Genomic DNA, 72089 nt, shown 5'->3' with positions numbered 1-72089 from the left:
ATGTATTACATTTTGTCGACAAAGGGTGTCATGTTCATAAATACATAAAATGTGAAAAATATACAAGATGTTATTTTTTTAAAAGACTATATAGTATTTACAAAAATACAGTGAGGATTAAAAATAATAGACCAAAAAAAAAACAAGCAAGAAAACATCAAAGATAAGAAAAAACTTACAAATATGTTATCAATAAAACAACACAATTTCAAAATTACTCGATATAAATCGTATTATACATCGTGGTATACCAAAAGACTAGAATTTGTATGCATAATACTCTTCCAAACTGTAGAAGCACTTTTCAAAAACAAGGTTCTTTACTGATTTTCTGAATTTTTTAAGTTGATGTAATTAATTGATGTAATATGTTTTGGTAGATGATTATATATTTGTCTACTTCTATAGATTTGAGACTGCCTGGTTCTTTATTGCTACGCGTAGATCTTTCTGTAAAGTTTTCAAACTTTTTTTTTGTTTGTGAATAAATATTTCTAATATTGTCAATATTTTGTTTCTGCAGAAAAGTGGTCTACACGAGTTACGCATCTTCAATTTGAATATTATTCACAAAGCTGTTTTCTGGATAACGAATATACCCGGCATCAGGATCTGGCTGTCTGAACTCCAGAAAGGAATTCCATACCGGAGATAACTCTCCATGAGTAAATAGTATGCAGTTATTGCTGCTGAATATCCAAGTTCACGAGACATGACATTTATGGTATAGTCTATCCATTTCCAATTGGAACGGCAATAAAAATAAGAGTACAGTCATAAACATTTTTTGCCTGCGACCCCTAGTCGCCCAGATAGTCAGTAAACGTGCTATTAAATGCAGTTGAGGAATAAAGGCTCGGCTAGCTGGACTGGCTGAATACTAAATTTTTGTCCGTTTCACAATATTTCTTTATCAGTGTCGTGTGTTCGTGGGGTTAGGTGAGGTAGTGAGTGGTTTCGCAAACTGATTTTTGAAAACTTTTTCTAGAGATCAATTACCCTAACACCAAACTGATATTTTTGCACTCGACGCGCGTTTCGCTAACAAGGTTAGCATCTTCAGGAGAAGCAAATTGATACTGAATCTAAAGACAAGGGTTAGCAGTTCATATACTTGAAGTTTTTTGGTCCGATGTGGACTTTGTTTGTTAAATGATGATTATCCTAATTGATTTTTCGGTAATTAACTAGTGGAACCACTATCTGCAAATTAATTTGTCAACAATAGATTAAAAGACCGAAACACCGTCGATAACTCTTTGTAAATTACTTATAAAAGTAACCGAACTGCTATAAGCTTGATAATTCCACTGCTACCTAAATCCAAATTCTAAAAAAAAAATAGTGTTTCTAGAAGAAGCGACTTTATTGAAAAAACTTGACGATTTAGGTATAGGGACATGTATATTATCTTGAAGTATTTTTCACCATCTTTCAATTTATCGAGTAATATACAGGGGGTTTCATTTGAAAAAATTAACTTTCGACTACTTTTATGTACAATGGAAATAATAATAATTTCAGCACGCCCTGTATGATATGGAGTCGATTTCTTGGTGTTATTTGAATATTTCGAGTTTGTCCAAACTATCATCAAAATATCAACTTTTCATGAATTGAGAGTACTGATGTAGGTACTTAATTTCAATTAAGGCTATGTTTTGGACCATATTTAACACAATTTATTTTTTATCTCGAAAACAGATAGAGATAGGTATAGGACATTATTCACAAAAAAGTATTAAAATACTAGATCGATTCCAAAAATGTATTAATATATGGGGTGTTCCATTCAAAAAAATATAATTGCTAGGACTTTTTGACAGAAGTGGCAACGCCGCAATGCTGAAAATATTTTGGATCGATAGAACAGGTAAGAAAATATGAGAGGTGAAATTTTCAGAAGAATCATGCTTTGCGTTTTCCAGAAACGTCTAACCTACCATCATCGACCGTGAGTCACGGTCGGTGTATAAATCTGCATTACATTATACAAAATAAATGAAAAAAATAAATGGATGTTTTTCCGGACAAGAGGGAGTTTCTAGAACAGTTTCAACTGCTATAAATAGTTTTACAACTAAATAACTTCAGGAAAATGATTCCTTTGAAAAATTCCAAGAGGAATAAGTTGACGTTCTGAATATTTTTTGTGAAATAACTTTTGATAACAAATAGGTCTTTAGTTTAGCAGTACCTTCAATTTCATAACCCTTTTAATGAAATGTTTTTATCAAATAAATAATACTTCTAAATGAATAATCGATCACTATGTATACACATTTCCATTAGGGAAAGTAGAAAAAATAATATTAAGTTCTGAAGATATTGACAGGAAATGCATTTTTAATGATGTACTTTGATATTAAAATTCCATATGAGTCCCAATACCTGACAACAGATGTAACATACATAATTAAACGTTCGTTTATTATTCACAACATAGTCATACAAATCAGAATCATATAATATCGTACAAGAATGAAAACCATCATATATTTGGTCGACTTAGCATGGGTGAGGAATAATAAAGATACTTATTTTTATAACAGGCGGTGAGTTTGTGCATATTGATAATGGTCGTACATTTACTTGCCATTTTTTGAATCTTCCCAAGATTGAAATCGAAATCATTTGATGAATATCAATTATTGGTATAATTATATATTTCAGGCAACAAATCCAGTGATGACTAAGTTATCAAAAAATTAATTGTAAAGATGACAGAATAATAACTAACGGTTAAATGTTTTCTCAGCCCACTTCATCTCATCAGTTTTTGAAATATTACCAATAGCTGACTTCGAAGTAGATTGATATTTCATTTCAGAACTTCCATATAAACATCACATTAGGTGTTAATTGTATTTTGAATATAATGGTACTCATGGATAGTTTGTGCCGGCAGCCCAGGCAAAATTCCTTGAAGAGGTTACATTTATCAAAAACAACCAAATTTATGAACGAAAATGGGATGATTGAAATAAACGGTGAATCTCTAAGAGCCAGGCGACTGATAACTCCTGCTGAGCGGCTTGTTTTGTCCAATGTGTGTCCAACTATTCCTCATGACCTACTTAAACATGAATTACAAAAAATTGGTCTTTCCCCAGTTTCTCCAATAACCTTCCTGCGAATTAGCGCATCCGTCTCCGAATATAGCCATATTCTGAGTTTCAGACGACAGGTCTATATCAGCACTCCAGAAGTGAGATCAATATTGATAACTTTTGATGAAATATCCTATCGTATTTTCCTCTCCCAAGATGCCCTCACCTGTTTCAGCTGGACATATTTCGTCTCAGTGCAAAACCTCGCCAAGTGAACAACCACCCGACTCGCATGTCCTGTTACCTCTAAATACAGTGTCGGGTAAGCGTACTGTAGATGATATATTAACACCAACCGAGGAAAGTACTGAAACGGACAAACAAGCTACCACAGCTGATCCTTTTATCAAACACTCGGAAACCTCTCGAGCCAAAAAACAAAATTACCAAGCAAATAGAAGATGTATTCAAACCTACGGAAAACTTCATAAAAACACACTCTCCTGCATTTGTATTGAATTATAGTCAAATTAAGGACCTTTTCGACAATGTTTGGGGATCCGCTGATCAAGTCAGTGTGGTTAAAAATTACACCAATGATCTATTAGCATTGATAAATAGGCTCACAGAAATATATTCACACTTCACTGAAAGGAATATCAAATTGAGGTGCACTAAACTGAAGAAAAAATTATTGAAACATCTTGGAGGAGAAACCATTGACGATTCAGTTACAGATATTGAAAGTGACTCCTCTCAAGAAACCACTTACTGATTTAAATTTTTATATTCATCTCTTAGAATTCAACTCTATTCTGCAGTGGAATATAAATGGTTTTTACCGTAACTTACCAATGTTACAAGTATTGATTTCGGAACGAAAATCTAATGTAATGTGTTTACAAGAAACCCATCTCAGAAATTATAAAACTCCGAGTTTGAGAAATTTCCAACCTTTTCTTAAAAACAGAGACGTACAGGGAAAGGCAAGTGGTGGCGTAGCTATATTTGTCCAAGAAAAAATTCAGGCAAATCTTATTGACATAGATACTAAATTAGAAGCTATTGCTGTCACATTAGAAGGGAGCAAAATTCCTATCTGCAATATATATCTTCCTCCAAATGAAATAATTGATATATTGGATCTTCTGAGCTTGATAGAACAAATTCCCACGTATTATGGTCGGTGATTTCAACGGCCATACTATCATATGGGGTTCTCTTGTCACCAATAGTAGAGGTCGGACGATCGAAAAATTAATCAACCACTTCAATCTTTCTCTGTTAAACGATGGAAGCAAAACCAGATTCAATGCGCACACGAGAGAATCCTCCGTCTTGGACCTCACGATGTGTGACCTCACTCTTACTCCTCTACTAACATGGGAAGCTCTACCTTTCAACTATAACAGTGATCACAATCCAATAGTAATATCCAACAACCTGAGAAGTCAACAGCCGGATAACCCGATTCCAAAATGGAATATCAAATCAGCTGACTGGAAACTTTTTTCTGCCACAATAGAGAAAGATATAGCAACTTGTGAAATCACTGACAATATAGACGAAACTCTAGCCAACTTCAACAGAGTCATTCTGCAAGGAACTGTGATTGCTATTGGAAATACTTCTTTTAACCCTAAACATATTCCGGTTCCCTGGTGGAGCAATGAATGCAAACAGGCAATACGTGATAGTAAAAGAGCATTCAACAAATGTAAACGATACAACACTACAGAAAATATAATTGAGTTCAAAAAACTCATAGCATTATCAAGAGTAACAATCAAGAATGCTAAGAGGACTTCATGGAGACAGTATATTTCGAGTATCAATAGCTCAACACCTATGACCGAAGTATGGAAAAAGGTGAGGAGTATATCGGGAGCTAATACTTACCAAGGAATCAATATCTTGAAAGTGGATAACCGAACTGTATCAGATAAACAAGAGATTGCGGAGACTCTGGCAGAAATGTATAGAGAAAACTCATCTTCCTCCCATTATGACCAATCATTCTTGGAAAAAAACGTAATGAAGAGGAAGTTGAAATACCCATCGTCATAGACTATGAGGACCCCTTGAACATGCCTATAAGTAAAGAAGAATACGAAGATGCCCTCTCAACGTTCAATAATACAAGTCACGGCCTCGATGAGATCCCAGTAATTTTCATGAATAATCTCCCACATAATGCACATGAACTTCTTTTACGCATATACAACATAATATGGATAGAACACAAATTTCCATCAGCATGGTCAGAGGCGATAATTGTTCCCATCCTCAAAGCACGTAAATCAAAAACCGACCGTAACTCATATAGACCGATCTCTCTCACATGTGTGATGTGCAAAATCCTAGAGAAGATCATCAACAGAAGACTGCTATGGACCCTTGAACACCGTAATCTATTGAGCCCCGAGCAAAGCGGTTTTAGACAACATCGATCCGCCAATGACAATATTCTAGATTTAGAAAGGGATATTCATGAAGCACTAGCAGTAAAACAGAAATGTTTGGGCATCTTTTTTGATATAAGAGGAGCATTTGATACTGCATGGCGATACCGTATAATGAAAATACTAGACTCATGGAAAATTAACGGGCACTGCTTTGCTTTCATCCAGAACTTTCTGAAAGTAAGAACTTTTCTCGTCAGAACAAATGAAACTTACTCGAGCAGTCACACACTGGAAAATGGTACCCCACAAGGATCTGTCATTAGCCCAACACTGTTCCTTATCGCCATGAATGACATTCTGAAAAAAAATAAATCACCAATGAAAGCACGTCTTTATGCTGATGACCTGGTATTCTTCTGCAGAAACAAAAATTCAGACAGTTTATTATCATTGTCTCAGGAAGCACTCTCGGACCTAGAGCATTGGTCCAATGAAACTGGATTAATTTTCTCAACAGAAAAAACACAATGTATTCTCTTCTCCAAAAAAGAAACGGCCAATATACCACAACTCTACCTATATGGGCAAAATCTTAAATATGTCAAAACCATAAAGTTCTTGGGTATGATATTTGATGAGAAACTGAATTGGAATGCACACATCAAAAGCCTAGCCGAGTCGTGTAACAGAAGACTGAATATGTTGAGAACGTTGGCACATAAAGAGTGGGGATCTGATGGTCAAACAATACTGCACGTTTACAGAACACTCATCAGATCTAAAATGGACTTTGGATGTATTGCATACAACTTGGCGAACAAGACAACACTCAAGTTACTCGACACTATCCACAACAAAGCCTTACGAATATCTTTAGGTGCTTTCTGTACAACACCAGTTGAAAACATCTACTGTGCAACAGGAGAGTCATCTCTCCACAACAGACGTACCTATCTCAGTTTGGCATATGCAGCAACAATAAGTGCAAATCCAACAAATCCCACTCATAGTAACACATCCTGCGATAAATATAGAAATCTCTTCACAAATCGTACAAGAATCTATAAACCTTTCTACCAGAGGATCCGCGACCATTTGTTTACCCTCGATCTATCCCTACCGGAAACGTTTCCTATCAAATTCAATCCACCTTTTCCTTGGACTGTTAAACGGCCAAACTGTGACACGAGCCTAACTGAATACGACAAACACAGTACCAATAGCCAGATCATCAAAAACGAACTCAATCAAATTATTTGTAACCACCCTAATCACATGGAAATCTACACGGATGCCTCAAAAACCAACGAAGGAGTAGGAGCTGCCATAGTTACAAAATCTGAATCGTTCTCATATAAATTTCCCTCAACTACCAGCATATTCAGTGCAGAACTATATGCCATTTACCGTGCGCTGGTCTATGTCAATGCGACAGGTGGAGATAATTATATCATTTTAACGGATTCACTTAGCTCCATATACGAACTTAAGCGCTTATATCCTAAAAATCCAATTGCACAAAAAATAAAAAGAGAACTACATCTGATCCAGCAACTTGGAAAAAATATTAGTTTCATTTGGATCCCATCACATATTGGAATTCAGGGCAATGAAAAAGCCGACGAATGTGCTCGTGGCGCAATTACCTCTACCGAATCGGAAGTAGTGTTCAAAGTAGTATCTACAGACATTAAAACAATGGTGAAAACAGCGATAATCCAGAAATGGCAAAATCAGTGGCAAGTGTCCGGGGCAAAACTACGTACAATCAAATATGATGTGAAACCGTGGCCTGATGAAACAAACGAACGAAAACATCAAGTGTTCATCAATCGGCTACGCTTGGGTCATACCAAACTCACGCACAGTTATCTGTTAAATCACACCGAAGAGCAAATGTGTGACATATGTGAAACAAAACTGAGTGTTGAGCACATTTTCACCGATTGTCCAAAATACTGGGTGCAGCGAAACAACTTTAACTTTCCCCTAGATATCTACAACACTATTGACAGAAACTGTAATATTCCAAATATTATCAAATTCCTTGAATGTATTGATATTATTACAAAATTATAAACATATACTACTCGCTAATAACCACTAGGTTGATGCGAATTTGCTTAAATAAAAAAAAATAAATAAAAAAAAAATAATAAAAAAAAAACAACCAATCATAAACCTCATTAAAGAGGGCACAATTTTGCTGAATATATTCTCATATACCTTTTCTTATTTTTTCGTGAATATTGCGTACATGAGAAATGTAACCTACAACACCTGAGTTATTAAATAATAATAATGAAATTTAATGTATTTCTATCCCTTTCCTGGTAGTTGAGTATTTATATTCACGATAAAATTATGAAATGTTCTAAAATGTAAATATAACGTAAGTCAGTACGTTTGGACATATATTTGTCGAAAAGACTAAATAAGACGTGGCTTCATGAAACTTGCTGAATTGGTTTTGGAAAATATTTTGAGGATCTGAAAAATTCTGTGAAGAACCAAGTATATAGCACTTGTATATTTTTTACTTTCAACTCGATTTTTTTTTTTCGAGAAATAGACCGCTGGAAAAGTTGACTTGAATTCAACTCAATCATAAAATCAGTAATTAGCATGAGGTTGGATGAAACTAAGCTTAGTGGTAGTCTAATTTGCGTTGATGTAATATATTGTGGGCGGAATGGATATTTCACAACTAAATTCAATAATATTTTTTGTGTACAGTTTTACTGGTAATGAAGCATGCTGTATCAGAGTTATTCACGCTGTTTCACAATTGAACAGACAACTTTATATTATCTAATGAGGAGTAGTAGCATTGAGAGCTTTATAAATCTACTCTAACATACAACAAGGAAATGGCAAAACGGGAGTCTTGAAGGAAGTTCGGTTATAGAGTATCTCTGGTTCACCTCTCAGCACAAGAATTCACAAGATTCTCTCTAGAGAGCCGACTGCCTAAATTGACTCGTTTAAGCGATCGGATGGGATATTCGCGACCTCTAGTAAAGAAACGTTATAGCTTTTGATAGAAAACAACTTTTTTAGAAATCTGACTCTTGATAACAACAGGGGTCTTCAAGAAGGTTATCATAGTACCGGCAGCTAAATGGGCTATCAAGTCTTTTCAACCCTTCAAATCTCCTGGAGAGGATGGTATATTTCCAGCTGTCCTTCAAAACGGACTGAAAATGATTTTACCTATTCTAATAAAATTGTATAGAGCTAGTCTGGCGTGGAACTATATACTACCCAGTCGTGGGTCGGAAAGACTCACACACTAAATCGGTGGACCAATCAGCCTTACATACTTCCTGTTGAAATAACATAAGATGATGCGAGATGGACACATCAGGAGGGTGGCATTATAGGCTTTCCCACTGAATAACCACCAGTATGCTTATCAAGCTGGCAAATCGATAGATTTAGTATTAAACAACCTAGTAGAGAAAGTTTTCCAATTCCTTGATAACAAGGAGATTGCGGTTGTTGTATTTCTCGATATTGGAAGAGCATTTTATAATGCACTACCTGAATCTATAGAATCATCTCTGGCTAGTAAAGGTATAGAATCGGCCATGCCATGCTGGTAAACAGAACTGTAACTACGACTCTTCAAGGCGAGGCCATTATGTCCGGGGTCACTAGAGGCTACCCTCAAGACAGAGTACTATCTCTCCTTCTGTGGTCACTCCTGATGAATGGTCTGCTTGATGCCTTCGGAAGAAAAAAAAGTAGATCTGCAAGCTTATGTAGATGACTTTGTCATTTTGGCAAGGTTTATGTCGAAAAGGGTAGCTTGTAATATCCTGCAAAGCATGATGGATGTGGTGCCTGAGGAAGCAGATATTTGTTATCTGGGATAATTCCCTTCACCAAGCGAAGAAAATTTGACGATTTAACGCCACTTTCCCACGATGATGAGGTCACTACCATTTGGAACGGAGGTAAAATATCTTGGTATTGTCCTTGATGAAAAACTCATCTGCTGGAACGCTCACTTGAAAAAAAATTTACACTGAGCCACTCTCTCTATGGACATGTGGAAGGATTTGTGGTTCAGGTTCCCAACAAATCAATTGAATTTATGTGATGATTATCTGACCAATGATCACTTATGGTGAGATAACCTGGTGGCCGAAGCCTTTACAGAAAACGGCTCAGACGAAGCTCTCTGGCTTACAGAGACACGCCTATCTGGCCATCAGTGGTGCCATCAGTACCACACCGCCAGCGGCCATGGAAATTCTTCTAGATCTACTTCCTCCCGGCATTTTTTTGAAGAGGCTAGATGGACTTCATATAGACTTTTGAGCACATTGCCAATTGAACACATCAATTTATTTAAGGGTGCAACAGACCGTTGGTTGACACTGAGAGCCATAGTATTCTGGAAATGACCTCTGACTTCATGCATCATTCAACTGTCAACTAAAAATTGCCTTATAAAGTAATGTTCTCGAGTAGAAAGGACTGGATCCTCGGGGAGAAGGAAATATTGAGAGCAGATAGTTGTTAGTTCACAGATGGATTGAAAACACCTTCAGGTTCTGGTGCAATTGTTTTCAGTCACAGAACCAGGACAGATATATCAACATGCCTAGGAACCTACGCGACTGCATTTCGAGCGAAAATGTTTGCTATGGAATTGTGTGCGGAGAGATTAGAAGAATCCTACCTCACACATGAGTCAATAAAAATATTCTCGGACGTTCAAGCGGCGTTGGAAGCTCTTGGCTCCTACCGAGCAACGTCTAAATTGGTAGCAAATTGCCAAAAACGACTCTCTCCGATAGATAGACTCAACAGATTGTCTCTGGTTTGGATTCCTGACCATACTGGCCTGGAAGGCAATGGGGCTGCTGACTCCCTTGCGGAGGAGAGTGCTGCGAGCAGCTTCATCAGACCAGAACCTGTCATTGGCATCGCTTTAGGCTTTGTCCAACGAACTTTGAACACCTGAAGATTAATGGACTTCCAGGATTGGCTCACTCCAAGGCGTTTATTTACCCTTCACACAGGTCATTGTGATTTGAATTATTATATGCAGAGACTCGGACTGTCGAAAGACAGTGTCGCCTGTGTTCGAAAAATGATGGAACAGCAGAGTACATACTTTGTGCTTTCGCCGCTGGGGACCAACTTAGGTTTTTAGAGTTTAGCAGAGCCGTACACCTGACCTGAAAGACTACTTACCATACAAAATAATCGGCTGGGTTTATTTGGTCGAGTGTGAATAGGTGTGAGCCACAATAAACCAATGCGGGTTGCGGTGGAAAGTCGAATATACCCACGCTTAGATTACTTTCAGGTACAAAGTGAAAAAATTTCCTTACATGGACATTGATTTACACGAAAGAGAAAGTACTTTTGAAATCACTTTCATTAAACTTTGGATTATACAAAAATAACTTTATCCGCTTTGGTGAGGACCAACATCTACTACGAATCCATAGTATATGTGTCAGCAAGCAAAGCATCCCTAAATATCATGAATTCTCTTCATAATACAATGGAGCATACAGAATTACACCCTCTAAAAGCTTATACTGTGGATCAGGTGAATCATCATTGCAGATGAGAAGAAAATATCTGAGTCTGGCGTACGCATCTCCTGTTTCATCTAACAATTTTCACACCCAACATACATTTTCCAATCGTTTGAACCGGCTTTTTGGGAAGAGGAAAAGAATAACATTGCCTTTTTATCGAAGGATCTATCAATAAATTTCAGAATTGAATGAAGCATTCCATAAAACTCTTCCCATCAATTACTTCGACCCTCTACCTTGGCTCCTGGTTTCGCCCCATTGCAATACATATCTCTCTAGGTTCAATAAAGCCGAAACGCTTCCCAGTTTGCTGTCCAGTTTCTTTTACTCATCTTTGAGTGAATATGATGGCTTCACTCACATGTACACAGACGCTTCAAAGTCAAAGCAAGGAACTATGGCAGCTTTTCGACCACAAACACATCCAAGGCATATAAATTATCTCCGATAAGCAGTGTTTACAGTGAAGAACTCTTCGCAATAAATCAAGGGACAAAATTTCTTAAAGACGAAGGGGTCAGCAAAACACTTATTTTAACTGGTTCACTGAGTTTACTGCAGGGTATCCAACAAAAATACTCAAACACTTCGTTAATACACAGTAAAAATAAAAATCTCAAAGTTAAGAACATTATCTCGATTTGAAGAAATCTTGCTCTCCTATATTTATGAAGAAATTTTTTTTTAACTGAGAAACATATTCTCTCAAGTTGAATTCGAATCATTATTTCAAATGGACTGAATAAACGCTTCTTTTAAATAAAAAAAAATCCACCAAGATTGTGCATACATTTCAATAGAAATAATCACATTACCTCAAGAGAAGTAAGTATGCATTCTTTAGTCTGAGCATGATTTAATCTCGAAGCAAAACTGTTTTGGGTTTTGAAAGAATAATATGTTTACTTGGAACATAATTCAAATGTCTCCGTATAAGAAATTAATTGTTATCCTTTGAAGAGAAGCATTTTTCATTGACACGCTTCTATTTGTATAAATCAAATGAACTCATTTACTTCATCAAAGACGAACTCATGATTCTGTTTATAAACTGTTCCTCTCATTTGGATGTATTTACTTACTTGAATTCAAAGTATCTCATCTGTAATATGAAGAGCTACAAGTGGTAAGGAAAGAAAGTAAATAATACATTACATATTATAATTGGTTTATTTGAAGTAATTGCAAATCATAAATATTATCCCGAAAAAGCATGTGATAAAAAACAAAACGTAATAGAGAACTAAATTTTCTTTGCTAATCTTTGCTTGAATATCATATTCCAACCACACCCTTTTGAGTGATCATACAGTTATACAAATAACAGAAATAAATATTCAATAAGAAAACATATATAAAAAAGGGACATATTCTTGACAAATTAACAAATAAAATAAAATCGAAGCCAATAAACAACATTACAACTCAGACAAGAAAATGAATTGATTTATTAGTAATTTAACACAAATGAAGTTTTTAAAACGAGATGTCATTCTGGTAAATAACATTAAAAATATCACTATCGTCGATCAAGTTCTGTATTCTGCTTTTGTTTGTCCACAATTGCCGAAACATCACTTGAATTCTGAAACGAAAGAAGAAATCAGCACATCATTCTTAGCCACTATTTCAAATATATAGAAAAGTAAAAATATGAAAACAGCAGCCACTTAATCGAAAAAATATATTTTTTTTCAATAAAACACTGTTTAAGTGGGTTTATTTCGTTAACCAGCCCAATTGTTGTTCGCATGCACTGACAACCCTCAAAATTTTAAACATACGATTCCTAGAAGTTAAAAGGTACTTAAACATCATTTCATCAGAAATAAATAATCAAATCAAAAGACGTACCTCAAATCCCTTTGAAGTGGACAGAAAGAAGTCTATTCAGAAAAATTGTCTTTAAAAATAATTATTAGAGGATCAATGAAAAATATAAAATGTTTCAATAAAAAAATATAACTCATGATCATACAAACATACCTAAAGGAATATGATTCGCTATTTACATAACAGCATTCACTGTTTTCACGTTTTTGGAAATTCATATCTAGTGAGTTTGGTAATATTTCTACCTATGTCTTACATTCCTGAAGGAAATCTATCAAATAATTTCAAGCTGAGTAGGGTATATTCAATTTGTCCCCAAAGAATAACATAAAAACATTTCTGAAGTGATTACAGAAAGCAAAGACGTTTCGGAATTCAACAAATATTTACATGTTGAAATCAGAAAGTGGCTGTCACATATAGAAGCTTTTTATACCTACTGGTGCCTATTTTGGTATTTTTTTGTATAATAATTTATTGTCGAAACTATAAGTACCTCTCTCTTTCAATAAAAAATGAATTCGGTCTGAGAGAAAATCAAATTTTATTCAGAGAAAATGCTCTTATTTGAAACAAGATAAAATGTATGTTCAAAACAAGAGATTGGCAAATTTGAATCAACGCGGAGGATTTTTCAGTTTAAATTAATATACACTTACAGAGCTCGGCAAATGTAATAATGCATGTGTGAAAAATTACAGAGCATTGGTATAATTTTCGCAAAATGAGGGCAAAATCAAGAGTTGCCGTCAAAGTTTACCACTTTCTCTTCGGAACTACGTATACAAAGCGGTACTTACTGATATAGCGGAGGTTTATCCAATTATAATACTCATCCATAAAATTATCTTTCAACTGTGCAAGTCACCAGTCTAGTAAAATCTGTTCCATTATGGTAGATACAAAATGATCGGAAAGAAATTGCACTGCCTACAGACATAAAAAACACTTCCTCCTCAAAATTGCAACACACCAACATCACTTTCCAACACATCCTGGCGCGTACACGATGCTTACATCGGAATTCCCCGCTCTTCTCTCACTTTAGAGGGTCATAGAAAGACCAGAGCACCACAGTTTTTTTCAAATTGAAATTCCTGTTATTTTCTGTCGATCATAATATAGTTTTGTATTCACAAAACTCTTGTTATAAACGAATTGAGTTATTTGAAGGAATACAGTATTAAATTCAAACAAACACTATGTGTTCAGATCAAGTTGATATTGCTCTCTATTTGAAACAGTTTATTTTTTCTTTCAAATAGGTGGTGTATTTTGAGATGATATTATATTTTTGGGAAAGAAGGTTTTTGGCTTTCTACTACTCCATTATTCACTCTTAAAAAAATATAACCCCTTCAATTCATATTATACTTTCTTGATTCAAAATAGTTTATTTTCGCAATGATATAATCAAACGAATGATGTCGTTGAAAGGCCAAGAAATTTGATTTCTTTGTTGAAAAAAGTGTGATTTTTCAACATCGCTATGTGGAAGAGCAAGAGAGTTTATCCCACACTGATCCCAAATATCAAATGAAACTCATCATTCCCAACTTTTGGTATTTCAAATGGAACAGCTCAATAATGAAGTTGAGAGAAATCAAAGGCCATACTACAACATGGAACAGAACCCCTGTACAAAGGAGGCACCAGATAGTTATAATAACACGATTACGTATGGGACATACTCGATATATACATGACCATTTGCTGAAGGGGAGGAAGAGAAGATATGCCATATGTGTTCGGTACCAATGTCAGTCAAACACATTATGGTGGAATGTCTCAGTTTTGCGACACAACGACAGAAGTTCAGCATCATTTCAGAATTGACACTTCTTGAAGAGCAATGCGACTCTGGAAATGTCATAGGATACTTAGCAGAAATAGACATTCTACATATGATATAATATTTTTTTAAGTCACACAGTTTTTAGTCTTAATGTTGTAAATAGTATTAACTTAATGAGATGTTAATGTTTTATTGCTAATAACCCAAGGGGTTGATGCAACTTCATTTTTTTTCAAATAAAAAAAGTCCTGTTCAGTTGTACTCCAAACTTTCGTCATGGCATTGAATCAGTTATCAAGATAAAGTACCTATTTCGTTCATTACGAATTTTTTTTTAAGAGAAATCAGTTTTGTGAAAAATTTTTAGAAAAATGTGGGAAACTTCCAAACGCATTATTAACACAATTGAGTTCAAAAAATGTTTGTTTATTTACATATTTCTTACATATTTTAGCTTTTTCCTTGCGTTCTCCCTCATCTTTGACTGATATTCATATTGTGGATATAAATGTACGAAGTATATACATTCTAGTCTATCACGTCGGAATATCAGAATACCCTAAAAAGAAAATCATTTTCTGGAAATAATTATCGATACTGATTCTGTTATGGAAATTATTAATGATCAGAATATTTCAAAATTTGAATTTACCTAGGTGAAAGTATGAGTGTATTGTACAATAAATATTTTTAAGATTCTCTATGTCGATATTCAAAATACCTCGAGTGACATTCCAAAGACCAACCCATCTTCGGATAATACAATATTTAAATAGTCGTCATTTGTCTGACAATTTGTAATAAAATAAAAGTGTTATTGAGAGCATCAACAATTGTGAAAGCTGAAATCGTATCAGATATCTAATAGGCTATTGTTAGACATTTAACTTTGATTATACATGTGGGCGAGTTCATTTAAAAAAATCATTTCCTGTGCATCACAATACACACATAATTACCCGGAGAGGTATAATTGTTATAATGACATCTAATAGGTGCACCAGAGATTTAGTAACTGTTATATAGATATATGAATGCGTTCATTGAAACAATTTGGGCATTGTTTTGTCATACCTTCGTCATTCGTTTCCGTTGATATAAAAAAGTATTGTTGAGTACGAAACTGATTCGGAATGCTAATGGGAATGAAAAAGATAATGTACTGTCAACAACTGAAATCAAAACGTATCACCAACCTACTCAATAAAATCATAACTTTCTCAATTCGATTGCTTCCAAAAATAAAAATATACTACTCGTGTAACAAGCTCCACCTATTTCTGAAATTGTAAGAGAAGTAAGGTGATTCATAAATTTATTATATTTATGTTCATAATATTTTCAAATTTTTAATGTTTAATTATTTAAAAATAACTTTTTGTAATCAATACTGTTACTATTTGAACATTTCAGAAAATTCAACTATTGAATTTTAATTCAAAATTGAAATAATTAATTGGTGAAAATCCAATGAATGAGAAAGTGAATCGAAGCGATAAAGATCTAAGTTACATAGCAAAGACAAATTTTTGATCGATTTCTCTGCACATCCATTCGGAAATCAACCATGTAGTAACTGAATAATGCCGATATCGGCTTTTTCTCCATGTTTGATGAAAAAAAAAATTAAATTGACTTTTGGAAAAGACAATAGAGAGTAATATTTCGCTTGAAATTTCTATAATTCGATAATGTTATGGAAAAACAAAAATTAACTAATGGTAAGTATCTACAATTCAAAAATTCAAGTTTGATTTGAACAGTGAAAAAAAATCTTGTACGTACGTAGGTAACACAGTGAATTGAAGAAAATTAATACTATGTGCTATATAATTCGACAATTATTTGATAAACCGCATTCATGTTTGGAATTTGTCAAAGAAATTTTGGTTCAACAATACAACTTTAATAGAAACGGTTATTTTGTTAACAATACAATAATAGTGAGGAATATTTAAAAATCATATTTCATAAAGATATAATGAATAAAATGATATTTGCTGAGAATAGAAAAAAAATCTGTAAGAATATATTATACCTGATCACCGAATATTTTTTGTGAAATTGTGTTGAGAAACAAAATGGAAAACAAGTCCATCTGATACATCTAATTTCAAACGTATGAACATTGAATTATAACGTTATCACCTCTTTTCATTCACCTAGAACTCCAAACATTTGTAATAGAATTCAAACAGATATGTTTGTTAACGGTTGTTAAAAAGGAAGAGACAATTCTGTTCTGGTCACTATGACAGTTCTTAGAAACAAATTAGTTCACCTGTTAACTAGTTGTCGCTTCATTACGAAGTGCTATACTCAGAAGTCTAAACTTGTGCAAACTGAGGATTAACGAGGTCTTAACTTTTGATATGGCAATTTTCAGCACGGGTTCGACGATACGTAATGAAAATCATTCATCTGGCCGTCGGACTAGCACCACCGTTCCAAATAGCGGTCGATTGAATGAGTAGAACAAACTATCCGTCCCCACCTACCGGTTTCCCCCCCACGAAGAAGAACACGGTTTGATAAACAATATACAAGTCTCAATAAGGTACATCGACAAGAGGATATATTTTTCATCATTCTACAAAAAGGGGGTGAAACATCAGAAGTTTCAGGCAAAAGACCGGAAAAGATGAGTCTACTTGTCACGATATCAGTTTGTGAAAATAGTTACACGGTTAGTTAATTCGATCTCAGATATATAAATATTGTTCAAATTGAAAACTGAATGTTCTAAATTATTCTAAAGTATTATGCTTGAGGAAGCTATTGTATAGCGAAAACGTGTCGCGGTTTTTGTAAAACCCTTTATAGTGAAAATCATACAATAAACTGTATTAATTAGTTTTCCAAATTATTCCAACAGAATATCTACATTTATTTTTCCAGTTCAGTAAGTGCTACAACATCGAAAGCCAAAATGCAATTATTTCTTCTAGTTACTGTATTTCAAATGAGAGAAGTTGAAACAAAGCAAATTAAACTTCGAAATTGTCTATTTTAGACCGGTATATGTAATCGACTGACATCGTAAACGTACACACCATTTAACAATTATTACCCAATTATGTAAAATGGAGTACTATCACTGGTTTCGGAAATTAACATGGACAAGTTAAAACACGGCGGCGGCAGCAACAGCACGGGTTTTCGGGGGCGGATGTACCGCATAGCCGGAGCTTACTATGATTAAACGCTCTTAATTTGAATTTGTGATATATTTGCTAATTATGCTGCATGGATATCGGAAATTAAATTCTTGGCCTGCATAAATATCTGATTTACAGTCTTTATTATGTTCTCTCTATGTACACTGCCAACATGGCGTAATTATGTACTGATTGATTTACTGTCAGGGTGTAGATCAGTATTTCGAATAATTAGTTTGCTTTTCGAAATGATCAGTAGAATGTTGAAATTATACAATTGTAGATGATGGATTGCTAGTTAATATATCTGATAGTTATTGTAATATATTATTTTCATGGTTAGTTAGCAGAAGTCATTTCCTACATCATTTAATACTGACAATTAATTTATCAAAGGTGAATTTTGGCATCAGTTCTAATCTTCATTTTTACTTCAACTTTAACTTTGAAGGATTAAATATTGGTCAGTAGAGCATTTGAAGTACCAAAACTAGATAACATGTAGGTGTTGTGTAACAAATACTTTGATTTTCATTTTCACTTTGGGACGTTTTTTGGGAATCTTCCCCTACCACAATCAAAACTCCTTCGACATCTGTCGAAGAAGTTCAGAAATATAAATAATTGGCAGAAAAAGATTTGCGTATATACTTAAATTATGTTCATTCTGAAGACGGAGGCAGATTGTGGCCTCCAAAACGTTAAGATAAGTATTGTATGAATTCATAGCTTTCTTTGATAGGTGAAATCATTGAATACAAGTTACTGATCAAATAGAATGTTTTTCTCTGTGAAAAATACTTTGAATATACGCAGAAACTTATCGGAGTTGAACTAAAAAATTTGCCCTTTCTACAGGTGTATGAAGTTCTCCATTACAATTTTCATATTTTTCAGATTGTGGAAGCTGAAAATATCCAAATGAGGTCGATAAAGAAGTGGAAATGACTTTCGCACATGCGTTAATGCACATTCATCAGTCTTTTTTGAAAAATCATCAAAACTTCAGAACATGATTTACGTTCTATCAAATAAATTCAAATTTATTCTCAATACTCTATCTTGTCCTGAAAAAAAAACATGTTCTGATGAATATAAAAATGAAAATTCAAATCACTGGAAAAAACTTCGAACAGTAATTCGAATATCATAAGGGGTTTTTGCAGTTTCCAGAAATATGAATCGAACTGCAGAAGTAACATCATTTAACTCAAAAACGAAAATGACTGTTACGTTGAGAGTGTTATATATGACCAATACCTACAAAATTCCTATCCTCTAACATTACTGAAAAATATCCTATTCAGTTTCACAGACAACTTTTATTATTCAATACTAATGCACAAGTGGATCCGAACCAAATTATTGATAAAAATATTTTTTATATCTCTCTTCCATATATTACAGAAGTCACACATGGATTGGCTAGAATTTTGAAACCTTTTCAGAATATTAAAATTGCAAATACTGTAACGAATTAAAGAATAAACTGTCTTAAACAAATTTATTTTTAACAATATTCCACTATCACAACTAATTTATATACAACACTTAGCAACTAACGCTTAATTTATCTTCACGGTTAGAATTCTTTCTTTAAACGCACGATTCACTTTCTAGATACAGACTACCACTCTAGTGACGGGAGGCCGACTTTTATAGCGGCAGCGATCACTGCAGATCTCTTCTCGTTGTTTCGGCACTCATTTAGAATTGTCGTTGCGGTTCATCGACCGCATTCTTTTCGCAATGAGTCATATGTTTGGTGTCAGGGCCGGCCTCAGATTCATTACATTGCCCCCTTCTTAAATACGTTTCGCCCCGAAATGTCATCCTTGGCGTATGTCGCGCTCGGTCGTGAAAGGTGGTTACCACACACCAAAATCTTGATGCCGCTGGATCTGAAGATCGTTTCCAACATGCTCCTCACAATTCTCCAGTCTAGCCTGTCGAGCCCAGAGGCAAATTTCGGGATTGCCAATTCCACGAGATTCTGGTCGAGCATCGTCTCCTTCAGTCTGGTAAGACTCCTCCAGACATCTTCATACGACGGTTTGTCTCGAGAATGCTTTTTGGTCACCAAGTAGAAAATGTTTTTCTGACCCTTCTTCAGCTGTAGCACTCCTCCAACTTCAGGATTCTGTTCTCGTAATGTCTGAAGCTGACCGAATTTCGTGTTTAATACCACAGCGATACCCTTGGACATTTGGAGATCCTCTGCCACGCAGTGAGCTAGTGCGTAATCAACTGGAACCTTGAAAAGGTCTCGTGGCTCTTCTCAAGTTACCCCATGTACGACCTTCTGTCCGTTCGAATATAAGGACATGAATTGCTGGAACGTCATTTCATCCTCTGGTGGTCTGAGGACCCGAACTTGATCGTGATTTCCAGCATAAGGAGCCAATCTATTAAAATGGACGACCCTAGGCTTTCCTCGAGGTGGCTCATGGATTCGGTAGACGAGGTCATTAATCTTGTTTCTTGTTCTGGAGGCGTCCCAAATTTTAGGTCGCAAGGAAGCCGCAGCTCTCGTCCCATTATATTACTGGCAGGGGTTTGGCCGGTTGACTCATGCACTGCCGAACGATAAGTCAGCAGGAACAGGTGGAGGTATTGGTCCCAGTCTCTTTGATGGTCAGAGACTACGTTGGACAAGTGGCGTTTTATAGTCTTATTCATTTGTTCCACCATTCCATCGGACTGTGGATGTAAGGCTGTGGTTCTGGTCTTTCGAATGTCCAACAGTTTACATATTTCTTGAAACAGGTTGGACTCAAAATTTCTGCCCTGGTCCGAATGCAGCTCCAATGGGACACCGAATCGACATATCCATTCCTTTACCAGGACGTCAGCAACGGTGAAGGCTTCCTGGTTGGGCAGGGCATAGGCTTCTGCCCACTTGCTGAAGTAGTCCATGGCTGTCAGGATGTATTTGTACCCATGGTCGGACTTTGGGAACGGGCCGGCGATATCGATGTCGATTATCTCGAAAGGACTACCCACGTTATACTGGCGCATTGGAGCTTTCGGTCGTATCCTAGGTCCATTACTGGCAGCGCATACAGCACACTTTCTGAACCAGTCCTTGACGTTGGCTTGACAATTAACCCAGTAAAACCGTTGTCTTACTTTCTGGAGGGTCTTCGTTACTCCCATATGTCCTCCAGTAACTCCATCATGGATTTCTTTGAGCACCTCCCGTCGTATGTTCCTGGGTACCACTGTCTGGCGCCTTTCTTCTGCACCGTCTTCAGACTCCAACACCCGCTTCAGAAACCCGTTTTCTAAGGTAAGGGAGTTCCATTGTGCCCAGTAGGACTTGACCGCTGGCGAATAACCTGCTACCTCCTGCCACGATGGTCTTTGATTACTTTTCTTCCATCCGATGACTAAACCAAGATCTGGGTCTTCTTCTCGGTCTTCCTTGATCTTATTATTTTCCCAGTTATCGTTCGACAAATGGCTGTTTCCTTCTCTTCTGCTCGTCGGCAATGTGAGCAGTCATCGGGGCATGGTCTCCGTGACAGGGCATCTGCGTTTTTATGGCTAGTATCAGCTCGATGTTCTTTTTCGAAGTCAAATTCTTGAAGTCTTTCAATCCAGCGTGCTAACTGACTCTCGAGGTTTTTAAACTGCAGCAACCATTTGAGAGCTGCATGGTCCGTTCTCAACAGGAATCTTCTTCCATACACATATTTGAAGAAATGTTCTACACCTTTGACAACGGCCAACAGCTCTCGCCTGGTGACACAATAATTGCGCTTTGGTTTACTGAGCGTTTTGCTGAAGTAACCAATAACTTCTTCCTGCCCATCCTGGATCTGAGAAAGGACTGCTCCAAGTCCCACGTTGCTGGCGTCCGTATCTAAAATGAACTTTCCGTCCGGTAGGGGATAGCTCAAAACAGGAGCGTTGATCAAATCTCTTTTCAACTTCTTGAATGAGTCTTGGAATTCCTCAGACCACTGGAACTGGATCTGCCCTTCTGTGAGTCGTGTCAATGGTTTGACGATGTTGGCAAACCCCAGCACGTACCTGCGGTAGTAGGTGAATGAACCAAGGAAGCTCCGAAGCTGATGTATGTCTTTTGGAATAGGCCAATCCTTAACTGCTTCGATTTTTTGTTCGTCCACTGCCACTCCTTCCTCAGAGACAACGTGGCCAAGGTAACGGACTTCTTTCTGCAACAGATGGCATTTCTTGGCACGAAGTTTCAATCCAGAACTCCTCAGACGCATGAATACCTCCTCCAAATCTTTCAAGTGATCGTCGAACGATTTTCCGACCACGATTGTATCGTCGAGATACACTAGACACGTCTTCCACGAGAGCACCTTGAGAATCGTCTCCATCAATCTTTCGAAGGTCGCTGGAGCAATACAAAGCCCGAATGGCATAACCGTGAACTGCCACAATCGTGAGCCGATGGTGAAAGCTTTCTTTTCTCGATCTTCTGTGGCCAATTCAACTTGCCAATATCCACTCTTCAAATCCAAAGTCGAGAAAATTGTTGAGCCGGCTAGCGTGTCTAGGATGTCGTCGGTTCTTGGAAGAGGGTAGCTGTCTTTCTTTGTCACGTGATTAAGTTGGCGATAATTCACACAGAACCTTGTCGAGCCGTCCTTCTTCTTCACTAACACGACTGGGGAATACCAGGGGCTGTCAGAAGGTTCGATGACTCCTTTTTTTCCCATATCGCTGACTATCTTATCTGCCTCTTCTCTCTTGGCGAAACGGAGTCTTCTAGCTGATTGCCGGATTGGTCGGGCATTCCCTGTGTCGACTCTATGCTGAACCACATTCGTTCTGCCGCCCTTTCCTTCTCCAATGTCGAAGATTCCTTGGTACTTCTTGACTAACTCCCTCAGTTCTGATCGGTGAGTTGGTGGTATGTCTTTGGAGAAAATGTCAATCAACTTCTCCAACTGTTCAGGCAAGTTGTTGGCTTGGCTAACAGAACAGCGTACACTCCGTATCACAGAGGAAATGGACGAACATTGCCCCAGCATGGTTCCTTTCTTCAAGGTCACATTCATGACCCTGACTGGCACAACTTCATCAACACGCAACAGGGTCTTTCCCAGTGCGATTCATCGTCCAATTTTCTCATCTTGTATCTTGGGCTCGAACATTACCACTTTGTCGCAGCTCGCACTTCCGTCCAAGCGAGCCTCCAGGATGGTTTCAGCCCTTTCCGGTACGCACACGTCTTCAGCCAACAGGACCCTTATCGTCTCTTCGCTTCTTCCATGAAGCACCAGCTCTTATCCGCTGACACGTAAGACGCCTCTTGGAAATTCAGCTCGAACCCCTTTGGAATTCATTATGTACATTCCAATGATTGCATCGTCGATGTCCACCACCAGTGCACGATGCTTCAATTTAGTGCTGCCCAACACCAATTCAATTGGTAGTTCTCCAAGTACAGTGGGTGGCTCTCCGGTTGCGGTGCGTAGCTTCCAGCTTGACGGTTCAATTCTTGCCGATGTTTTGGCAAAGGTTGGCCCAAGAATGGTTCTCGTCACACCTGTATCTAGCAGCATGGTGCAAGGCTCGTTGTTGATGAGGCCGTCTACGAAAACACCTTTGTCTTGTCGTTGGAGAACAGCAACATATGCGTTTTCTACGAGGGCTTGCTGGGTACAGGCCGACTCTTGCCCCTTCTCATCGACCCCCTTTAGTTTTCCTGATTTGGTGTTGATTCTTTGAAAGCTGGACATTTGCTACGCACATGTCCAATTTTCCCACAGTTCCAGCATCTTATTTGTTTTCTCTCAGGCAACCCTTCTTTCATTACTTTTCTGATGGTGGCCTCAATATCTGCAGGCACTTGTCCATCTTCTCGATAGCTCGAACTTTGCTCTGGCTCTTGCAGGATTATTTTGCAGCCTCAAATTCCAGAGCACTTGCCAGTGCATCCACGAGATGTTTGGGATGAGCTAGCGTCAAGGCCTGCCACGTTTCTTGGTCGTGAAGTCCATCCAAGACTGCCTGAACTGCTAACCGCTCCATTACATTTTCCGGTCTAGCAGGATATGCCAGACGAACCAATTGAGCAATGTCGGCTTCAAACTCCTGTAGGGATTCTCCTGATTTCTGACAGCGGTTCTTCAGCTGTGAATGGTAAACGTGCTCTAGGTGTGCCTGTCCATACCGTAGCTCAAGATGTTTGATAAGTTGGTCATAGTCTTCCTGTTCCTGGGCCGTGAGAGTTTGCAGAATATTCGTTGCTTCTCCACGCAACGCCAATGTTAATGCTACTGCCTTCTCTTCTGCATTCCATCCATTCGCTCTGGCCGCAGCTTCAAATTGTAGGCGGTAATTTTCCCAAGGTGTTTTTCCGTCGAACTGGGGCGGCTTCATGGATAGCTTTCCTGATTCAGGACTGACTTTCACATCTTTCAGTTCCAGAATGGAATTTTCGGAAACATTTTCTGTGGTGTGGGCAGAATTGATGATTTGGTTTTGCAAATTACTAATTGTTTCCTTCATCTTGCTGATTTCTGACTGAACTCCGCCTCTGATTTCCTCTACTTCCGTGTTCATTTCCTTCCTGATCTCTGTCTCGATGGTTCCCATCCTTTCTTCGAGTAGACTCGCTACACAACAAAGTTCTTTCTTCACGCCTTCTGCATTTTCCAGAAGTTTGTCCTCCAAACTCTTCGAATTTTCCAGAAGCTTGTCTTCCAGGCACTTCGAATTTTGTTGAAGTTCATCCTGTAGCAATTTGATGTTCTCATCGAGTTTGCTCATTATTGGACTCAAATCACCCCCAGAAACTTCGAATAAATATGTTTCTGGATCTTCTCCTGATTCCGTCAAGTTATCCCACAGTCTCTCCTGGAGTACTGATTTCTTTCCAGAATAATCTAGTTCCCTCTCCTTCAATTCTTGTTTCAGCTCAGCAACTTTCAAGTCTACTAGGCGCACTTTCCTTGAACACTTTTTTCTCTTACTGTCTATTTTCCACAAAACTGAATATGTTCACCTATTCAATGGAGTCCGAAACACTTATTTATTTTACACAAGTCTATTTTTTGCGAGAAAGGTCTAACAGTTTATGTTTCCGTAGTCCGGTACTGTCCACTTCGCGAAACACAATGAATCACCAGTCTCACCGCGACAGTTTTATAGGCAATTCCACCGTAATACAATGATTGTCCACAAAGCGCTCACAAATTTATTTTAAAAATCCACTTCTGATCACCAATTGTAACGAATTAAAGAATTACCTGTCTTAAACAAATTTATTTTTAACAATATTTCTCTATCACAACTAGTTTATATACAACACTTAGCAACTAACGCTTAATTTATCTTCACGGTTAGAATTCTTTCTTTAAACGCACGAATCACTTTCTAGATACAGACTACTACTCTAGGGACGGGAGGCCGGCTTATATAGCGGCAGCGATCACTGCAGATCTCTTCTCGTCATTTCGGCACTCATCTAGAATTGTCGTTGCGGTTCATCGACCGCATTCTTTCTGCGATGAGTCATATGTTTGGTGTCTGAGATAACGGTCAGGGCCGGCCTCAGATTCATTACATTGCCCCCTTCTTAAAGACGTTTCGCCCCGAAATGTCATCCTTGGCGTGTGTCGATACCTGCAGGACTCTCCATGTCTGCACTGTGAAGTTCGATGGAAGTAACACTCCACAGTTTTTATGCTCGGTCGTGTAATATGGTTACAATACTATGCTTCATTTGCAATGGAGAATATATAGGACAAAACAACAAGATTATTAAAAGACAAAAATAAATTCTCATGAAAGTTATCGTATATTAAGAACTGATATGGAGAAGGTCATTGTATGGACTTCTCGTCCATAAAAGTACTAGCAGCTAAACATAATGAAAACAAAAGACTCTTTGAATAGATGGCCTTCATCTCACAATAATCTTCATATTTTAATGAAAAAACTGATATCAACCGTTTGAGTGAAATATATTCCTACCTTTTGCATGTCGATCAAAGAAATTATTTTCGAACCATAGTAATAATTTTTAAAAATTTTCAAATTAGATTCCAAAAATAGTTTTATAGAGTAGAAGGGTAGTCTTTGCTGACTAGTTAAAAACAAAACTACTGAACTATTCCAATAGTTTGACACCTTTTATTGTCATCATCTGGGAAACTACAAGAGCCAAAATATGTGTATTCACATTGCTTAAGTTTTGATAAAACTACTTACATTGTACACGAGGTTAATGGTGGAAAAATCATCAAATATATATATACAAAAAAAATTTTGGTAAAGTTGACAATACAATCTCATCAACAGATTAAAATATTATTACTAATAAACAATCTCGAAACTTTCAGTCAATATTTAAAATTAGTTATTAATGTTGAAATTTAATATGACGCAGTAACAGAATAACGAGAATATTCAAATATTGAAGTTGATTGACGCATGTTTTCTACATCAAGGTCAAAATTCAATAGTGGTACGTATGAAGGTGATTGTGAGATGGAGGTCATCTCTAAAAAGTCTTTTGTGGTTGTTATGTTCAGTTGCTAGTATTTTTGTTGAATTGAAGTCCATACAATGACCTTCTTTATTTACGTGATTACTCAAAGCACATTTTTCTGGTTTTAATATACAATAACTTTTATGGGATATTATTGTATCTTTTAGTAATCTTGTTGTTTGTCCAATATATTCTCCATTGCAACTTAAGCATGGTTTACAATAAATTGAGTCTAAACATTGAAGTGTTGGAGTTTCATCTTTTGTTTTGGTACAGAAAAATCCAATAGTTGAAATTGTTTCATTTACAATTTTCATATAAATGAATGAATGAACTATAAACGTTCAAGCCACTTTCAAATATATTTACCTATACAGTAGTTTGAATGGACTGACGCCTATCAGAAAACAACTACTCCCCTGGCTATTACCACGAAGAGTGTTGGATTATATCCGACAGGCGTCAGTGCAAGAATCTTCACAGAAAATTTCCTGTATATGCAATTGGCAATACAACTGAAAGAGTCGATCTTCAATTCCACTAGATGGAGTGACATTTTGTTGTTCGCTCCAACTTAGGAAGAGGAATGAAATACTCTGAGAGAATTCTGATATCCATTTAAGGAATATCCTTGACTTTAGGTCGATGATGGCCACTATTATGCACTGATGAGTGGCTAATGGGCCCGAAACCGGTCTGCAAGTGTGCCCGTTCCAAAATTGAAGGTCGACTCTTTCAGTTGTATTGCCAATTGTATATGCAGGAAATTTTCTGTAAAGATTCCTGCACTGACGCCTGTCGGATATAATTCAACGCCCTTCGTGGTATTAGCCAGACGAGTAGTTGTTTTCTGAAAGGCTTCAGTCCATTCAACCTACTGCGTAGGTATATTCGAGAGTGACTTGAACGTTTAGAGTTCATTTCTTCTTTAATATTTCTTAAACCTCTCTTCCTTACATTACAGAAATCACGCTTAGATTGGCCAGAATTTTCAAACCTTAAAAATAAAAAACCTTAAAAATATTGAGAATATTAAAACTGCAAATGAAATAGTTTTAACTATTGGAAGTATCTTCATCAAAACAAAAGATATACATTCCTTTCTGGTTCACAGCTCATTCGGGCATCCTCAACTAACGTTTTATTTACCCCTCTTTTTTGCCTCGATTGCTGGTTGGAGTTCTCATTCAGGTACACCTATCTGTATGCGTTGGTTTTCTTTGTACCCAATGACCCACACTTGTTCACTAAAAAATGCAAAAAGGCGATAGTTCCTTGCGGTTTTTTTCCATTGTGAATTGTGTTCAGGGAGTTCAGTTATGCCAGTAATTTCTTCAGTTTGCGTTATTCATGTTTTTATATCTCGATGTACCCTACCATTGATGTAACTCGGCCAACAATGAGACTTCACGACTGCTTCCACTAGAGCTCGTTGATCGAATAAAAAAAGTCTGCCATCACAGGACTTAACGGGTTGCCCATTGCGATATCATCCATTTGTTCCTTAAAATCACCATCCCACTGTAAAAACATTGATAATAGACAATGAGCGAACAGAACTGTTATATCTGCTGGGAATACTTCACCGATTAGACGGTGAAGTCAATCAGTCAATCTATTTCTGTCTGTCAGATTCCTCAGATGTCACTTTTGGGTTCGTCACTGCTTCATGTGCAGCCTGGCTGTATTTCAAAAATAGATCCACTCATTTTGTTAAATCCTCAAATTATTGTTTCTTGTGCATTGCAAGATTCCATACACCTCAGCGTACAAAACTGATGTGACTAAACGACTTGGTAATTGAAATTAAAAATTTATCCCTGCTCAGTAAATTTCATAAAATGGCAAATTAATTTTCAATAACTTTTTTAAATCTAGATTTTCGATATGCATTCAACATAATTCACAGAAGAGTATTTTTAGAAAAAATTATAAATTTTATAACTTATTTTCACCACTTCATCAGCTAATGTTGTGAGAAGCCAGCTTTATTGAATTTTGAAGACAATGTCATCACGTCAAAAAGTGGTACTCAACGAGGAGATTCTCTGGGTCTTGTTCTTTTCTGTTCATCCATTGATTGTTTAAAGAAACCAATTCAAACTGATATCAACTGTTGGTACTTGAATGATGACTATATAGGTGGTCATCTGGATATAGTTTTCAATCAGTTCCAAAATATATTATTGTCCTGTGAAGAAATTATATTGAAATTGAATTTTTAAACATGCCATATATATATATTTTTAATTTTCAAGATGCATCAATAGTAGAAAAAACAAACAGTACAACTCCAGGAATAAAAACGATGAATATGTATGAATTGGCTCTAGTTGCACCACTATCAGGCGAACTTTTGAGACAAAAACCGGTCTCCCTAAATTTGATGGCATCTCATAACAAAAGATTTTATGCTCACATTCGATAATTTTTGCTTAAGTACTCTTCAACAATTCCTATATTGATGTATACCCTAAAAAGTAACCCTACATGGCGATGGCGAATCGAATAAACCCAAATTGATTCTGTGCTCGAGAAATCTTGAAAGTTATCATCAATGGTAACTCCAAAAATGAATCATGGATCCAAGATTTGTTTCCAGTGGATCTGGGTAGTATTGACATCCGACAATAATCTCCACTTGTTTTACCAGCCTTTCTCTCTTAATTCAATGGTGTTAAGTAAGCATCTGATTCATTCCATTCTATCAAATGTATTCTCTGACATTGGAAGATGAAGAAATATAGATTCGAATATTAAATTTTCCAATACCTGATAACAAGAGCTCTCAAAAACCATAGGATCTTTCTTCATTGGAGATGTCTACAAAATCCGGCAATTTGGGATGTTAATGTCGGTGTGGTTTCGTTGTTAATGGAAATGGTACTCATGGCTTCAGTTGTAAATTCAGTGCAGGATGCTACTTCCGACATTATGCTGTAGTAGTAGTAATACTCGTAGTAGTATGCAAATATATTTAAACATCATTTACAGTTTACATACAGTTTTATTGATCTCAGTATGAAGATGGATGCACCTGCGTAATTAAAGTACTTGTGTTGTGCTTTCCATCCACCACTCAGTGCATTCATATGATATGTTATTAACTATCTTATATCTATATACAGATATTTTGAATAATTAATTTACTGAATTGATGAATATTGGGACTGATGAGGAGTTTGTTGAGCATTGTTTCTGTTTAGCCAAATGAATCAAGATGTTCTGATTCATTTATTTAATTCATTGAGATTGGAACTTTCACTGATGCTGACTGGCAGAAGATCAAATGATTTTGGACCATGGTGGAAAAACTCTCTGTGTGTGACTTTTAATAAATGCTGGTAGGTTAATAGGTGAATTATTGACGGATCTTGTTTTTTTAAGTGTGAATTTGTTTGTGTTCACCCAAGTTAAACATTAGCGGGTATAGTAATGTCATTTTCTCATACAGACATTCGATAGAGTACAGGTTTTTTGAGTAATATTTTCAAGATTTTATTTCGAGATATTTCGAGGATATTGTGGAAAATGTTGAAAGTACCACCCCAGGCAGCAATACAATATATTATTACAGATTCTGCTAGGGACTGGTGTACACATTTTTGTACTTCAGGATATCCCCCATTTCATAGAATTATTTAGTTAGAGGTCCGAGCCCTATACAACATAGTTGGATGTGAAATATGTTCTTTCGTTGATGATCGTTCTGAAATAGGGTGAATATGATAAATTTGTTTTTTTTTACGTCAAGACTCAGAAGGTTGTGATCAAGCTATATCTAGATATCTCTCAACTCCTTTTCTGATTTCTCAAATACATCCTTCCATCCTTCCTTGTGGAATTGGCCGCGGTGGTAGTGCGTCCGACTCACTATCGGAAGGTCGTGTGTTCGATTCCCGCCACGACCAGATATTTTTCTCGAGAGAATGTATCTGGTTGAAGCTGAAATGATTCTGCAACCGTGTTAGGAATCACACGTTAAAAGGTAAGACCTCGTTAGTCCTTAGCTCGCACAAGTTTCTCAACTTCTGAGAGTTGTCGTTCGTATGCGGGCGGCAGCTGATTAACGGAAAAACAGATTTTAAACAGATTTTTTAAACAGAATACCTGTGAATATGAGTGTATCGTCCGCATATGATATGAGATGGCCCCCAAAATTGCTGATGAAACATTCAACAAAATGTTAACAAGAAATAATATGGGACCTAAAACTGTCCCCTTCGGTACTCCTGTTTTAACTTTCACTGCTTCATTCAGGATATCATCAACTTTGACTTTTTGTGTCTTATGTGAGAAGATACTTTCCCAAAATATTGTAAGTTGGGCCATGTATACCATACCCATGTAATTTTTCCAATAACATTCCTTAGCTAGGTCTAAGCTAATACGTATATATATATATATATATATATATATATATATATATATATATATATATATATATATATATATATATATATATATATATATATATATATATATATATATATATATATATATACACAAAACTTGCAAAATATCTTTGGGTGATCAGCAGAACGGAAGTGTACTCTTATAACACAAGTTATTCCAATATTTTGATAAAATTTATTATCATCTTCAAGGAAAAGCTACAAAATGTATATGATGGTGATACACTATACAAATTATCAATATAAAAGGTCACAACTTACTGTTAGTGAGGTTGGCCGTGTCGAACAGAATGTAATATTTACACAATTGAAACATGTCAATACAATAAACAAGTCATTAAAATAAAAGAGGTTGACTCCTCGCAAGATACAAAGAAGAATATTAAATTGAATTCACTAAAAATCGTTATTTGTTCCAAATTATGGATTACCGGTGAAAGACATGTGGTCGAAGAATGAAGAGAGAGACACAAAACAATTTGATGCTGTCAGCTGTCAAGTAATTCTGTTTGAAAAGGTGTGTTTGCTTGTAGATGATACAACTATGGAACAAAAAAGAACTATTATGGTGCATGTGTGATCAGAGACATCTGCTGTTCTGTAAGTAACTCAGTGAGAAAACCCAAAAATCAAATAAGTCAATTATATGACAAACATCCTCATTAGTCTTTAGGAAAACAAGTAAGGAAGTGTTGTTGAATGAAAGTAAAACCCTGCTATAGGGAGGTTGGAAGTTTGTTGAAAGAGAAAATTGTTTTGATTATAATTTAAATTCATTAATATAACTTCATTAATTTTAAAACAATTGTTTCTTTCATTCCTTTATATCAAAAGTACAATCATTGAATGTGCATTGCATGAATGATATGTTCCTTGAACTATTCGGTACAACAGTCGAATTTTCTTGTGTTGAAATTATAAATTTTTTTCTGTCATCGACACAACTGCCGTTGATGTACCTGGTCGCAAATCGGGTGTGGGTGTTATTTCAGCACTGTCAAACGCTAATTATATTTCTCGTTCACACAAAAGGGTTTTTAAAAACTTTTTATTTGAACAGAGTAACAACTAATAACTATGAAATATAAGTACTGGCTATTACAAATCAATTGCACCTATTTATATATAAATTATTGCGGACTTTGCAGATATCAGCAAAATAATTGATGTCGTCTTCGGGTCATCGAACAATATCCTGCTGATGTAAGAGGTTATCGAACTGTAACTTCTCCATCCCCTGGGGAAGTCTTGTAAGGGACTTACAATGGTTCTTTCCTCGTTTGCCTTTTCAATCTGTAAATTACGTATAGAATGAAGATGGTGATTGAAATGTAAATGGGAGTCATCCAGAAATGGCTTTGATCACACTTCCTAAGCCATCTATGAGTCCTCTTTTGGGTCTTCTGAGAGGATAAAGAGTCTATAGCTTTTCCTTGGCAGTTTTCAGTTGGTACTTCAGTCCTTGATCGAAATTTTGCAAGTTGAAGAAATAAGGGTCACTTAGTCCGTTACGAATTGCTGTGGATACGGCATCATATTGGGCTTCTATAGCGAATATCTCTTCGTGGATGGGTTGAAGATCGTAGTAGTGGATGAAGTCGTGGGTACTAGTCTCGATCTTTGCTTGTCCCATCTTGAGGGGAGGTAGTCCTGGATTTGTCTTGAGGTTCTGGATTTCGATCTCCTGTCCTCTCGTCAGATGAAGGCTGTAAAGGGACGAAGAATTTAGTTATCTTATTAGGCAAATGTTTTATATTTTTCTTATGGACGTTTGCATTTTCTGTCTCGACAGTTACTGTTGGGTCTTTTTGGACGGATTTTGGGAAGAAGGGTGGTAGCAGTTTGTTTCTTTTCACTGTTTTTCTTGTGTACACCTTGTGTACAGGGTTTGTAGGTAATAGGAGTTTCTCTTTTCTTGTTTCTCTTCTCTATGATATTTGTTTTCTGTTTCTGTAAATCTTCGTTGATTTTCCTATATGTTTCCTTCGTTTTTTCCCTGTGTTGTTGGACGTAGTTGTTAATCAAGGCTCGTCTTATGTCGATATCGAATGGGTCTTGACTATTGAGATGTCCGTTCAGAATATCCATAGGTTTCTGTCTTGTTGCTGAATGGATAGAGTTGTTGTATCCTAGGATGGCATAGAGCATCTGTTCTTTGATGTCTCTTTTCTTATGCGTATCTCTCAATATTCTCAAGTGCTCGATCAATGTGGAATGGAATTTTTCGACTATCCCGTTTGACTGAGGGTTTTCTGGAGTGGTATAGTGAATGTTGACTCTATGTGTGTCAACAAATTCTTGGATCAGTCCATTTTTGAATTTCGTTCCATTATCAGTGACGATCATATGTGGTATTCCATGATGGTTGATGAATACTAAGAGAGCATTGAGAGTGTTGATAGCATTACATCCCTCTATTGGATACGCCTGGCCATATTTTGAAAATGCATCCACAATCGTCAGGAATTTTTGTCCACCAGCCTGAAAGGTATCCATGTGTATTATTTCAAGAGGCTTCGTTGGGGTAGGTGTCAGCATGAACTTTGGCTTCTCTGGTCTTCGATCATACTTGTTGATTTGACAAGTTTCGCATAAGTTGATAGCTTCCTTTTTTATATTGGGCCAATAATACAATCTTTTGATCCGAGTTTCCGTTTCGGCGATTCCTCTATGATTTGTTTTTCCTTCATGATGCTGCTTGATTATTTCTTTTTGTCTAGCTGAGCAACTGACATCTTCCAAAAGGCGGTTGCATTTTATGAGATCGAAAGAGGAATTCTTGAATGTCTCTCTCAAGATTCTGCACATGCTGGGGTAGAGTTCTTCATCTTCGAACATCAAAGCGTATTCCTTTCCTGGGCTGATATTTTCTTTGAAAAAGTTAAAAACATTTTCGTCCATATTGTCGTTTCCCAACTGAGCATGGTATCTTCTTTTATTCGGGAATATTTCTTCTATCACCGTTCTTGCTGGGTTATAGCTAACTCGTTTGAAGATGACTTGGTTATTGAAGACATTGAGAGGTTTCTCTGATATTGGTATTTCTAATATTGGACTTTCTCTGGCTGTATGGTTGGTGATGCCACTAGTATCTTCGTCTGGGGTAATTTCCGGGTTCAGGGTCACGCGTTCCTTGTCTCTTTCGGTTGGGGGTTCATTCTGAATTTCTTGTTCTTGCGGTATGGGGTCCTTATCTTCAGGAAAATGGTGATGGAAGCAATCTTTAAACAGATCGTTGATGATGTCATCTGCAGACTCAGGAACTTCTGATGGAGGATGGTTGAATAGAGATGCCTTGTCGTCGTCGTAGTTTGCTTCATGGAGCTCCTTTGTATGTATCTCTATTCTGGAGAGCGCATCGACGTTGGTATTGCTTGTGCCTTTTTTGTAGACCACTTCGTAGTCATACTCTTCTAGCTTCAGGCGCCATCGGACCAGTTTTGAGTTTGGATCCTTCAAGGAGAAGAGCCACTGGAGAGGACGGTGATCTGACAGAATTTTGAATTTTCTGCCGAAAAGATACGGTCGGAAATATTTGGTGGCCCAAACTATTGCTAGCATTTCCTTTTCGATGGTAGAGTACTTCATTTCAGTTTCGTTCAGGATCCTGGATGCAAAAGCTATTGGCTTGTCTTTTCCTATGGGTCCTTGGGACAGAACGGCTCCTGTGGCATCTGTGCTGGCATCTGTGGTCAGATTAAAGGGCTTTGTGAAGTCCGGATACTGTAGTAGTGGTTCATTGGTAAGCAGGTTTTTACAAGTTTGAACACATTTTAGGAATTCTGGCGTATGCTCTATATGGGCATCTTTCTTGAGACAGGAGGTTAACGGTTTGGTAGTCTTGGCGAAGTCCTTGATGAACTTCCTGTAGTACCCTAGGAGTCCTAGGAATCCTCTGATCTCTTTGACAGTTCGAGGTACAGGATAGTCCATGATTGCTTTGACTTTTGCTGGGTTTGGTTTTATCCCATTTGGAGTGACGATGTGTCCTAGAAAGCTGACTTCTTTTTTCAGGAATTTGCACTTGTCTACTTGTATTTTGAAACCAGTTTCCCGTAGACGTTGGAAAACTTTTGTGAGGTTGACCATATGCTCCTGCAGAGATGTAGAGAAGATGATTATGTCATCCATATAAACCAAGCAGATAGTCCCTTGTAGACCCTTTAGGACATTGTCCATAACCCTTTGAAAGGTCGCTGGAGCATTTTTTAGTCCAAACGGCATACGCAGGTACTCGTAGTGTCCGTTTTCGACGTTGAATGCGGTCTTAGGGATGTCCTCCTCTGCCATCTCTATTTGGTGAAATCCGCTTGCCAAATCCAGGGTAGTGAAATATTGACACCTTCCCAGTTTGTCGAGGATGTCAGAAATGTTCGGAATAGGGTAGCGGTCGTCGATTGTCTTCTCGTTGACTTTTCGGAAATCCACAACGATACGCCATTTCGCTTTTCCAGAGGCGTCCAGTTTTTTGGAACGACCCAAATTGGTGAGGACCAGGGAGATTGGCTAGGTCTGATGATTCCTTGGTCCAATAACGAAGTTATTTGCTTCTTGACTTCTTCCTTGTGTACATACGGATATCGGTATGATTTTGTGTAGACTGGGATTTCGTCTCTGGTTTTTATATGGTGTTTGACCTGATTGGTGAATGTGAGTGAGGAATCTGGATGGTGAAAAATATCAGCATATCTTCTGCATAATTTTCTGATATGCATCTCTTCTTCTGGATTCAGGTGGTCTGTTCTGATTAGATCATCCATGTTGTTGATTGAGTCTCTGTTTCCTGATGGGATTATGTCAGCAGAATAGATATGATGCTCTTGAAGATTTATTGAACTGCTGCGTACTGGTTCGGCTAGAACGAATTGGAGTTTATCTGGACTGAAGTTGACAATTTCCGTCCAGGCTAGATGATCACGGGCATCAGTGAGAGCTTCACGGATGTAAGCGCCTTGCAGTTTCTGTCTTGGTATCATGATAGTTCCATTCTTCTCCTTCACCGGTAGTCGTACTTGGGTCACGCTGTCTGGCTCCAATTGAATAGAGTAGAACTGGGTCTTATCGGTTTCGTAGTACTGGATTGGGAGAGAGGAGTATTCGGTTAAAAGGGAGGATTCAGGAAAATTCAGTTCAGCTTTGAGAAATTTCAGGTTGTCGAGTCCAATGAGGCCATCAAAAGTTTTGTGGAATTTGAAGAGGTAGAATTTCAGAATGCTGTTTGAGTTAAACTCAGGAAATATGGGAATTTCTGCACTGTAATCTTGAGAATAGTTTTGGAAAATGGAAGTGACGACGAAGGGATCTATTTTGATGCAATCCTTGTAATATTGGAAAGCTAATTCAGGATTGAGAAAGGATTTTGTTGATCCAGTGTCAATGAGGAGTTTGAGGGGAGGATTTGCAATGGTTATATAAGGAAGTTCTCTCTTATCGTCGAATGTATGCAGTTCCACTATGTTTCTTGGTTTTGTCCTGGATCCAATGGAAAATTTACATCTGGTTCCTGTTGGTCTTCTTGAACCTGGAATTCTTGATTGGGATAAGAGCAGGTTTCTTCAATGTAATGGGGGTTCGCTTCATATGCAAAGTCTTCGTCATGTTGCTCAATGTGAAACATGGGAGCTGGATTGAAATTTGGTCTTGCCTGAGGTTGGGTTCTCATGCTCCTCGTTGGTGCTCCATAAGTATTTCTGGTACTGATGCTCATTGGTGTTGGTTCTTGTCCGTTCTGCCTGTTTGGTTGATTCTGTCCAAAACGTGGTGGTTGGACTGAAGGCCACATCTGTTTCTGTTGAGTATTTGGTTGCCAATGTGGTCTGAAGGTCGGTTGTTGAAATTGTGGTTGGAGTCCCATTGCCTGATGAGGTTGTTGTTGTCCGGGACGTTGAAAGTGTTGCATAGGTTGGTACATCCGCTGTGGTATTGATTGTTGGGCATATTGGTGATTTGCAGTTTTTTGCTGGGTCTGGAGTGGTTTCTTGGCTCTTGTGGGGGTCCAAACGTCCTTTGTAGATAACGGATATTGTTTTCTTCTTGGATGTACTGCATTGCTGTAGCCAAGTCTATTGGTTTCATTGCTCTTATGGTGGATCCCATGGGCTCTCGTAGTCCGGCTAGGAATGTTGTTAGAGCTTGTTGTTGGAAAATGCTTTTCTTGCTGATCTTTATCGTATCATCGGCGGTGTGTAATTCGATATAGTTTGATATTGTGTTTAAAAGTCCCATGCCTTTTTCGTAGAAACGTTGTGGTGTTTCGTTCTGGTCTTGTCGCAAGTTTACCAAATCTCTTGTTGAGGAATTTTCATTCCGTTGGTCGGCGAAGTTTTGGATTAGAGTTCCTTTGATGCTGTTCCAGTCACTACATCCATAAACTGAGATGACGTCTTTGGCTCTGCCTCGTAGCTTGTTGAGTAGTCCTTGTATCAATATATGGTTCTGAAAACAACCGGGGTCTTCAGTATTCCAATATTCGTTCAGAATCATTGTTGATACGTTGATGAACTGGGCTTCCATCGTATTCGGGTACAATCCAAAAATTCTTCAGGTCGAATTGTTTTGCCATGTTGATGGGATTTAAAGGTTGGTCAATTGTTTGAGGAATAATGGATGGGCGAGAATTGGTACTTGAAGGTGAATTTGGTAAAACTAAGGTAGGGGGACGTAAAATAGTATTTGCAATTGATGAAGTTGAGTTCATTTGTGCTTACAGGATGACGATGATGGCTCGTTGCATATTCTGTCACCAAAAACTTATTTCTATGTAGATATTCCTTGACGGACGATAGTGAAAAGGTATTCTTGTCTACGGCCGGAATTCTTCCTGGAGTACTTGCTTCTCGATGGAACTTGGTTCGGGAGAATAGTGGATAAACGTTTGAGAACGACGAGGATCTTCTAAGGACTCTTCCACTATCCTAATGACTGCGCCAATTATATTTCTCGTTCACACAAAAGGGTTTTTAAAAACTTTTTATTTGAACAGAGTAACAACTAATAACTATGAAATATAAGTACTGGCTATTACAAATCAATTGCACCTATTTAGTTATAAATTATTGCCGACTTTGCAGATATCTGCAAAATAATTGATGTCGTCTTCGGGTCATCGAACAATATCCTGCTGATGTAAGAGGTTATCGAACTGTAACTCGCTCTAAACACGTTATTAGCTATTTCTGTCCTATGTGCTACCGATTCATCAATATACCCTTTAGCGGCCATTGATGACTTCCAACAGCCATGTTTCTTTAGTGTCATCAAGTCTCCCTCAGATTCAACTGAAAGTGTAACAGACGATCTTCGAAATGTATGACCTGTATATGAATTGGCATTTTCAAGTTGAAGAAAATTAGCCACTGCTTCAGGTACCTTATAAAACTGATTGCTACCCACAATCTGATTGATACATTTTCCATTGCGATATGCATAAAACAGGCGGCGATCCTTTGCTGTTACGTCACGAGATCACGTGACGTGTCTAACAAAATCGCAAAAGTTAGCAATCCTGAACCATCCATAGTCGTTGGATATCATCAACTAATTGAAAGGTGATATATATAGAGATTCTTGAAGTTTCTCTTCGGCTAAACTGTGCCATTGAAAGTCGGTGCATTTTCTCAGTGTGCCAAAATAAATAAGAAATATCTGATAATTCTTGGTCTTCAGGGTACATTTTCATGTAGACAGAATCTTATTTCCGTTATCCAGCTGTCTTTCCTTCAGGAGTTTAAACTCGTAAGAGCTAATTTACGAGCAATTCCCAGCAATGATCAAACAGTACGCAGCGGTAATCTAAAATTCTACAGTTGATGTGGAATCAACATAGCGGTTAACTGAATGAGTAAACAGTAATCAAACGTGAGTGTCGTTCCTTGACAAAAACAATGACCAAAGAATGATACTCACGAGAGTCCTATGAATCGTGATAATGTGATAATTATTGAAATTTTACTAAATTTTTCAAGGAAATACCGAATACTTTATCCATGACGCCTCTATTCTGACTTCTGACGTTCAACAACTACCACTTCCTTCCAGGGTTAACTTATATAACATATAAATGATAACTGAATAAATATACAGTATGTATGAATTAACTACCTGAATGAAAATAAGATATTAGCTAATCTCTGAAATATATTCCAATATTTTTTCAGGTACTGATTTTCGAATTTTATTGAAAACGAGTTTTCAAAAGAGCATCCAATCAGAAGTCAGACACTTAGGATCGCAAGAATCAGTCAATAGCAGACCTTTAAGTTGAATGTCTGCTATTCACTATATATTTTGCTCCTTCAAACAGAGCTCACCCCGTTTCGTCATTGAGATATTTCCTTTTTACAGTGATTCCCTGACAAAACTTTTCAATTGTTTCCAGCAATGTGGACAACCATCCATGGTGATTGAGTTCACAGTAAAACTCCGTAAGTTCTTCAATAGCACCCTTACAATTTATGCCATTGTCCGAGTATATATGTCTAAAAGGACCTTGGCGAAATATCATCCTTCTTATGACCATGATAGTATCATCAGTGATGAGACAGTATGCAATTTCTTAATGTATTGCACAAATTGTCATGTACGCAAACAGGAGACGTCATCGTTCATCCTCGTGCCTATAAAGGTCCAAAATAATTGAAATCGATGTGAGTGAATGGTTTGCAACCTAAAGTATTTCGCATCATTGAGAAATATCTCATTTTGGGTAGTCTTTGGGTAGTCTGATAATCAAATATGTTTAAAATCTGTTTAAAACCTATTTTTTCGTTAATCAGCTGTCGCCCCCATACGAACGACAACTCTCAGAAGTTGAGAAACTTGTGCGAGCTGAGGACTAACGAGGTCTTACCTTTTAAAGTGTGATTCCTAACACGGTTTGACTTACATCATTCACAACAGTTCCTTTTCTTGTTGGTGATTTTTAACGTGGAAGTACTGTAGTATCAAGGTAACAGTAGCGTTTTTGGGATCCAATATTATATTTGTGTTTTGTAAGAAATTTGTAATAACTTCTCTCCTCAGATAATTATGTAATGGGCTTTAACGTTAGTTGTGGGATATCGGTGGTTGTTAAATCGGCATTTGTTGAGTTGATGGTTGTTGAATTGGTGTTGTTGTTTGTAGAATTTTTTGGATTTGAAAATATTTGTTAATTTTTCATATATTCTTTGTTGATTATGCGAAAGAGTCTTGGTAATCGTTACCAATCATATTCACTGTTCGTTTGCAGATATACCACAAATCACTTTTTTCACTGAAAAAAATTAGCAATTCCTTCTTGACGACTGATGATGCAAAACCATTGTCTTATTTTTTTAACGAAAATTTTGGCCTTGCTTGATATGTTGTCTAAGAAGTGGGGTGATTTTTCACGTCCACATTGTATGTTCGAATATTATATCACCAAACTGCAGAATCGTTTCCGATTAAAGTTCATTATAAACAACTAGTTTTAAATATTCAGATTTTTTTCGATCTGAACAAGAATGAGCTGTCATGACTATTAACAGTTTGTTGCAAGTATTTTTGCGTAATTACTTCTTCATGAACATATGCCATCTCTAGGACACCCTAAGAGTTCAGCAAAATAAATCATGATGTCTGTGACATATCGTACCTGCATCTAGAACAAGCTTAATGGTCCATCAGATACATCTTCGGAAATATTCGAACACCTATCTGAAAAGCGTTCCAATCTTCAATCAAAAACACTGTGCAATGGCATTTGAAAAATGTTCTCTTTGTATTATTTTTGTACCATACCAGTCCGAAGATCGGTTCTAATAGAATGATTAAACAAAATATAAAAACACAATTAATTATAAACTATTGATCTTATCGTCTTGCCCCAGGTGGGCCGCGGCCAGTTCAAGAAATATCTTTGCCCTTTCAACAGGGGCGTACATGATAATATTTAGCAACTTTGGAAATAAATGGAGACTGACTAAAAATGAGTAGTAGGTAATGTAAAGTTATTTATTGAAATTGGAATATTCAGTAGATGATTAGACTGAAAATTGATTCCAACTTTCCAATTGGTGAAAATCAGAAGTTATAAAAGTGGATCTATTTCGAAACGATCCACTTTCTTTATTTTGAAATTTATTCATCAAAATAAAAAAATCTATTTCTGCTAGAAACTAACAACAACAAAAACTGTAAATCCGTATTTCGGAACATCCATTCAAATTTTTCCATTTTAAGAGAATTTTTGAATATCTATTAAAAAGTATGATGGAATTGTCCGATATGTGATGAAAACGCATAACGTATTCAAATAACACTTTTTTTCACCAAACCGTAACACCTATTTCCCTATACAAAAGGTTTTCAAGCGTTTTTATACTGATTCAATTCTACTCAATTTGTGTTTCATATATAAACAATTCGGCTTATATGAGCTGCTACCTCCGTAATGAGTTTAGGTAAAAACTGATTCAAATAAACAGTATGGAAGAACAGAATAAAAAGAGAATTTCAGCCTTATATTTTCTACCCGTTCAATGACTGATGGTTTTACATGAGATTGGGTAGAAACTGAGTAAAAATTCGTACATCATGAAATGAACTTTTCAGATTCAGATGGGGTAATTATTCAATTTCAGCTGGTCATTGAGTAAATTCTTAGAATTTTCAAATCAATTAATTTCTGAGATTGAGTTTCATTTTTTTGTTGTCCGGTAAGCCACGTCAAAGTCTGTCTTTATCAAAAAAAACGAGCGATATTATTGGTGGATTTACCAAAGTAGGTATGTCAATATTCTATAACGCTTATTATTGATTCATGAAGTGGAATAGACAGGGTAGAAGGCTTATTTTCGTAGTTTTTGCAAAAGAAGGAAGTCGATAATATCTATCTTGTAATCGTGGTTGAAAACGATTTGTTTAATAAAATTCTGGAAATTACTTTCTGACAGTAGACTACTCAATAGTCTGTGGAAGTTATTATATTGAACGCTGCTACTTCATATACTTGTGATGCACTGTTTGGAACCTTTGGTGTAGTGATAAATATCATTGGAGTTTTTTCACAGCACCAAACCGTTATTTTTAACGCTTGATACGTCTTTCTTCGTGAACTTTGGATATACACGAAAATATTTTCTAGAACGGTACCTAGATTATATATGTATCTATGGTATAAATAAGGATAGCTTTGTAAGTATGCTTAGTTTGATCTTCCACTTGAAGATGATCACTTGGTGATCGAAACCCGTGTCGTGGTGTCAAAATAACGGTTTGGTGTTGGGAAAAACTCTAGTAATATTAGCTGTTACTTTATCTTAATAGGAGTGTATTGAGGAATTTCTTATGAGATGATTTGTGGAAAATTTCAAAATCATGTTGATTTTCGATTTAGGTAATAGCCACGTCTAGATAATTCATAGAATCAGTCACCTGCATTTCATTCAAAGATTCAATTGAAAGGAATTAATAAACTAGGCAAACAAAATACCAGAGATAACTTAGTAGCCAAGAATAAATAATTGTTCTTTCCATATTCGAAGAAGTATAATTATTTTCGTTACTTTTCAGATGCTTCCAAACAGTTTTGGATACTTTCTGGTGGGGCACTTCAAAGAAGAGAATCTATGGAAATCAAGGATATGACACAGTGGGTGAACTTGGAGAAAATATCATCACGTAATTCAGGTATATCAGAAGAAGGAAGCTTGTGAGGGCTATTCTCAATTTAAGACGACGACCACGCTTGAATACATATTCAAGAGAAATCCCATCATTTCGAACACTTGTTGTAATAATTTTTGTGCATTTTTAACAAGCTCATAATTTTATTTTTGGTTTTTGAAACGCACCGTACTCAGCCAAATGTTTGTCCAAAATACCTAATAATGTTCTATCCGGCTGTTGTCTTTCCGAAAATAATTCGAAATAAATTTGTGCTGTTTTGGTACTATTCCTATCAAATTTGTGATGAAGTATCAACATATCTCGTTATTCTTCGTTTGAGAATGAGGACATTTTGACCGAAGTATTTGTGCAAACTCATGATGTTTAATGAGTTCTGACAACTACTACTCATTAAACAAAATGTTTCAATGTAGTCATCTCAGATGAAGTTGTTTTTTTTAGTACGTGTGTTTTCAGAGAAGCAGATCATAATAAATCATACATCAATGAAATCAGAATAAGAAGCACTCTTTTCCTGCATAAGGAACAACATGGCGCCCATAATAGACAAAAAAGTTGATGATGATTGCCATAAGACAAAATTTCAGATAGTAAATCTAAACATGAAAACGTGTAGCTGAAAAAAGTATCAATGAGAATGTGTCTCTTGTTTTGAGCTACGTTATCAAATAACGCTAGAAAAAAATTAAAACGAAAATTTAGAGTTTCAGTTTTTTTCCGGATATTTCCGGAAATATTCGGAATTTTACAATTTCCAAAACAGTATTTCATTAAATACAAAAAAGCAACATTGCCCCAATTTAAGCTTTGACGTATCTCCTGTAGTTTAGGAGATCCCAATGGGTTTGGGTCGAATTCGAATTACCTAACCTGTATAAATTGAGTTGTGGTTCTTGCCCAAAATTGTACATTTGCTGAACGAGAAAAACATTTTATCGAAAAATAAAATAACATGTGACTAGTTTCTTGAATGTGAAGATCAAGTCCACATTTGCAAACCATCTTCTGACAAAGGGGCATGAGTTAAATCACAACTATAAAGTATTACATTTTTCCGGAATGCTTAGAAATTATCAGGTTTGAAAAATCTGAAAATTAACCAGACGTTCAAATAGAATTTAATTCATCACCTCTTTTGAGTCAGTTTCACAATGTGGACATTGGTAAATAAATTTATTAATGTCCATTTAATGAGTTTGTCAAAAAAACATTTGGAGATTTTTCAATTTTTAGTAGTGCTAGAAGTGAAGTTCAGAAATAATCAATTTGGGATGGACTCCTTGTATATGTTGATAAAATGAAATAAATATGGTATATTTCTATGATATGTATATATATTTTCGAAAACTGTATATAGACACGAATAATTAATCTAACTGAACTGTGAAGTAATATTTCCAAAAACCTCAAAATTAGTTAGCTTATTAGCTTCGATATTGAAAACGTATGATTCAAGTACGATGCGTTCTTTAAAAAATCATTTTTCACACACTGAATAACTTTGTATCGAGGTGCGTTTTGCTAACCAAGTTTTCATCGTCAGATGATTACTGAAACTGTGTCAGATATTTCCTGATAATGCAAATTTCAGTATGGAAAAGGTATTTACATTATTTGCATTTCACGCCAGAGATTCCAATTCTACATTTCATAATAGTTAAATTTGTTTTTGATGTCCCGCACACGATATACATTACGAACAAAAATACCATATCATTCAACTATGTTGCTAAAACTATTTGAGAATGTTGAATGGGGGCTTCAGTAGGTAAACTGACATTTCTTCAGTTTGGCAAATTTGCATATTCTCATATTATCAGGATATGTTACCCAGGGTATTAATTTTTACTTAAATATCTTGTACTAGAGTTAAATCTCAGAAGTAAAAATAAATTCGTATTTATAAATCTTTCATCTTTTTCGCAGGAAGTACGTTTTGCATTTTTCCATATGTTTCAGAATTGAATATTAGTACGAATTCTTCTCATATCATTGCACCAATTTTCTATAAAAGTAAATGAAGGCAATTGGGTTGAATGTAACTGACTAGAAGTATATACTGCAATATAATTTTCGTGTCAACTTGACAAGGTTTAATTCAAACACATGAACATCCTACATAACCGTCATTAAATATTCCTCTAATTAGAACATATTGGTGTTTCCTAACTGAAGTTAATACTCATCGGCAAAAAAATGTCAATAAACTTGAATATCTCTGATTCAACTCTTGATATACCAAATTTGTATTGAAGGATTTCCTCTGTCTAATTAGGCGATACCAAATAAGATCAAATTTTTCTGTACTCATTTTTTTTATATTATTTGGCATGTGTCAAAATTTGTCAAATACTTCAGATTTGGTTCAAATTTTATGAAATTTATTGTTGCAGTTTCACAGATATGACTTCAAAGTGCAAAAGTAAAGTATGCAATCCTCCTGAGGCCAGTTCTGGCCTCCAAGTAACGCCAGAAATAGTAGCTGGTTGTCAAGAGTTGATATTGACTGATGAACAGATACAAACCTACATGACTACATTTCTTGATAACATTCAAAGAGGCCTAAAGAAAGAAACACATCCCACCGCAATTGTCAAATGTTTTCCAACTTATGTTCAAGATCTACCGGATGGCACGGAAAGTGGAAAATTTCTTGCCTTAGATTTGGGGGGCAGTAACTTCCGAGTCTTGCTGATAGAACTTGATGGAGGAAACTGTCAGATGCAATCTAAAATATTCGTTATATCACAGGATTTAATGGTTGGCCCCGGAACCTCTTTATTTGATTTCATTGCTCAGTGTTTGGCAGAATTTTCTATTGAGCATGGTGTTGCAGCGGAAACTCTTCCTCTTGGTTTCACTTTCAGCTTTCCGGTAATGCAAAAAGGGCTCACAGTAGGCATTCTGGAAAGATGGACAAAAGGATTTTCTTGTGATGGTGTAGTAGGAAATGATGTTGCTCAAATGTTGAAAGATGCTATAGCAAGAAGAGGAGATGTGAATATTGATGTTTGTGCTGTTCTGAATGACACTACAGGTACTTTGATGTCCTGTGCGTGGAAAAATAGGAACACACGGATAGGACTCATTGTTGGAACAGGTACAAATGGCTGTTATGTTGAGAAGCAATCCGAAGCAGAACTGTTCGATGAACCAGATATGGGTTCTGGAAATGTTATCATTAATTTAGAATGGGGCGCTTTTGGTGATGATGGAGCTTTAGACTTTTGTAGAGTGAAATATGATGTTGATATCGACAAAAGAACTATAAATCCTGGTAAACAGTTGCATGAAAAAATGATATCTGGAATGTATATGGGTGAATTAGTGAGGCTTGCTGCAGAAAGATTCACTAAAGAAGGTTATATGTTCGAAGGAAAAGGATCTGAAAAATTATTCACACCTGATTCATTCGAAACCAAATTCGTTTCTGAAATTGAAAGTGATCCACCAGGAACTTATGTTAATATAAAGAAAATATGTGATGGATTGGATCTAATAAATGCTACAGAACAAGATTTTGTGAATCTAAGATTCCTTTGCGAATGTATATCAAAAAGAGCTGCACATTTGGTATCAGCTGGACTGATAGTTTTGATGAGAAAAATTGGAGAAAAAAAAGTTGCTGTCGGTATTGATGGTACAGTATATAAATATCATCCACATTTTCACAACTTGATGGTTGAAAAAATCAAGCAACTGATTGAACCGGACTATGAATTCGAACTGATTTTATCGGAAGATGGAAGTGGGAGAGGAGCTGCTTTGGTGGCTGCTGTTGCTGCTAGAGTGAAATCAAAACCTACATGATCATGAATTTTATTAAACTATAACTATGATATTATAAATAAATATGCCAACTGAAAGACGCATAGTAATTGATTATTTAAACAGGGTTTTTTATGTGTATTTATGTGTTTCTCAATAACAAGCCAATACTTGGGAAAGATATTTTTGTGTTCTTATTAACATATATCTTGAATTTTATGACTTTTTGAAGTTTTATCCGAAATCATTTTGGTATAACTTTTGATAATTTTGTGAAACGTGAAATGCATTTTATTGGCATAGAAACACACTATCTTTCGCAAGTGCAATAAATGTTCAGCAAAGCGCACAGACGAACAGACAGCGATCAGTTACTGTTCCATTGTATAAATTTATAATATACGGGTTTACTTCTCAGTTAGGTAATATAGCAACGTGAAAATAGATGAATTTTGTTTCATTCGCAAACACCTCGTGTGAAACAAGAAAAAAAAAAGGAAACTGATTCGCTTTCGAAGATATAATTATGGAGAACCTAAGATTTTCAATATCAGTTTTTGCTCTTCGTTATTGATGTGTATTATTTCTATTCTTGATTTCTCTATCTGAACCAATCAATAGTTAATCCAGTTACTAATTATTTTGCTATACAAGGATGAGGTTTTACCAAGAAATTCATCAACCCTATAGAGCAACTAGTGTGAGATTCTTGAATACTTGGAAGAATGATCACATTGAATTGGAAACATTACGGAATAAAAATTTTTTCATTTCAGAATGCAGACAAATGAGTTTATTTCCCAATAATATATTCAATTGAATCCATAACATAATCAACTTAATGAATTATCGAAAAGACGAACAGGACGTCAAATTGATATTTAATTTGAAGTTGAGGAAGAAAATTCTGAATTTCAAAATTCAAATTACTAATCGTGATATATCCAAACTGAACAAAGACCAAGCAGATCTGGAAAGTGAATTAACACTTATACCTAATCATATAATTGTCGAAATTGAACAAAGGTCTATTGTAAAACGCCACTTTCATTAAATTAAAAACAAAAACATTAAAAAAATCAATTTATTGAAAAATATTTCTCTATCTGAAATAGTATTTGAAAAGATTGGTTCAAAAACCTAACTAATATTAGTTTTTCTAATAATATACGCATTTTTCTATCCTTTGGCGCTGAATTCAGGGTTTCTCCGAATAAGCATCATAATGACACTTCATTTCTGTTTGGGATATAATGAAGAATTTCAATGAGGTCCAAAAGGATTTACATAGAACACAAGTAACAAATGTTATAACAAATTTTCTATACAAAAATCATAGCAAGGCGCACTATTTGAATAAAAAGTGTAAGAAAACCAAAAAATATTTGAAGGAACATCCAGAGATGATTATCACGAACAGTGTCAAAAGTAACGTTACAGTCGTCACCTATAGGGACCAATATATTATTGAAAATTAAGTATTATTCAAAAATGGTGAATAATAAATCATTTTGAGATCAGATCCAACTTATACACTACAGCAGAAAGCGAATAAAATAGTTACAAAATTAAAAAATTGTCGCAAAGTAGATATCATTACAACTGGGTCATTGATAAGCAATTCCGTAGCACCACGTTCTTATTCGTTACCTTAAGTTCATAACCCAACTCGAAAAATCACTCCGTTTTTAGAATGTTATGCCTACGAATTGTTACATATTTGATTTACATCATACATATCATACACACTCGATAACATCTATATCTGTATTTATATCCTGTACCTACGTGTACTACGTGGCAATGTTGGAGTGTTATGTCCACGAATTGTTTCATTTTTGATTAATCATTCTCAATTTGATTTCATTTTGAAAACCACCGCTAGATAGCTGTTTCAGCCTGGTGGGCATCGTCAGTACGGGGCAGGCATTTCTCGATTGAAGACAAAATGCAAGTGGAAGTCATCTTCATTTCAAGCAGGTTGGCGCCCAGCTCCCTTACCCTCAGGACTGATAAGACAAAATGCAAAACACCAAGAACAATCTTTGTCGAAAATAACTGCGTGAAAACAAGCGAGATATAAGTGGCGGACATCCAAGTTAGCTTGCCTAATTTTTATGTTAGCGTCGGGATGTCAAAGGAAAACGGATCCACAGTCAAGCTGGCAAGCAACATTTTTTTCACAGGTTCAATTTTCGAATCTTTTTGAATGGTAAAATCATAGCGGGATAGAGATTACTGAATGGAAAGTAATATGTTCGACGAGAAGAGTCTACTGTCGAAACATTTATTTGAATGTTTCAAGTCTTCTTTTACTTTGACTTTCAGATCATACTTATGTTAACTATCACAGTATCATCCGCAAAATCGAGTATTTCCTGTAGATTTAGTTGTAGATGTAAATAACACAGGTCGTAGTATCGTTCCTTGGGATATTCCGCATGTTATTGTTTCATCGATGCTTGTCATATTTTCTATTTTTACTTTCTGTTTTCTGTTACTTGAATAACTTTTGAATAAGTTGTAGACTGCACCTCTGATGCCAAAGATGCAGAGTAGCCAGAAGTATGTCACGGTGGAGCAGACAGGATATGGTAATTGTTTAGAAATTCATTCAGTCTATGTTTCATGATTTATTTCTATTATTTCACTCGAAGATGTTATGAGTGAAACCGGTCTGAAATTTAAAGTATTTTGTACATCTTCTTCTTTATATACAGGAGTGGAAACTGATATCTTGAAAGCATCAGGGGAATGACCTAGTTCAAAAGATTCATTTTTTATATTTCCCAGAGGAGAACTAATGTAATTTCGAATTATTTTTAGAGTTTTCGCTTTCATGCCGTCATATCCTGAAGATTTTTTATTTTTTAAGGTTATTTAAGGAGTTATTACTTCACTCTCAGAAGTTGTTGAGGAGGAAATAGAATTCAGTGTTACTTTTTTATCAATATAGCTTTCATCACTATTGATTTTTTTAGCCAAGTCTCAACTAACGCTTAGCGAATGGTTGAATATTTTGACCATTTCTGCTGAATCATTGATAGGTTCATTAGTTTTATTTTAAATTTCGGTCATGTTTCATGTTAAAGAATAAACACCAATGAGAAAATTCAATGCCGAATTCATGAAATTTTAAACTTCATCAATTGTTAGAACTACACAATACTTAGTTATATGCAGAGAATTTTTTTATTTTATTTCATTATGGAACAAAAGGATTGAAATGAATTGGATTATAATTGACTCATAAAAGTGCAATTATATTATTTATATTTCATCAGTTCGCATTTCTATTGTCTAATATAATATAAATTGACCTGAAATTCCTGAAAAAAAATTAATAGAGATTGACCGAAAATAAAAAGTTTATTGAACAAAAAACTGAAATTTCAAAGCAACAACCAAAAAAATTAAAAATTGAAATATTAATAGAAGCTGGAAATTGAAAAATAAAAAAAAATTATTACCAAAAACTAAAATTGAAAGATTCTAAACCAAGTTACGTCACGATGTTTCGATTGTTAGTATCCACAATCGTCTTCGGGTTATCACCCGAAGACGATTGTGGTAATGATTCGGGTGATAACCCGAAGATGATTGTGAATACCAACAATCGAAACGTCGTGATGTTACTTGGTTTGGAATCTTTTGATTTTTATTTTTCATTTTTTGTTAATGATATTTTTTAATTTTCAGGTTTTATTAATATTTCAATTTTTTTTTCTTCTGGTTGTTGATTGTATGTTATTTCTTTGTAATTTCAGTTTTTTGTTCAATAAAATTGTTATTTTCGGTTAATATTTCTTTTAATTTCTTTTATTCAGGGATTTCAAATCATTATATATTCTATTAGACAATGGAAGTCCGAACTGATGAAATACACCACGAAACATTGTCAATCAAGTTCAAACATATACTATTTATCATTTATGTGAAGGGTAATGAAAGATTTCATTATTCCGATGAAAATTTAGAATTCTTACTAATTTGAAAATTATGCATATTTTTATCTGTCAAGTGAAACGGCATATGTTTCGCTGAAGTAGTTGATATCTGACTTACTATTAAGGCACTTATCTGATTGTAATATGATGAACATTTTCAGGAATATCTTTTAGATTGATTCCCTTCAACTGCCGAAATTTTGGTTGAATTGTTGTTCATTTTGTGACCTTCTTCATGAACATGATCGCTGAGAGCACATATTCCAGAGTGTAATTAGTTCAGACTTCCATTGTATATTATATGAAATGACTTGAATTCAACTGCCGAAATTTTGGTTGAATTGTTGTTCATTTTGTGACCTTCTTCATGAACATGATCGCTGAGAGCACATATTCCAGAGTGTAATTAGTTCAGACTTCCATTGTCTATTATATGAATTGACTTGAAATCCCTAAAAAAATCTGTAAAAATTAAAAAGATTAGCTGAAAAATAACAATTATTATAAGCAAAAAAAACTGAAATTACAATGAAATAAAATACAAGCAACAAGGAAAAAATAAAAAATGGAACTATCAAAACGAGACTAAAATTAAAAAATGATTAACAGAAAATGAAAATTAAAAATTCAAAGATTCCAAACCAAGTTATTTCACGACGTTTCGTCTTCGCGTGATGACTAGAATTATTCCTCAGAGATCTGACTATTTATAGGTCATTAGAGTGCTTCCACCTATCCCCTCTTCCCTCTCTTCGGTTGTTGTTCAACAACGCATTTCGCCGAGCTAGCGTAGAGATACGCAACATAAGGAAACTTCTGATTAAGCGGAAAACGATCAACTTCTGCCAAACAGTCAGTTTTCGCTAAAATCGATGAAGCGGTGAGAGGGAAAAGGGGATAGGTGAAAGTACTCTAATGACCTATAAATAGTCAGATCTCTGAGGAATAAGTACAGTTATCACCCGAAGACGATTGTGGATACTAACAATCGAAACGTCTTAAAGTAACTTGGAATAGAATCTTTTGATTTTTGATTTTCATTTCTTGTTAATAATTTTTTAATTTTCATCCCGTGTTAATAGTTCAATTTTTTTATTTTTTGGTTTTTGCTTGTATTTTATTTCATTGTAATTTCAGTATTTTTTTGCTTGACATATTTGTTATTTCTCAGCCAACCTTTTTAATTTTTACAGATTCTTTTAGGGATTTCAAGTCAATTTATATCATATTAGACAATGGAAGTCCGAACTAATGAAATGCACCATGAAATATTGTCAACCACCTTCAAACATAATTTCATCTTCAAGTAATCCTGTAGTTTGACCAATATATTCACTTCTACAATTGATATATTGTGTTGAATAAATTAATTTTGACTGAAAATTGATACAAGTTTCATTTTCGAATTTCAATCAATCAATCAAAATATACTTTATTGTCGAAAAAACTCTTGTTCTGTTGACAAAGTAGAATATACAGGTACAGAAATGAAATTTAGGCAAAATACACACAATTATGTAAAATATAAATAAAATAGAATAAAAATAAAAATAAAATTGTTATATAAACAAGCAGTATAATATAAACATATACATTTATCAATCATACATTTCATTCAATAGAATAAGTGTCAATGAATAAATAAAATATCAATCATAAAATGTTATTTGAACATTTTGTCCATTTTATGACTTATAATTTAACAGTCTAATCAAGTATGATATACCCGCAATAAATTACAATTTCACTGGAAGTTGTCATTGTAAAATTCTTACAAGCTATAATAGGGTCTGCTAGCGAGAAGTTTTTTTGTGTATATTCTAAAGCTGTCAATACTATCGTAGCTATTTCTAAAATGAGACGGTAAGTGATTATACATTTTAACACCGTTATAGAAAATGGAGTCCTTTACTAGGAATGAAGAAGGCAATGGTAATTTAAAATTATTTTTAGATTTTAGGCGAGTGCTATGACACGAAGAAAAATATTCAAATTTTGACCTATGTTTGTGTATAAGACACGCAGTTTCCATTACAAAGAGAGCCACAACTGTCTATATATTTTTTTCTGCAAATAACTGCCTACATGAATTGCGCGGTCCTAGTTTGAACACATATCTAATGGCTCTCTTTTGCAGTTTAAGTACTGAATCTAGCAAACTAGAGTTACATACCCCCCAGAAAGGAATGGCATATCTCAGTCGAGATTCAATTAATGCATAATATGCGTTCATAGCCGTGGCAGTACCAAGTTCCCTTGAAATAATTCTCATTGCATAGCACCCTGAGGAGATTTTATTGTTCAGTTGGTTGACGTGTGCTTCAAACTCCAATTTACTGTCAATATATAGGCCCAAAAATTTTGTGCAGTCTTTATTTTCAATCTTCTCATTTTCTAGAGGCATATCTTCTAAAGTACATTTAAAAGGTAATATATTTGTTTTTTTATAGTAGAAGAGAGAAGATTCGAGTCGCACCAAGACTTGATTACATTGATATCTCTGCTTATCTTATTATTCAAACCTTCAACAGTTTCACTATGCCATAAAATGGTGCTGTTATCAGCAAATAAGGTAATTTTTCCAGAAGTATTCATACACAGTAAATCATTGATATATACAAGAAAAAGAGTGGGTCCCAAAACCGATCCTTGTGGCACACCATAATTTATATTAATATATTTTGAAGTTATATCACTTTTTACGACTTGACTGCGCCCAGTTAGGTAGGATTCGAACCAATCCAAAGTAACTCCCTCACAGCCGTAGCAATGTAGTTTCCGCAAAAATATTTTATGGTCTACACAGTCAAAAGCCTTCTTTAGGTCACAAAATACTGCTGCAGCTACATCTCCGGCATTTATATCTGAATATACCTCATACAGGAGGGAAAAAATTGCATCTTGGGTGTTCTTTTTAGCCTGAAATCCGAATTGATTTTTTTTTAATGATTTTATGAGCAATAAGGAATTCATTGAGCCTTTTTTTCACTAGTTCTTCAATTATTTTTGCTAGGGTCAGTATAAGGGATATTGGACGATAGTTAGAGGGATCATCTAAGTTTCCGCAAGGAAATTATCACAGACTCTTTCAAGAATGAAGGAAATTTACCGTTGCGAAACGAAAGATTAATTAATGCAACAAGAGTTTCAAGCGCTAATCTTGGAAGATTCTGAAATATATTCATGGAGATGTCATCGTATCCAGATAATTTTTCATTCCTAATATCCCTAACCACTTCGATAATTTCATCAAAACTAGTATCGTATAATGTGAAAGTATCTCCTGTAAGACAGTTATGAACATTGATAAGAGGGTCGTAAGGGACGATTATGTTATTATTGAGCTTGCGAGCAACTGAACAGTAGAATTCACTGATCTCGTCTGCACTGATCGGAATTTTAACACTGTTACTTTTTTCTAGGATTCTCTCTCAGGTCATTTACTATGGACCACGTCTCCTTCATTTTATTATTCGCAGAGTTAATTCTATTTTGGAAATAGCTAGATTTAACAAGCTTGAAATTATTTCGGTAAATTCTACGGTAGTTATTAAAGTAGGCATGGAAATCTGGATTTAAGCTGAACTTTCTTATATAACTAAGGGACCGTAGATTTCTTGAGGACGTCTTAATTCCAAGTGTTATCCAGGGTTTTTTACGCTTTATTTTAATTTTATGTATAGGAAATGATGCACTGAAAAGTTCTGAAAGTTTGTTATAAAAAGCAACGAATGGTTCATTTAAAAGTAAGACTCGTTCCCAGTCAAATTCAAGACAATTCTCATAGAATCTTTTATAGTTCGCACTGCTATAAAGCCGTCCATATTTATATCTATTATTCTCTGTTACATCTAAAAGAATGGAGCATTCTATAGCTTCATGGTCAGATAGATCCGTGGAAATAGTTGTACATGAGACTTTTTCAAGGTCATAATTAGTGCATACATAGTCAATACAGGTGGAGGAATAAGTACAAATTCGAGTGTTTGATCTGACGTGTATATTGAGGTTGAAGGATCGTAGTATACTCATAAGAGCTTGTGTAGCTGCATAATTTATATTCACATAATTTATATTGAGATCACCTCCTAAGAAAACATTGGATTTCAATAGATGGTCACTCAGTATTACTTCTAAATTTTCTAGAAATAGATTCACATCAGAGAAAGGAGACCTATATAGACAAAGAACATATAGGTTTAGTTTTTTGAGGTAACAGATACTTTTTCAATTGTGAGGTAATTATATTTTGTTACATTTTCAGGTAGTAGTTTGCTGACAGATTCTTCATTCCACCGTGACCATAATTTCTACAATATTCAGAGAGAATCATGTAGTTTTCCATAAAACATGGTCCTTTATCTAAAAGCCAGTGTTCAGTCAAAAGGACTATATTTGGTAATTTTTTATCTGTAAGTAATACAAACAGCTCATTAGCTTTATAGCGCAAAGATTGAATATTGAGTAGGAAAAAAAATGCTTTTCCACTTACCAATCAATGAGGAGGATATTTTTCGGTCTTCTGATGAATTTAGTATCCCGGAAGGAAACCCATTGTTCATCATTCTCTGTTTCGATGCTAAATTGTATATAGGGGTCGTGACTGTTACAAATATTCAAAATCTCAGAAAAATTTCATCTTGAAGAACACTGTCTTAACACTGATTGGTATATGTGTTCAGTGAGGTGTGTGATGTGATTTGAAACAATTTCTGCAAATTCAAGGTATTAAACTCTCCCACAAAATTAGATTGAAGAATTTAGATAAATTTGCTGGGTTTTCGATAGCAGTTCATAAAGTAAAATCATCCACTGAATCAGAATGGATAAAAAATTCATCAGGCATCAGAGTTCCTGCAAACATTTTGAATTTTTTGGCCTTGGGTCCCTAAATCAGGAAGATTTTCCGCTAAGAATCTTTCAGCAGATGTAGATTATACTCGTATCACCCGTACTATCACCGATGATAACGTTGAAAATTCACTAGTAGCAAGATCTACTAACACCATTTATTCAATGAAACCAAACGTTTTCCCAAGAATAATCCAAATCTTATTATAACTGAGTCAGACGAAGGTAACGCCACTGTCATTTTCGACCGATCCTTCACCAACCTAATTCAAAATTGTGATTCTCACTCTCAAGTGAGTGAACATCCAACATTACAAGTTCAGAAAAATTGAAATGCTTTGATGAAAACAATATTTGTAGTCAACCAGATTGACGAAGCAATAAAAAAAGTATTTTTGAGGGTGGTTGACAATGTTTCGTAGTGTATTTCATCATTTCGGACTTCCATTGTCTAATTTAATATAAATTGATTTGAAATCCCTGAAAGAATCTGTAAAAAAATAAAAAGATTAACCAAAAAATAATAATTTCATTGAACAAAAAACTGAAACTACAAAGAAATAACATACAAGCAACAAACAAATAAATAAAAAAATAAAAAATAGAAATATTAATACAAGCTAAAAATTACAAAAATTAAAAAATATTATCAACAAGAAATGAAAAATTAAAAGATTACAAACCAAGTTATGTCACGACGTTTCGATTGTTAGTATCCACAGTTATTACCCGAAGACGATTGTAGATACTAACAATAAAAACGTCGTGACATAACTTGGTTCTGAATCTTTTGATTTTTAATTTTCAATCCTTTTCGATAATATTTTTATTTTTTTTAATTTCCAACTTCCATAGATATTTCAATTTTATTTTGTTGTTGCTTGTATGAAATTTCTTTGTAATTTTTTTTTGTTCAATAAAATTATTTTTTTTCGGTTAATCTATTTGATTTTTTATAGATTCTTTCAGGGATTTCAAATCAATTCATATTGAATTAGACAATGGAAGTCACTGATGAAATACAAATAAACGTATCACCAACTACAATGCTATTCAACTTTCTCGATTGATGACCTATTCAGTTTGTAGAAATTCATATTGAATATAGAATGAGGAAAATAAATTTTTTATAATTTATATCAAAATTTTTATTTGTTACGACCGGTTTCGGTTCATTAAACCATTCTCAATTGAACCGACTCATTTTGACAAACAAATCCTCAATGATACAGTCAATGTTAATTTGGTACCTACCTGTAATAGGTAGGTACCTGATATAACAAAAATGTTACCTGAATTATCAATACTTCATCTGATATATCAGATAGTCTCGCAGATGTATCTCGTACATTCAGCAGCAGGACCATGCTGAAATTATTACTTGTAAAGAATATTTCTCTCAGAAGAAGGTTTCATACATGTAGCCGTGTTGAAATTATTTGAGTCCCAGACGCTTTACTGTCCGGGTGAGATCTTTCATATACTGTCGAGATATAATTCTATATCCAGTGTGGTATTAGCCGGGGAAGTAGTTGTTTTCCAACAGATGTTTACCAGACCCTACTGTGTAGCTAGTTGGGAAGAGATTATCATTCTAAAATCTATTTTGAAATATTTATTTTTTCTTTTACGAATGTATCCCTCCTCGATAGATTTCACTTTTGATTAATGTTAGAGTTTTGATATATGGGATGTTTTTTTCCCGCTTGGAGCTTTTTGTTCATGAGGTGGAGTTGTTACTTGTTAACAATCGTTCTCTCAGACAAAGGTTTCATATATGTAGCGGAGCCGTTGAAAAATCAATCGAATACCAAACATTTTGCTCTCTGGGTAGGATCTTTACTGTACTGACGAGAGGTATTATCTCGAAACCGCGGTCTGCAGGTGATCTAGTTGAATGATTTCAGCATGGTCCTGCTGCTGGATGAACCAGAAACATCTGTGAAACAATCTCCAGCGTGGTATCAGCCTGGGAAGTTGTTATTTTCCAACAGACGTTTACTAGATCCTACTGTGTAGGTAGTTGGGAGAGATTATTATTTTGAAATTTATTTCAAAATATTTTTTTCTTCTTATAGAAAAATTGTTATCGTCTAATGTAATGCGACGATCGAAGAGCTCATTGGATTCCACTAGTTGGAAAGATGACTTCTCCTTGTTCAGTTTGGGCTCAGTAGTATTTTCCTCAATCTCCTTGATGTTAATGATTTTGTTTTCAAGTAAAGTAATTTCTAATTGACACTTTTCACGCACACTAGGTCCAGGCAGCTTTTTCACGTCCACGTCGTAGCTCCAATGGTGTTCTCCGGTCTTGCTTCAGTATGGACGTCTCAAATAGCTTTGATAGCTGCTCCTATACCTCTTGCGTTTTCCCAATTTGCTCATTGAGCCTGATTTAGAGACTGTAATGGAACTGTAAGAGATATTGTTGGGGGTGTTTCCAGGTTCCAGAGTACTGTTGTCCAGTTCTTCGGAATCTATTTCTATGTTGTCCTGGATGGGTACTGATGGAATCTGGGATGTCCTGCAGTTGCCCTCCTTTTTGTGGGATGCTGTCCTCCTGCGTCGTCGTTGGTGATGGGGTGATGTACTGCGTAGCCCTGGATTCCCTCGTCGTCCTGCTCTGCTCTTGGTCACGTTGTATGTTTGCCTCCCCTGGTTCGGAAGAACCCCTTTCCAAACTTAAAAAGCGTGATTTTTGGCGTTTACCGAACGGCGGATTTTTAGTTTTGTCTTTTACCCTCCCGCACTTGCAATCTGTGTGGTTGTCTGTGTTCGTATTGCCAGGTGCCAGCGTTGACGGCCTGTTTCTCAGTCTTCCCTTTCCTAGAGTTGGTTAAGTTTCCGTATCTTTCATTTCAGGATCGTGTCCCACATACTTTTGCAATGCTCAATCCAGTCGTATAGGGCATAGAGGTGGTTCCCTGCTACCCTTGACTTCTTCTAGTTATAATTGGAAAGTGTAGTGAGATCTAACGTTTTGAAATTCCGGAGTCCTTTCGAAATTATGGTGGAAATTTGACTTTGGGAAAAAAGGTAACTGTCATCGGGAACGATACAATGATCGAAAAAAATTTACGGGGACTCTCGCCCTTCTTGGGTTATAGGGAAAAACCAAAAATGCTGTTTTTCGTTTTTTTTTTCGAATGGAATTGATATTTCGGAGAATATTAAAAAATGGAAAAAGAAAATGTTATTGTATTTGAAATGTACTATAGTGATCTTATAATAAATATTCATGTCAACATGACAACCATCAACTTTTTTTTGAATACGGATCTGACTTTTTTATTACAGATATTGATGAAGCTATAAACTCACAATCCAAGGGTATATCATTATTATTGCCGTAATCCTTCTTTCAATGCTCATTTCTCCTTTTTCAATTATAATTCGTGATATTTTTTTATTCTCAATACTGAAAGTAACGAAAATATCAGTTTTTGGTTATAATTCGATTGTAGTATAATTTGGTATGATCAAATAGCATCTCAATTCATTTACTATTTTTAACGCATAGGCTTTGCTTGGTTTTTATGACAGAAAACATGAATGCGTTGTTGATATCTGTTGAGAACTGTCAGACGTTCATGAACATATCAAAGATGTATTCAAATGATGAAAGGACTGATATGCTATTAAGTTATGCAAAATCAAATAGACATTTTTTTTGCAAGGAATATGTATGTTGAGCTATACCCGAATCGTCGTATTCCGAACATCCAAATGTTTAGACGATTAGAATGGAATTTGAGGGACTATGATTCATTTGACAGAATGAAAACAAGAAAATGTGTGGTTACTGGAAGTGTGAGAAATCAAATAAATGTTACGGGTGAGCAAATATTACCATATGAAAATTCACACAGCGAAGGCATCTTTTTTTCATGTAGGATTGACCAGTTACAAAAATTATAGTTACAAAATTATATGAGAAATTGCCCCCGAAATGGGGATTTCTGTAAAATCCACAAGAACAGAAAAAGAAAAAATATATCTACCACGGAATACGCAAAGTTCATCACCTCAATGAAAGGGATTACGGAAAGAGACTACGAATCACTAAGTGGTTGAAGAGGTAGAAATGGGGAAGTTGGAAATATTTGTAAAAAAATAATATGGACGGACGAATCAAAATTCCCCAACAATAGCTGGTTTAACAGAAACACCCATTATAGGTGGAATAATATAAATGAACATGTTCATAGAGAAATGTTTGGTTGGGAATTGAGGGATCAAACATCCTTGGCCCATTCTTTACGATAATTATTTGAATAGTGAAATGTATCTTCATTTTCTATTCAATGAATTCGATGGCTACGTGACAAAAAATGTGCATATTTGAATTGAGGTTATATAAGATTTTTGTTTATATTCTTGATTGGATATATATATATATATATATATATATATATATATATATATATATATAAATACGAAGGTTATCGAGTGTCTTGATATAGATAAAGGAGTTTTTCAATCGGACATAGCACTCAAGGAAGTGGCAAACCATAGACACGTGTTTCGGGCTTTTGGCCCATCATCAGTATGATGCAGCCAAGTGTAAGGATGGGCAACACTTGGTTACCAGAAGAAATAAATACAAATGCACGGAGTATTTATTTCTTCTGGTAACCAAGTGTTGCCCATCCTTACACTTGGCTGCACCATACTGATGATGGGCCAAAAGCTCGAAACACGTGTCTATGGTTTGCCACTTCCTTGAGTGCTATGTCCGATTGAAAAACTCCTTTATCTATATCAAGACACTCAATAACCTTCGTATTTATATTATTTCCTGGACCCGGATGTCACACAGGTAGCCATAGCTGCCTCCGTGGTGATTTTGATAGTTTTCTTGTAAACACAAGATCTATTAAGTGAAACCACAAATGTGCGGCTGGCTCCTGCTGGTGGCTCCGTGCATTTGTATTTATTTCTTCTGGTAACCAAGTGTTGCCCATCCTTACACTTGGCTGCACCATACTGATGATGGGCCAAAAGCCCGAAACACGTGTCTATGGTTTGCCACTTGAGTGCTATGTCCGATTGAAAAACTCCTTTATCTATATATATATATATATATCTATATATATATATATATATATATATATATATATATATATATATATATATATATATAATATAAAAACAAAATATAAAAACAAAACTTGGGAATTTCTTTGGGTGAACAGCAGAACGGAAGTGTACTCTTATAACACAAGTTATTCCAATATTTCGATAAAATTTATTATCATCTTCAGGGAAAAGCTACAAATGTTTTATGGTGATAATACAGTAAGTTGTTAAAGAAAAAAAAAATTTTTATATCATTATTAAAATTAAAAAAAAAAACTTTTTCATACTGTATTATCACCATAAAACATTTGTAGCTTTTCCCTGAAGATGATAATAAATTTTATCGAAATATTGGAATAACTTGTGTTATAAGAGTACACTTCCGTTCTGCTGTTCACCCAAAGAAATTCCTAAGTTTTGTTCTTAACTAGTCAGCAAAGACTGTCCTTCAACTATATATATATATATATATATATATATATATATATATATATATATATATATATATATAACAGAATAATTAGTGACTGGATTAACTATAAATCGGTTCAATTCGTGAGGTTGCAGTCAATAGCTGGGCTGTTACAAAGAAAACTCTTTGTTATATGTCAAGCTTTCGGTATATTTCACACCTTCGTCAGGACAACTACATTAATAAGATTATATATCTTGTAAAAAATATATAAATATGGAGAACTTACTAACGTGAGAATAAAATATAAAATGGTTCAAAAACAGATAGAAAAACATTAAATAATGACAGTTGATAAAAATTTTGGCTGACAATGTCAAGTGGGAAAATTCTGAATGATACTCGAATTCCTAGATCTTTTATTTTCTTTATCATATTTCAGTAGGTACGTGTAAATTTCACTAAGACTATCAATATCAGTTCGTTTATTCATTGACTGTTCTCCGTTATTAATATATATCATTTCCAAAAATATTCTCTTAGTTGTATTGGTTTCTCTATCTAAAATATTTGGATTTTCAAAATTCATTTTATGATCCTCCGAATTAACATGTTCTGTTAATGCACAAAAATTAACATGTCGTCTACAGTCGCTCTTATGGGTAGTGATGCGACTACTTAGATGTCTAGATGTTTGTCCTACATATGTTTTAGAGCAATCCATACAAGAAATTTTTTATACTAAATTGGATTTTTGTTTATTTGAAATTGGAGCTTTTAGTTTACTGTATAATTTAGATATAGAAGTGACATTTGTTTTAGATATTTTGAGGTTATTATTTCGGAATACATTAATTAATTTTGGTGTCAATTCTTGAATATATGGGAGTGATTTATATATAAATGAAGGTATAACGTTGTTATGTTCAACTTCTTCATTATTATTTTCAAAGTTTGTTCTTTCACAAAATAAAATTCTGTTTACTAAAGATTTAGGATAAGAATTTTGGATCAGAATTTTACTGAAATTAGACAAACTTTGGTTTCGTAAATCGGGATGGGTAATTTTGATGATTCTGTTTTTTTAATGATTTTATTGAATTGATCTTCATTTTATTTGGATGATAGGAATGGTAATTAATGAATCTATTACTTGATGTTGGTTTTCTGTACCATTCAGTGATGATAATATTTTGTTCTGATCTCAATAACTTCATATCGAGGAAAGGAATAGAGTTGTTCATTTCCTCTTCAATAGTGAATTGGATATTGAGATCATATGAATTGAATACGTTCAAAATTTCTTCTTTTCCATCTGCAGGTATGGTCAGAATCAAATCATCTACAACACGTTTGATGAATGGAATACGGAAAGATAATTTTTGAATACATTCATCAATAAGCTCATCTAAAACAAAACTCGATAAAATTGGTGAAATGGTGGAACCCATAGGTGTGCCAAATATTTGTTTATAAAATTTGTCTTCAAATATAAAATATGTTGAATCAAAAATAAAATCTAAAACAAGATCTTTCAACAATATTGTCAGGTTGACAGTAAATATCAATGAGCAACTGTTTTCCATGGTGATTTCAGAGCACCGCATAATTTAATGAATCTGATGTAATTCAATCCCTTCAAATTATTTCAGACAACAATTCAGCAAGTAGTTAAAATAATCTAATTTCTACCTGTTCACCTAGTGAGATTTTTTCTTTAAAAATTAACAGTTGTTTCGGTGTTGCAATGAGTATGAAGATTAATTTTGTTTCGGATGGTAAAATGTTTCCTCAATATTTTGATAAAGGACCCCGCACATTTCTTATGAGAAATGGCTTGCCTTGAATTTTGCCGAAATTTTGATATGTTGTAGTTCTTGATGTGCTGATTGAAAGTATCCACAGCCAAAGCTCAGAATTGTACAGTTTTCGAGAACCTTTGAATATAGATTTTTTTCAATTTTTTGCAGTTTTTGCTCATCAATCGAGAGCTATCACTTCTGGTTGGGATAGAATTTGGATGTTCAACAACCAGAATTAGTTTTACGAATAATCTTTTTCAGTTATAATAGATGCTGTCATCGATAATTTTTCATACACTGTTTCACACTATCTCGATAATCTGAGACTGTGATGCTGTGACATTTTCCTCATATAGGCTCAAAATGGATGATAGCATCTCACAGCATCTGTATCTTTCATATCTGAAAGTACTCTCCAGATAGAATGAAGGGGTTCAGGTATTGGAAGCGAACTATTTTGCGCCGTAATATGTTTTACCCAAAAATGGGGTGTTCCATCGCAAGTGGCAGACAGTGTATATCACTTTGGCCAACCCCATTCAGGTGGTAGGTGCATTTTGAGCATTTCCATCAGTCCTGAGAGTTTCATCGTTCCACCTCGACAAATTCGGATTTTTCAGGACTGATTTATTCAGGAAAACAGTGTATTCGTAGTAAGTTGATAGCCTTGATCACGAATGTGAGGGAATTTTGCGCCTATTTTGCTCCCTAATATATTTTACCGTAAAAATGGGGTGTTCCATCGCAAGTGGCGGACAGTGTATATCACTTTGGCCAACCCCATTCAGGTGGTAGGTGCATTTTGCGCATTTCCATCAGGCTCAAGAGTTTCATCGTTCCAACTCGAATATTACGGAAGATACGGAGGTGTTTCCGTAAGAAGTGAGACAAATTCCGATTTTTCAGGACTGTATTCGTAGTGAGTTGGTAGTCTTGATCCCGAATCTGAATGAATTTTGAGCTTATTTTGCCTATTTTTTGGAAACAATGGAACAATTAACTAACCATCTCGATACCCAAATCTTACACCTTTAGATATTTTTGTCTGGAGATACATAAAGAATAAAGTTTTTCCAATACCAAGTACAGATATCGACCATCTCATACAAAAATAAGAGATGCATGTAATAGTATTACACCAATTATGCTGGCATATTGCCACATAAATTGTCTCGACCGACAACTTATGTACATTCAACAAAGAGGTCGTCATGTAGCTTTGATTTTCTGTATTGGTTTCATTTTTCCCAAAAGTTCATGATAAAATAAATTTTTTTCTGTTTGATTGTTGTCACTGATGATGGTGGTTATTTCAAATGAAACGCTATAAAATTATCAAATGTGATATACCCTTGAATTGTGAATTTATCGCTTTATCAATATCTGTAATGAAAAAGACAGGCCCGTATTTTAGAAAAAAAGTTGATGGTGGCCATGTTGACACGAAACTTTTTATCGAGTATTTATTATTACATCCTCATAGTACACTTCGAATACAGTAACATTTTTTTTCCATTTTCTGTTATTCAAATAACAATTCCATTAGAAAAAAACGAAAAACAGCATTTTTGGTTTTTCCCGTATAACTCAAGAAGTCTCGCCCTTCTACGATGACAGTTACTTTTTTTTTCATTTAATCGTCTTCTTATCTGTTACGTTTAGAATATAGCAATGTAATCACGTGATAAAAGAAACGGCCTGTATATCTATGAACATATGAGCATTATTTTGTAATTATAGTTTCAGAAGATTTCACATGATAAGGGATGAGTGTTTTGAATATTTTAAATGTGTCCTGGGTTCTGTATAGTTTTAATACTCAATGGAATATTCCACATTCCTTCTTTCTTTCAAACTTTTGTTCGTCCGCTTCCTTTTCGTCATATACCTTAGGCAAAGTGGGGATATTACAAGATACATCGATTTCTGAGGTAATAATAAATACCTATAAGAGTTGAAATCTCTGAAACCAATGTGTCTAACAACCATGTGAGAAGCTTCTCCAATATTTCAACACCAGATAAAATGAACTATTGAATGCTTCACAAATGAAATTGGGATTCATTTTTGTTATTCGATCTCCGATAGTTGAGATCGAATATCGCATCATTTAAATAAAAACCCCTGTAAATGAGTAGAACTGAAAAAAATGCAAATATTTTATTTCTCTCCATTTCTTTTCAATATGTTCTGCTTCTTTTTGCACACAAAATAGGCAGTTTCATTTTTGGTTGATCCTAGATAACTGTACGCTACTTATTTTGTGATTATTGATTGAATCCCAATCTCCCAGTAGATGTAATTTCTGTTTAATAATCATATAAATCAGATATCTCGACTTAGACTGTGTATCTTGTTCATTGACTGCCAAATTCAATGACAATTTGACAACACAATACAGTGTCAATGAAAACAAAGTTCGACTATTTATAAAACTGATATCAATCACATTGTTTCTATTATGGCACTGTTTAGAAATCATTTAATTCTCAGAAGTATCTGACTTTTTGTCGTATTTTTTCTTCATGATGATTTCACCATATTTCTACAAAAGTAAAGTATTCAATAGTCAGTTTTATACCAGATATGAGTGGTAGACAGATTGTATTTTCCAATATTTTGCAGTTGAATCAATAAAACCCCCTATTCATTTACACATACCAGAGTATCGTTCAAAGCAACAATTCACGTAAAATGTTCGATTATCTCATTTCCGATACTCGCAACTGTGACACAATTGCAATTAGTGACCTAATGGGCCGCTCTTCTCTACACCCTCACAGGACCATTCAGAGAACAAACGCTCAGACGTGATCTGGACAAACACTAGAAATTTGTACCTTTTCGTTTGGTGAAAGTGTTTGATGCCCTCTTTCTTTCTGCTTCAGTTCGAAGCTTTTCTACTGATTCCGGATCATTTAACTTCTATTTGGTCCTCCATCGAAACATATTCTATCGTTTTTTGCACCAATAAATGAGTAACATTTGAATTTACTTCATGTTTACATGTATTCGAATGATATTAGTATTGAATGATCGAAGTATTGAAAGCATTCATGATTTCAAATTTGTTCTGTCAGTATCAGAATTCTCCTCTCCATCTAATTGCATAAACTAGTATATAACAGAATGCAAATTATAGAATTCTAATCACCTGAAAATTCAAATAGAAATTGTAGATATTCGGCAAACTGGTCATTAAGTATATATCTATTATAATGTCATAATCTATCTTGAAGATCAACAGGAGGATTGAGAGTAGTTATGATATGATGATTGTCATTTGCGTAAATAAACTATGGTTATACTCATAGTAACTCTGCACACGGTAATAATGAAAATATTTTTACCGGAATATACATAAGGTTTGGCGTCTAAAATTGAAATGATTTCTCATTTTATTTATTTTTTCAATTCAAAATTAGTTACTCCAAAGTGAGTGGATCTATTCGACCCTCCACTGCAACTTGCGAGGGTTTATTGTGGCTTCGCAGTTTCACGCCCATGTTTACAATCTGAACACACTCCTATATATTTAGAGTTCTGATGGAAATGTTTCATAACTGTTTCTTGTTTTTCAAATGAAATTTTTTTCATGAAATTTTCGAAAATACCATAATAGAAAATTAAACAAGTCAGTTCACACAACAACTACAGACAACACAGAAATTTTCTGTCAAATAGAAGCACATAATGTTCACAGTGAATAGCCCGGAGGTTTTGGCCTCGTAACTTTCAGGGAGTGAATAAATTTACATGTAACATGTTATAGTCAAAATTGCAACCTCCACCAATATGATATTGTGCAATAAATGTTTCCATTATTTGAACAAAAAATGACAAAATGTTCATTATGTTATTGATGGAGGCACTTTGCTTACATGAATGCAAATGACAGATAAATGAAACATTCAAAGTGATATGTGAACATTAGGTAAGATATTTGAGGAATAATTATTTCAACGCACATGTAGAATTTGATGGACATGGAAAATACAGTATTGAAGTAGTTGAAAGAAATCGATGCGTACTGAAAAATATATGTACAGATATTGAATTTGATGAAAATATGATTATTAGCCTGAGGCCGTTTGAAGACCTTTTTTCACCACATGACCTTGTTCTTGAATTACGGCACATGACCTTGAGTCATGTGTCATACCATATAGCCATGAACATGGGGGGTTGAATTTGAGATTTGGGTGTACCTTTGATCTTTGACCCTTAGTTTGACCTCGAAACATGTCTCACGATCTTGATTCATGCACGTGCAATATGACTTTGGAAGTGTTGTTCAACATTGACATTCAACCTTGCCCCACACGTGAACTTAATTTTTGACCGTAAATGATGTTCATTATATGATCTCGCCCTTATCTATTTTGTTCTCGACACATAACTTCAGACTTGTGCTTTGATATTGAGATCAAATTAGAACTATATCTACGCAATATTACCATAAATATGAAATTTGACTTTGAAAATCCAGACTATCCCCGGTACCTAAAAAATTTCATGCGTACTGACAACCTGTGTCGTCGTCAAACCGATTCCTGTAAGTAGATGAATTATAGAGGGCCATCAACTGAGAATTATGGAGGAGCATCGGCCTCAAAAAGGCTGACTTTAAACTCTTCAACGCCTCCGGCAATGCAGTGCTGCAATTTGACTATTGAAAGTGATCGGATGAATGTTTACATCGGAGAACCTTGCAGCATAGAACAAATGAATATTTGCATTATGGACAGGTGATTGAAATCGTAGGCACAGCTCTCAAGTGTGAAATTGTGAATAACAAGGTAGATAGTTAAAACACCATATGGATTACCACACATTATTCAATGAATTGAAGCAGAGAGTGATGGAACTACCCAAGAATGTGTTGGTGATTCATCAAATCGTTGAAGTCGACATGAAGGTGACTGGGCGCTACAATCTTCAAACCGAAGAGTACTGCCCGTTACACTTTTTGAAATATAGGCCCGACAGTCACGTGAATCTGTTGAGTGTCACAGAAGAATCCGGTAATAGTCATTATTGTTGGATAAAGGATTTATCGGGACTAGTATCATCCCAAATATCTGCACAACCCAAAGTGCAAAGTGCACATAAAGTGCACTTCTGATGAGTCCTTTGACTCCAATATTGCCACCACATGTGGAATATGTGGAAATGAATTTGAATAGGATGATATTGAAGTACGTGACCACTGACATCTAACAGTGAAAAATGAAGCTACTCATTCCATTTGTGATCTCAATTTCTAATTGTACGATTTCATTTCAATCATTTTCCATAATCTCAACGGGTATGACTGTCACTTGAAGTCCTTTTTCAAGGACTTCAACCCAAACCATGTAGAGCTGGATGACGATCTGGAATATGAACCCCTACCTTGGTAGATTTGTTGTGGAATCACAAATCAGATCTCAAAGAGTCACTGCTAGACCTATTACCCACCCACTCCTTGATGAACGTGATGATCTCAGAGGACCTATATCCGAAGGGAGTGATATCTTCACCGTGTATGTTTATCCAAATCAATTCGGATGGTGAGATTGAGAGCCCCAGTAGAAGAGAAGTTGGGGTGAAGAAATGAAGAAGCCGGCAAAGGAGACTTAGAAGTCTGGGTCAAAACCTAAAATTGGAACTTTTATAATAAGAATTAGAGATAATAAAAACTTAGATGAGTACTCAATTTTTAATGACTTCTCTGAACTTGGGTTGAGTGAAATATTTTGTATACAAGATATCGACGAAAAGATCGAAATACTTACAAGAAAATTACTCAGTCTATATAATACGCATTTTCCAGAGAAAAGCGTCAGGATAACTAAAGAATATGCTCCGTGGTTGACTACCGAAATCAAAGAACAATGGAAAAAGAGACAAAGCCAAAGTGAGGCACAAAAAAAACAAACACAAGACAACTGGAATTAATTCAAACGTTTGAGAAACTTGACTAACCGCGAAGTGGAGAACCGAAAGCGTGAGTACTTTTATAATGTCTTCTTGAATAGCTCCAGCTCCACTTGTTATGGAAACAACTTACATGCCTGAACAGTGCTAACAACTCGCATACTGATATAACAAATGTCTTCATAGACGCAAATGCAATAAATGATTTTTCTATAGGTAACATACCTAAGAACTCACCAACTACTTCCATAAATACTTTTTACGATTATATTCTTCCAACTTATAGATAAAGCTATAGTGCTCAAATTCCTTAAACGAAAAAAAACAGCTCTGCTGGCTCTGACAACATAAGTATAACTTTCATAAAAAATTTTTGTTCCTACAGATATGTACCTTTTTGGTACATATCTATGATAGTATAATACTGTCATCTAATTATCCCTCTACTTGGAAATTTGCTATTATTACCCCAATTCCAAAAAACCAAAATCCCTCACATTTTTCTGACCTTAGGCCTATAAACATCTTGACTGGCTTATCTAAATTGTTTGAGAAAATATTAGCCAGTCTACTATCTGAACATCTTATTGAAAATAAAATCTTACCCTCTATTCAGTCGGGTTTCCGAAAGAGACATAGTTTCACGACGGCTGTTCTACAAGTAACTGATTATATTATTGGATCACTTGATAAAAATAAATGTACGGTATTGGTAATGCTTGACTTTAGTTAAGCGTTCGATACGGTTAGGAATGATACTATACTAAAGATCTTGAAAACAAGTGGAGTCTGTACGGAATCGCTGCAGCTTTGTCAATCATATGACAACAATCGTACACAAAGCGTTAAATTGGGAAATCAATTATCTGCAGCTAGAAATGTCATCTTAGGAGTACCTCAGGGCTCAGTTTTTTCACACTTTATACTAGCCAATTTCATAAACATGTTGAATATTGTAAAATACACATGTATGCTGATGACATTCAGCTACACCTCCCTTTCGAAGTTGATGACCTGGACAACGCTACTAGAAAGTTGAACAATGACTTAGAAACTATATCAACCGTTGCCGAACAGCAATCCCTTGTGCTCAATCCAAAAAAATCAGTAGCAATAGTATTTGAAAGCAATGCTCATGCATCATTAGTTAAAAATAACTTGAAACTGCACCTGAATAATGAAGTGATTATAATTGAAAGTAATGCAAAAAATCTTGTATCAATTTTAGAGGAGTCGTTAAGATTTAGAGAACATATCAATCGAAATATTCAAAGAGCCTATGGTGCACTAAGATTACTGTATCCTAACAAAATGTACCGCAATTTACCTATAAAGAAAATGTTACGCGAATCTCTAGTTTTATCACAATTCAATTATTGTTCTCCGGTCTATGGACCTTGTCTCGACTACGATACTTGGTCCAGAGTACAACGTGTTCAAAACTCTTGTATTCGTTATATATATATGGAATAAGAAAGTATGAACATGTGTCCCACAAGCTTGCCGAATTGAACTGGTTTAACATGAAAGATAGGTTCAAATTTTATTTAATATGTTTATTTCATAAAATTATATTATACAGAAATCCGCCTTATTTGTATCATAAAATAACATTCAGGATAGACGTACACAAAATAAATTTGAGAAACAAAAATGTATTCACATGTCTACAACACAAGACCTCACTTTTCCAGAAAAGTTTTTCGTATTCGATTTTTCATCTTCAAAATTCTCTTTCCGACTCGCTAAAACAACATAGTAATTTTTATAAATTCAAAAAGGAGCTTAAAAGTTTTCTGCAAGTTAACACATCCTGATACATTTCTCTTTCGTATACCCCCTTTTTTTACAATCTGTGTTCAACAAGTAATAATTTTTCGTTATCTTCCATATAACTTTTTTTTTTCATTTTGTTGTTGTTGGTGAATATTCAGGTGACCCAACAAATGTCAACAAATGCCAAAAACTGTGCTATATATATTTAGGTTTTAGGATTAGTTAGGGTAGTCTTTAAGTTATATTATGGATATTTAAAATAGCAAGGGTTGAGTGGTAGAGCACCTTCGGGTGAACTTCCTCTTGGGATTTCTGAGTAACAAGACGAATATTATGTAACATTTCATTTTTCATTGGAAATACAGACATTATTATTATTATTATTGATGCAGCACCCCGACCGGTCCAAGATGTGGAAGAGGTAGAAACGACGAAAACCAAGATAAATATATCTCAGTTTCATACCACCAATACACGAAGACCTTTGGAAAGATTTTTATGGAATTAGGTATGGAGGTGGTATTTGAAACAAGTCATACACTACATAGCCTTTTGAAAAATCCAACGGACAAAGTCAAGAATTCGAAAGAGTCTGGAATTTACAAAACTCAATGTGAGGACTTCGATGCAAGATATCATGTACAGACTGAAAGATCTATTGAAATAAGATATAAGGAACACTAAGCACACCTCAAATATGAAAGACGACAAAAAGCGACAGTCGCCTATCATGTTTTGCAACAAAACTATCCCATAAACTTTAGTTCGTTAAGATGAGTTAGATGAGTTGAAAACTACAGGCATCTAGAGGCATGTAAGGGCTCAGAAATGATCCAACATAATGATTTTATGAATAACGATGATGGACAAATACCTAATAGTTTACTATACAGCTTATCGAAATAATATTTTTAGCCATAATATCCATCTTTCGAGACGAGTAAGATGCAGGTACCTAGCAGAGTTATCTATGGTATGAATGAGAAAAACATTGTTGTAGATTTTTGTAGTTCAGTCTTTCTTTTGAAGATGATCACTTGGAGATTGAAACACTTGTCGAGTTTTTCAAAATAACGGTTTGCTGTTGGGATAACACTCCATTAATTTTTAACAAAAATAATGAAGATGATATGTATTATCGAATATTATCTTTACAAATCAATGTGGAGCGACATGATTACAAATAATGCAGGAATCTAATCGGCGAAAATTTGTCAGCGGTCTGTCACACGCCTCACTCACATCATTGATATAGTATAATGGCGGTCAACATCTTCGTACTCACCCCTATTATCATTTCTATTGGAATAAAACCTGAAAGTACACCAATATAACATGTTGATGCTATCGTCAATCTTCTGGATTCGAACGTGCAAATCCTTCGCACAGTACAGATCCAAACGATTTTTCGAAGTGTTACTGATTTTCGTATCGTTACATTTTCCGTCGTCAAAATATTCTCGTCATCTCGCTGACATCCTTCAGTCCCCTAGCAACCATCACGTCTTCTTCTAGGGCGATGCCATCTAGTACTTCGATTATATCGTCCTTTCCTTTAGCGATATCGTGTCATCTACTACTCCTATTATGTCGTCCTCTCTTTCGGCGATATCGTGCTCTCCAGTGGCTATATAGTGCTCTCCTTCGATTATGTCATTGATAACTTACCCCTTTTCATCTGAACGCCAATTATTTTCGTCTTCGAGTAAAAATATTATTAGAACTTCATTAATTCATTCAGAATTCAATTTTTTGATAATTTTTGTCAAAGCTACTATTAATACCACTGAATAGTAAGTAAAGTTCAGAATCGCGAGTCATTTCATTATGCTAGTCGGTTCTATCCACTCTATGTGTTTATAATAGAGAAAAAGGTTTATGACGGCATAGTTGAATCAATCAGATGAATATTTTGACATCTAATAGTGAATACTGATATGCCAGCCTGTGTCGTAGATATGTGTTGAAAAATCCAGCCCAATTTCCGAGTCCAATTACAGTTCCGAAGACGACAAATAAAATAGGTCGCTACCATCAGTATTGCGAATGATTCATGGGAATATTGTATAACAGTATGGAAATTTCTAGAAATATTGAGATGAACTGTCAGCAAATCATGAGTTACCAGTTCAACGATAACTAAAAATCAGATTGTTGGAACAATGTATGCTAATTACGTGAAAAATA

The 72089-nt window shown here is 35.3% G+C and overlaps 1 protein-coding gene across 1 annotated transcript; it reads left to right on the top strand.

The window, feature by feature from the left end:
• The first annotated feature begins 44657 nt into the window (after positions 1-44657).
• Positions 44658-46257, top strand: LOC111507602 (hexokinase type 2). Its single transcript, XM_023162942.2, has one exon. The coding sequence runs from the start codon at positions 44752-44754 to the stop codon at positions 46156-46158; it is 1407 nt and encodes a 468-aa protein (XP_023018710.1). The 5' UTR covers positions 44658-44751; the 3' UTR covers positions 46159-46257.
• The last annotated feature ends 25832 nt before the right edge of the window (positions 46258-72089 follow it).

Source organism: Leptinotarsa decemlineata, unplaced genomic scaffold (assembly GCF_025532065.1).
Source record: "Leptinotarsa decemlineata unplaced genomic scaffold, Ldec_3_MD MMD2_tig00078360_RagTag_RagTag, whole genome shotgun sequence".
Taxonomy (NCBI): Eukaryota; Metazoa; Arthropoda; class Insecta; order Coleoptera; family Chrysomelidae; genus Leptinotarsa; species Leptinotarsa decemlineata.
Note: the sequence above shows the minus strand (reverse complement) of the source record. Positions and strands in the feature narration are given on the sequence as shown.

What these genes read in the sequence shown, in the direction of transcription:
- LOC111507602 (XM_023162942.2), top strand. Translation starts at nt 44,752, where the DNA reads ATGACTTCAAAGTGCAAAAGTAAAGTATGCAATCCTCCTGAGGCCAGT.